Source organism: Pleuronectes platessa, chromosome 19 (genome assembly GCF_947347685.1).
Source record: "Pleuronectes platessa chromosome 19, fPlePla1.1, whole genome shotgun sequence".
NCBI classification, from domain to species: Eukaryota; Metazoa; Chordata; class Actinopteri; order Pleuronectiformes; family Pleuronectidae; genus Pleuronectes; species Pleuronectes platessa.
The window spans coordinates 2,796,812-2,858,525 of record NC_070644.1 but is presented as its reverse complement, the minus strand read 5'-3'; the positions used below and the strand labels follow the sequence as shown (position 1 = coordinate 2,858,525).

Genomic DNA, 61,714 nt, shown 5'->3' with positions numbered 1-61,714 from the left:
ACACCAGTGATGTTAACCATGTCTTTACTGGGGAACAGGTTTAGTCTGCAAACCCACTGTGTTGACAGCATTTTTCACAATTTCCACAATGTGTCTGTGTGTGTTTGCATCATTACATTCCAAACAAGGGATTATTTAACATTCATGGGACATAACACATTGTGAATACTTTTTAATTTGTGTGTAAATGACATTGCACCTATTCAACCTGTGTTTGGAGGATGTTCTGTTGTGTTCCGGTGGACTGATGGTGCCGACATGAAGAGATTAACGCGAGGACGTCTGAAGCCGCTCGCTCCTCACTCTCTTGTGCGGGTGAAGGGCTGAGCTGAGATGTTTAAGCTGCGAGCATGTAATCTACCTATATTTTTCCTATGAATGCAGTGACACTGAAACAACTATTTAAGCGACTGTAAAGAAACTATTTTGTTGATGATATAGTGGAGGATATTTGAAAAGATACAAATGGACAAACCTGATGTATAAGCTAGCACTGATTTGAAACACTTTAAACTTGTTGGTTATGTAGCATAAGTCTGAAAAAAAAAGAAGAGAATATTCCAAAGCATTTCTTTTTTTTCTTTCTGCGGGATGGTTTGTAGAGTGAGGTGGTCGGATTACCAACTGGGTAAAATCAGGCTGTTATATTTCTAATTATATATTAGAGTACAGATTGTGTATATGCACCATTGAACCCCCATATAACAAAGGGCACAAAGGTTTATTTTCTTAGTGTAAGATGTTATCTCAAAAAGGATCTCACTGTGCCCACATGTTACATATTGTTAAACTGATTAGAGCTTTATGGAGCAAACCTGGAACTAGGCTGTGTCCCAGCATACCACAGAATTCCACATACAGTACATAGGAATGGGGGGAAATGGGGGAAATAATGGAGGCCCAGCAGCTCATTTGTACCCCGGGGCCCCCCTCCCCAGGTAAATCCGGCCATGGAGAAGATTGTGTACACCATAGATCTTATTGCAAATACACAGTCGAAATAGCCTTACCGTGTATTTCTGGAAAATATAGACCTGCCTGCTGGTTCATATAGGTCTTGTGTAGCAATTGGTCCTGTGCTGGTTTCCAGTGAAGCCACTGGTTGGCTGTGGGAAATGTGAAATCAGTTGTTAGTAATTTATTGTTAGCGTTTTATTTATTCTTTTCTTTTCTTTTTTGTTAGAGATGCACACCTGAGGGTGTGGTTCTGTGAAACGGGCTTCCAGCTGTTCCTCACAGCTTTTATTGGGTCACTTTACCCTGAAACACTGTGTTCAGTTCTCTGATTGCTCTTTGTGTTATATTTCTGTAAATACTCTGTACATGGGCATTTGTATGATGCTGAGAGAGATGTTGAAAATAGCTCTATTTATAATAAGAGGTGATGTTATTTTAAGTTTTATTCCTGTTGTTTTACTAGGAAAGCATTACATAGCAATAAACGTTGCACAGAGTTGACCTCAAATAATTTACTCCTCCATCTATCTTCTGTAGCTTGCTTCCATTTTACTTTTCATTAGACACGACAACCAAAGCTTCTCTTGTAGCCAAAATCTCTGCTCCTCTCCTCCCCCCCTTTCCTGTCGTCCATTGCTATCCTTTATCGCCCTCTTTTTTCTTCTCTCCTCCCATTAATCCTTTTATCACAAGTCACTCCTTTTCCTCGTCTACTTTTGACCCTGCACTGCTCTTGACTTCATTCCCGCTGTTCAGAAGTATTGAAATTCCTCCAGGTTGGACTACGGGTCCAATTTGCTAAGCTGTTTTCATTGTAGTGGGGGCTGGAGCCGGGGGCAGGACTTATCAGCAGCTTCCGTAGTGTTGTTTTTAAGTCCTGCAGCAGTGTGATGATTAGACTGGCATGAAGGTTAAACATTTTTTGGCGCAGTTTCTCAGGCCAGTGACTTTTTTCCACACTGTGTATCATTCACAAAGGAACCTCTTGAGGTTTTAAGCATGTGGAGCGATGCAGAAACAAGGGGAAGAAGAGTGAACCAAAACATGTTCTTTCATCTAATGTCATCCATTTTAAATATATTTAGGTTTGGATTCCTTTGCACACAGAGATATTGAGGCAGACTTTTTCCAGATTTGAGTTGCAGTGCGGATAAATAATCATTGGTAACCATGACATTATAATGGTTAACAATAGTTAAAATTAAGGCTGTTATTCTTGGATTCATAAACTCTCCATAATAAAGTGAAATATAATTTCCTTTTATTTAATTTCTCCAGGGTATATACAGTAGATGATAATCGGATACGGCTGCAACATGTTTGACTTGAATTGCTGTGATTTTTTTTGTCTTTTATTGTAATGGTGAAGCAGAGCAGGAGGAGCCCTTCCAAACACGGACTGTGTAACTTAAAGCAATGTGTAAAAAATATTTTATAACTACTGTAAGGCATTTGAAGAAATCTATGGGGATAATAAACCTGAGATATATTTCTCTACAGAAAATCTGTCTCCTTGATTGATATGCAAAGTTTTCTGTGGATTATCTCGGCTGGATTGGTTTTTCAGCTGTGTGTGCTTTGGGTTCCAGAGAAGCCGCCAATGCTTGTTTCACTTTTAACTGATGTGAGAGATCTTTACATGGCATGAGGGTGGATCCTGTTATCGAAAGGAAGATGGTTATACACTCCTCGGACTGCAGAGATGAAAATACAGATTATACACATTATTATTGTTATTAATAAGAACATGCATTAGGGAATGAACACCAGATCAATTTCATAACCTCAGACCACTTCAGGCTGCATTGTGTTTATCCCCAAGGTGCAGCTTGTGTTATGGGATTCCTAAATTATGTGTCCAAATGCACATTGACAGTTCATCCCTGTTATCTCATGAAATGATGTATGAGTAAGGAGGGGACAAAATACACGTCCACGTTCTGTGTATAAGTACGATCAGCATCAGCCAAGGGTAACACCACCTGTGGCAGCAGTCTGATTTGAGCCCAGGGGCAACATTTGAAATGAAGATAAACATTGCAATAACAAAGGATATGTGGAAATATGTTCTATCAAGTTGGAGCTTCGAGTTCCCCCCCACGCATATTTTTCACTTCTCACACAAGTGAACTTTGAGGAACACCTCCTGGTGCGGCTGGGCCTTCAGAGCGATGGAGTGGGAGTGGGCACCCTCCTGCTGCTCATGTAACAAGTGCCCTCTTTGTGTTCTCAGGGTCATTCATTGCTCAGCTGCTGTAACATTAACTCAAAATGTAGCGTTTCCAAAGACAAGCTGTGGTTGACCTTTGGAATTAGGTAATAGATAATGCCCCTACCACTGTGGAGGAACCATCTCAACCAGTGAACACAGAGCCACATGTTGGAAGCAGGCTGTTTCAGGTCTGGGACAGAGAGCACCAGGTTGATGAATGACTTGTTGTGAAAAGACACAACAGAGATGCGCGTGCTTTAACGTCTTTTATTGGCTGTGAACAAACACGGGCTCTGATTCGCTGCCTGTGAGAAGGGGCGGTGTGGTTAAAAAACGAAAACATTCAGAATCCAGCACCAACATGGACGAAAGGCCCGTTGCAGCGCTTTGCAGTGCCTACATTAGCGGAGCCAAGATGGCCGCCCAGCAGCGCAGTTGCAGTCTGTTTGGCCAGCTCTCCCCGCTATCTCCAGGTGGGCGGGGCTACTGCAGGGCTCGGAGTCACATGATCCGCGCAGAGCCAGGCTGACCAATTCCAATATGGTGGCCAGCTTGGCAGGTCTACGGTTCCTGTTGATGGTATTGTTGTTCTGCGGGATCGGGTTCGGCGCCTGCAGCCAGGAAGCTCCGCCGGTCCTGGGGCTGCGACTGGAAGACCCGGCGGGTTCGGTGTGCATGAAGGATCGGCTCATCTCTGCGCCAGAAGGAGCCAATTTCACGCTCCGTCTGTTCGGGTCTGATCTGAATGGAAGCTGGCCGTGGTTGGCGTTCGCAGGGGCAGCTGGCGGAGCTGTCGGGGCGGTCGGGGATGCGCTCGACCCGTGCGGGCAGGAGTCCCAACGCCAGCAGTCCGCGTTCCAGGTGAAATACTTCATCCCGGACGATGTGTACAGCGGGCTGGTGATGGTGGCGGTGCGGCAGAGGAGCATCTCTGCGGGGGCAGCTGGTAGAGATCAGACGTACCACTACCTCTGCGTGCTGAGGGGAGGGAAGTGGGCTTCCGTGGGCCCGGACAGACTGCGGGTCATCACCAAGGATCTGCCCGTAGACTACATCCCGAAGTGGGGTCTGGCGGTGCTGGTGGTGCTGCTGCTGCTGGTGTGCGGGCTGCTGAGGACAGTGAACCTCAGTCTGCTGTGGCTGGACCCCGTGGAGCTTTATGTCCTCCACAGCTGCGGCTCCGAGGAGGAGAAACGGGCCGCCAAGCGCCTGGAGCCAATCAGGAGGAGGGGGAACTTCCTGGTAAGTTTATGTGAGTGAAAACATGAGGAAGAGGAAGAGGAGGGTACCGTTCTGCTTATTGATGCTTCTATCCAATCCCCTCTTCTTCCCAGGCGTGTTCCCTGCTCTTCCTGTGCGTACTGGGACACTCGGCACTGGGTGTGCTCCTGTACCGGGCGTTGGGCTCGATCCTCTCCGCAGTCTTCACCAGTGGCTTCCTCGTCTTCTTCCTGGCCGAGCTGGTCCCTCACATCGTGTGCTCCGGTTATGGCTTCCAGCTGGCACCGGGTCTGACCTGGCTGGCCCAGGTTTGTATGGTGATCACCTGCCCTCTGTCCTGCCCCCTGGGGCTGATCCTGGACCTGGGGCTGAGGAGGGACATCAGCACCTGTGGTATAAGGGAGAGGGCCTTGGAGATGATTCGCACAAGCACCAATGACCCTTACAGGTAAAAGAGGATCACACACTGATTTGTACATGTAGTTTAAAATAGTGAGTATTCTGCCTTTGTAGACCCTATATACACAAATCACAATTTGTCTCACGGTGCTTAAAAAAGGTGACACCCTAGTGTTCCCTTAACCCTGAACAAGAGTTAGTAAAAACTACCAACAAAACCTTATTAACAGGAAATCGAAACCTAGAAACCTCAGAGAGTCCGATGAGATGGATCCCTCTCCCAGGACGGACTGAAGTGCAATAGGAGCGGCGTGTTACAGAGCACATCAACAAAATAACAGTATTTACAACATTGATGAGAAAAAACTTTTTAACATTTATGGAGAGGTGTATCAATGTTTTAATGCAAAAGATAAAAGCCAGACAGAGATGGAGGGAGCAGACAATTTTAATAGATATTACCAATAAGTAGTATATATGAGTAGGCACATTATATATCAAACAATATAGTTCATAATCCAGGATCAGCTGCCACAACGATCCACAGTGGGATCCTGGATCTGCAACGCTAAATCACACGAGCTCCAGGGAAGAAGTCAGTAACATGTATTGATGAGACATTAATGTGATGAAGAGGAAAAGGAGGCAAGGGAAACTCCATGTGCCTTGTGTCCCCCCCGACAATCCAGCCTATAGCAGCATAACTGAGAGCTGGGATCAGGCAGATCTGAACCAGCTCTAAAGTGAAGTAAAGTGCCTTAAACATCTGCACAGTATCACACAGCTGACTGTGATGCACACACTTCACACGTCACAAATATACTGTATAGGTGTGCACATTTACTATTAGTTACTCGTATATCTACCTCATTCATTTATAATCATTATAATTAAACCCTTTCAAGTGCCCCCTTGTTTTACACTTCGGTTGTATTCATTAACAAGAACCTCCACCACAATGACAACCTGTACATTCTTTTCCAAATGATATTATTGTCCACATTGTAATGATCAAATACAATCAAATTTTTTTCTAAACTTTCACTTCTTTTGCACTCATCTAATGTTATCCTTTAGTCTTGGTGATGCAAACTAAATTTTCAGGATTCAGAGCAGTTACCATACATACTTTTTTAACTCTTAAAACAAACATACAGTAAATGTTCCTATATATATATACACTGTGTATATTTATATTGAACCACATTAAAGCTTCTCGACCACAGGGATTTCTATTTCCATTTATATTCTTGTACTGTACGTAGGTTCATAGCTAACAAAAATGTCAGTCTCCTACCTTTTGACAATTGTCCCGTGCCTGTGTCCCTTGTGCAGTGAGTTTGTGAAGGAGGAGTTCAGCCGCGGGACGCTGCGCATTAAGACGGTGGAGGACATTCTGACTCCTCTGAAGGAGTGCTACATGCTGCCCAGCTCGGCAGTCCTGGACTTCTCCACCATGTCTGAGATCATGCAGAGCGGCTACACCAGGGTGCCCATCTATGAGGAGGAGAAGTGGGTACAGCAACAACAACGCGTCAAAACCTTCTTGTCCCTAACAACCGAAACCTGTATTTTGTCAATGAAAACAGACGAGAATTGCAGCATTTACCTCTTAACTCTTTTGAATCCATTGTACATGGCAGTGTTTCCATTTCCCCTGAAACCAATCAATGCTGAAGTAAGTTGATTAATCAACAAATCAGATAGATGAATGATAGAATAGCAACCGGAAACAAGCATTTTTTACACTACTTAACTTGAAAAATTTGAGAAAAATGTCAAACAAATTAGCTCAGTGTCATGTACAAAGTCAAGGTCTGAACACTAGAACGCAACTCTCCTGTCACAGATAGGCAGGTATCAGCATATATATATATATATATATATGTATTGTCCAATATTCTTTTTTATATGACATAATGCATAGAAATATGCTCACGGTAATTTAGAAATGGTGTCACAGTTTGTACAGTAGAGCGCACTCGGACTCCACTATTTACAATACTCTCCACAATATATTATATATAAACACTTGAGTTGTTTTAACCTATATACACATTTGCTAATTTCAACAATATAATACATTATACGGAACAAGTCCTTAACTATGGGAATTTCGTTTTCCAACCGTTTTCTTGCAAATACTCTTTTAACCTACAATACATATGTTTCCAAAGCCATCAATGTTATCTGATATCTAACATTGATCTACATTTAAATGTCCCACCATGACAATAGGCTACAAAGCCTGAAGGACTTGCTGCCATTAGACAGAAAAACATGGAGCAGTGTAATGTCTGAACTTCTCATAATGACGCGCCACAAATACCGAAGCTGTTATTGTTTGATAAAAACTTTTGGGGGGGGGGGCCTCACATTTCTTTTTCCTTGGGACCTGTGATATTTAAAAACAGAGCAAGTACAGCTCCACATTCAGTGAAAACACATGGCATGTAGTTTCATTGGGCCAGTGGACATTTGCGTTGTGTTCTTGCCTTTCCACACATCAGCATGTGTTTGCTCTTCCAGGTCCAACATTGTGGAAATCCTGTATGTGAAAGATCTGGCCCTGGTGGACCCAGACGACTGCACCCCCATGACGACCATCACCAAGTTCTACAATCACCCGCTGCACTTTGTCTTCAATGACACCAAACTGGACGCCATGCTGGAGGAGTTCAAGAAAGGTGGGCTCATGCTCATATCTGCTTTTACAGGAGGAGGGAGGAAGTGCGTTATGAAAAAACACCAGATGCTCAAGCAGGAGCTTCTTCACTGTGTGCTAGGGATATTACTCAGGGGGTTTCTCCAGATGATGAGCATCAACAAAAATATTTCACCGTGAATAATGAAGAGGCAAACTAAAGCTTATGTTGATCAGAAAATAATTTGCCATCACATGATAGATCATGTCAAAATAAAGTCAGGAAATTATGCTGCAAAACCCTTTTGACAACGTCGGCTCTTATCACCAAAAGCTCTCCTGATATCTTTGTCGCTGTTGCATGTTAGAATCATCGTCCTGCTATGTTGTCATATCCACTCACTCTAACATTCTGCTGAGTTTTGACCAGGGTCCGGAGGCTCTCGCTCCAACATTTAAGTTCTCAGGCACATCCCCTCTGGAGAATGTCGGGAGATTCTCCAGAGTTCAGTGCATGTCTTAAAGCCGCTTATGAGGCCCGACGCAGTCATGTTGTAACTTTAGCAACCTTTAACATTGATTTACATATAGTTAACAATACCTGAATGGGGCGGTGGTACAGGCTTTTACATTCATGAAATTCAATACATAGTGATTTAAAGCAAATCCAAAGACCGCCTGATATGAAAAGAGCTGCTGAGGATAGGCAGGCAATTTGTATATATTATGTCAATGTGGCACCAAAATATAAACAATGGCGAATTAGCTATTAGATGTTGCTGTTTGCAATGTAGCCATGGATGTACAGACAGCTTTCAATGGATGAACCTGCAACTGACAAAAAGGTCAAACCTGGTGGTTCTTAGGCAAGTCTAGAAATAAACATGGCACGCTTTCTTATACCGCTGAGCCTGGGACAGCAAGTGGCAGCAGGCATTATGTGTTTTGGTTGTCCATCCCGTTCTTGTGAACACGATATCTCAGAAACATGTTGAGGGAATGGCTTCAAAATTGGTACAATTATTCAGTTAGACTCAAGGATGAGCTGCTTAGAATCTTGTAGTTGGAGGTCAAAGGTCAATGTCCTGGTGATCTCATGTTCGGAATTTCTTTACATCTGGCACAAATGTCCACTTGGACTCAATCTGATTTGAATCTGGAGGTCAAAGGTCATTTTGACCTCACAAAACACATTCAGCCTCGAGAAACACATTTTTTTAAACTGCCCTTGTTGTCGGAGGCAGAAAACCAGAGGGTGGAATTTGTAGTTGATTTCTAGAATGATGCTATCCCCGGGATGGATTTATTCACATTAGAACTAAAATCACATGCAGCATTATGTGTGTCTCCCACAATTCGTGTATTTTTTTATGCAAATTGCTTAAAAATCACATTAAAAAAGCCTCACATCTCATTCTCCAAACCGTCTCCTTTACTCTCCTTCTAATCCAGAGTTACCAGGACTTTCAGTTTTAAATTTTTTAAATTAAAGGTCAGACAAGAGGTTAAGTTGTAAATGTTTTTTTATTATTCAGATGAAGCCTTTAATGAGGACTGATCTCTTTGAAATTAAATGTACTACAGGGAAGGTTTCTGTGATTTGACCACTGACCTTTTCACTTCATACCAGGCAACTCTCACATGGCCATCGTCCAGAAAGTGAACAACGAGGGGGAGGGAGATCCTTTCTACGAGGTGCTGGGATTGGTCACGTTGGAGGACGTCATCGAGGAAATCATCAAGTCAGAGATCCTGGATGAATCTGACGGTTACTGTAAGTTTACATAGACACAGTTGTTGCTTTAGCATCTGATATTTTTGTTTAGACTTTTAACGCCTTTTTAACACCTTTGCCCCCCCCCCTTCCTTCTAGTGGACAGGAAGGTGAAGCGCCCTCTTCCCCAGCTGGAGATTCCTCTTGAGCCTCGTGGCGCTCATGAGGAGTTTTCTCTTTTCAAGCCTCCCGAGGGAGAACCCAAGATCCGCACCTCGCCGCAGCTACTGCTGGCTACACATCGCTTCCTGTCTAGAGGTTTGGGATTTTTATCTGTGAACATTTACTTGCATGGAAAGATTGAGTCGTGTAATGCCTGACCACGAACCTCAGTCACAAACTAACACAGCACATGTAATGATTATGTTTCCGTTATACATTATCAGGGTCTTTTGCTATAGTTTTTTCCCCTCCCTGTTCATAGCCGCTCTTTTCAGTGTCAAATAGTTTGGTTTCATTTTAGTTTAATTCAACTGAATTTGACTTCAACTCATCTTCTGGATTGTGTCATGTCATTATCCGGGTAATTCACCTGAAGGATTCCAACTGTCCCAAAAAATCCCATCAGGATCTTTTCAACACACAACTACAATTCATGAACGAGTTTCAATCCTTTCTCCCAATTTAGAAACTTGTATACATACTGCTTTCAAAATAGTCATTAAACTTTATTAATTGATTCGATATATCTTTTTTGGACCTACCTTTGGCAACATACACAGATCAATACTCTACACCTAACTTGAGGAACCTGAATTTTAAGTGATTTGAGGTCAAGAGAGGGTTTTTCAACAAACCATCACTAGCCAACTGGCAACTTCATTGTAATCTTTGTCTCTGACCTTTGCCCCCCCCCTGGCAGAGGTGGAGCACTTCAGCCCTGGACGCATGACTGAGAAGGTCTTGTTCCACCTGCTCCGTCACCCCAGCGTCAACCAGGAAGTGCACTTTGACCCCAGCGACCGGCTGAGCCCGGGCCACTATCTCTACACCCGCAACCACCCGGTGGACTATTTCATCCTGCTGCTGCAGGTACGAGCGCGTGTTGATTTCTGCCTTTTGCTTTGTGTTAACAGGATCAGCTCACCAAGAAGTATTTCTCTTAGTAACCTTCTCCCAACTTTCCAAGCTATGGCGTTATTCCTGTGCCACATTAGTGAGCGCGCAGTTGGACTCTCGAAGGCACATCACTGCTCTGTGAGCTCACAGCATCTCTGCTCTCTTACCATCTCATGTGCGCTCTCAACCCTACCTGAGCGCTCGCTCGAGCTGGCACAGTGTACTCATAAATTGACACAAATCTAACCAATCAAAGACTGGGAAGAAGCAATTCTGATTGGATGTAAAACAGCCAATCAGGCTGCTTCTACAAGAAGCAAGGGAGGGATTTGGAAAATTACTTATCGAGAAAGTAGGATTCAAAGAACATGAGAGAAAACCACAACAGAAATATGAATAACCTTTATAGAACATTTAACAGTCTCTACTATTTGGTCCACTGGATTATAGAGCTGTTGCATTTTGAAGGCCATATATCCATATTTCTCAAATTACAATTGGCTAACATGTAACCATTTCTACTCAGCCCTCTTCAAATAATAAAAAAGATGTGCTTGCAAGAGCCCCACTGCGCGCTGGGGAATGTCCCATTGTGCGCTCACTAATTTGGCACAAAAATAGCGCCATACCAAGCAACCTGTGGTGGCCTTTAGGTTTTTGTGTAATGCTGCTAACAAACAAACCCAACAAACAAACCCACTAACAGGGCCCTACCATAAACTCTTTGGCAGAGGTAATAAGAATCATGGTAGTTAAACAAGTTGCATAGTTACACCAATAAAAACGCAGCTATAAGAATTGCCTCACAATCCTAAACCACAGAAAGTGGTTTATTAGTCTTCAATATTTGTCAACCATTGTAATTTCTCCTGTGAAGATGAATTTTATTATTATTATAATACTAACTAACTGTGGTTTACTACATTTTCATTATCTCTTTATACAGCAGCCTCCCCTCATGAATTATGGGTGCTCATAAATATATTAAAAGCACATAGATCTGCTTACAACTATGTTTACATTCCGCTTACAAATGCTTGATAAGGAAAAGATCCTGTCCTGTTCCTAAACAGTTGAACCTGCCAACATCAGGTTCATGTGGTCTGGTAAAGTTTTATTTCATATTTTGGATTACACCATCCTTCCCTACATTAACACGAGTCTCTGTATTTATTTTAATAATAAACCTGCAGTAAAACTGACCACACAGGGCTACACTGTGGTAATCGCGTACATGGGAACCTGCTCACAGTTCTCATTTTCTGTATTTAACATTAAGAGGTGCACTGAAATAATAACATAAAAAAATGACTGACCATCTCTTTTTTCAGGGCCGTGTAGAGGTGGAGATCGGAAAAGAGGGGCTGAAGTTTGAAAATGGGGCGTTTACTTACTACGGCGTTGCTGCTCTGACGCTACCATCTTCAGGTGAGGTCAAGAGTTGCAGGAATTTAGATTTTTTAAATCCCACATTTTTTTTGTTGCTTTTGATGCAGTCAAGACTTGTAACACATGATAAATTAAAATCATTATTGAGATGTCGTAATGTTTTTAGAAAAAACAGGTTCTATACAGAAGATCTATACAATGATGTGTTGGCAAAAACTCTGCTGACTGTGTATTTCTGTGATGTAACAGTGCACCAGTCTCCAGCATCAACACAGCGTCAATCTCCCAGGGATCCCTTTGAGTCAGCAGACGCCACCAGCCCGTCCAGTTATTGTCCTGACTACACCGTCCGAGCTCTCACTGACCTGCAGCTCATACGGGTGTGTAACAGTGTGTTTGTGTGTTTTCACACTGAAAGTTGACCCCACTAAAGGCTGATATACAGTACACTGATGTTATTTTTGGTCTGTCTTCATTCGGAAAATTGCGTCATTATTATCAAAATATTTAGTTTAAGAAGGGGGGGGGGGTGTCACTGTGCTATATCATTTGCAACTCTGTTAATACTTTTGACTGATTTTAAATCCTAATGTACAGCTCTGCTTCCACCTGAAGCAGAAAACAAGGATTACGTGATTAAAAAGAGGTTGTTGCCCACTCCAGTTACAGAAAACGTATTAAATGGATAGTTCACCCAAAAATTGAAATTCACTCATTATCTTCTCACCACCTTGCCGATGGGGAATGGGTGAAGTGTCCATAAAACACTCACGGAGTATCAGGGGTAAATTCAATACTTTTGAAACAACTGGGGACCAATTCTTTAACGTAAAACAACTACAGGCTATAAACAGAAAATGCCTCCATACAGCTCCTGTGGTGTCGTCCAAGTGTCCGTAAGCCCCGACATTCAAGGAATCGAAAAAGCGTTATTTACACCATTTTTTTTGCCTAGACGTCCTCTGACATCCTCCTCTGGAGTCGCGTTTTTGCCTTTTTCACAGCAGACATTTAGAATAAAAACATTTTGTAAATGTACTCCATTTGAGTCAAATATCTTGAGTTCTCGCTGATGTCACCACGTGCCCCTTGGGCAAAGCGTAGAGGCGAGGGCTTGTGCGGTGTGTGTGCATGAACGTGAACGTGAACGTGGCCGTGATTTCCCCCAAATTCATTTTCTGAATGTCTTGCAGGTGACACGTCTCCAGTATTTGAACGCTCTGATGGCGTCTCGCGTCGGCCAGAGTCCAGATCCTCCTGAGATTAAGATCCTGCCCAACAGCCAGACCAAGCTGCTCAACGACAGAAACACCACACAAGGTAGCTTTGCTGGAAACGTCGTGTGGCCCCCGGGGTCCACCGGCCAAGCAGATCTCTAAACTAACAGTCACTGCTGATGCTAGAAATCACACTCCTTCACAAACGTCTTTGTAGGATTTCTAGGAATGTACCTTCCTGTTTGCCTTCAGCTGAACTAAAATTATTTTTTTTCTCTCTTTTCTTCCTCCTCCTTGCGTGCCTCCGTGTCTCCTCTGTCCTCTGGCTCGTCCAGAGTTTCCTGTAAACTTTTCATTCTTTGATACCATTGAGAACTACTGTTAGTAGGTTTTTAGCATGAGGTATGAAATGCAGCCTGTCAGTAGCATGACAGCAGACTGTGCATAACACATACACACACATTAAGGACAGACACACTCACACACAGACACACAGACACTCACACACACCCTTCTACCTTCTCAAATCAACGGTCTCAGTGGCTGTTTTTTATTTATTAATTAGATAAAGTGCTTTACTAGATTCATAATTGGCACGTAGATGTGTGTGTGTTTGTTTGTGAGGCTCTTTTCTTTCTTCATCCTCTATCGTTCCTCCCCTCTTCTCACCTCGTACCTGTTGGGTTTGTAAACTCAGACAGACGTGGTCTCTCACACTTTCATTAACTGCATGTCCGATCTGTTTCACTTTCCTCCATAAAAAACCCACAGATATTACTGGGACTTGAAGGTGTTTAACATGTCCTCTGGCGTCCATATAGGGATCTGGTCAGACCACTTGCAACCAGTACAAATGTCCTATATGACAGGACTGGTCAAATGATCACAAGATGAAGCAACAGTCCCTTCAAATTATACCCTTAACTTAACCCTGAAAACGAAACCTCTCTAAAACAACCCCCTCTACTTTTATTTAATAAAAACTAATTGAGTAGAGTTTGAGTTCTGATTAATTTACACAACAAATTAATTTGCTTTGATCATTAATTAAAGGTAAAATATCTTGAACTGCAAATAATTAACAAATCTGGTTTGACTCAAGCTCTCTATGCAACAAATTTATCTTTTCCTCTAACTCTGGCCCTTCTTCGTCTCTCTTGCGCCACCTTCCACATCTCCAGCAAATGTCACTCTGTCTTTTCCTCCTTTTAAATATCTGCCATCACCACAACATGTGTTTGTGATTCCCCCCTCACTCACCCCAAGCTCTCTTGTCATTGGTCGGCTTCCACAGGTGGGAGCGGAGCCCAAGAAAGCTCCACAGAAGAGGAGGCTCATGGGTAGTGCAGTTCTGTCTGCACGCTGTAAAAAGAAAAAAACATTTCTTTGTGTTTTATATATATATATTATATATATCATCTATGGCTGGAACGTAGTTTTTGGACATGACTGGAGTTAGTGATTTTATTTTGTCTTTTATGTTGATCCACTGCTCACACTTCTCATCTCTAGCCCATTACATTATAATTTTTCAATTGCAATTCTTATTTTATGTTGCTTTATACACTTCGAATTACTATTTTACAAACACACACTTTATTTTATTTTGGCTGTGCCTTTCTTACAAGTTTAGTTTTTCACACTAAACTCTGAATTTCCATCTTTTCCTGTCTGGGTGCCAAAGTTACATGTGTATGTGTATGATTTTCGTGTGCGTGTTTGTGGGTGTGTACTCAAGCATCCGTCCGTTTGAGACACTTAAAAACACTCAAGCTATTTGAAAGCCGATTTGCACATTAAAGTTGTGCACTGTCAATCATTTAAGCTATTTTATGGTACATGTGTGTTCTATATCCCCTCGTCACAATTCTGTCAGGCAGAGACTGTGAAGGTTTGAACCGTGAAACAATGGCAGATGGTTTATACTGTAAATATTCAAGGTGTAAACCAAACTAGGGAAAATACAGCCAAAATACGAATCTAAGAGTGGTAATTCATATATAATTGTAATTAGAAGACAAACAAGTTATCAAAAGAAAATGAATCGCCAACTATTTTCATAATCAATTCATCCATCATTTTAATCATTTTAAGTTAAAAGTGCCACTTTCCATGGTACTAGCTTTAGGCTTTAGGAAACTGTGACAGGCAATTTCTCATCATTTGCAATGTTCTTGTACAACTGCATTTGATTAGAAAACATTTAACATTTGAAAACTACTTGTTAAATCAAGAGAAATGTTGAAAAATCTTTTGTAGGGTTTGAATTGTTTTTTACAATTCTTAAATCCTTTCGGTCAGCCTGTTGAGTCCCGTAAACTCCCAGGGTAGAAGATCGCAAAATTACTTATCAAGAAAAAAAACAGATTCCTTGATATTATTAACTGTTACGTACACATGTTTGTACTTGTCAAATGATATCTGCCAATTTTGGATCAGCGCTGGTGTTGACTCCGAAAAGTTACCCAGCCATACCCACTCTAAAATAATTTGGATTAAAAAAATATCATGTCTTTTATCTGTATGCACAAAGTACTTACAAATGTACTTCTCCTTACTTCTAAAATACTCTTTTTACATCCTTGTTAGACTTTATCTTTATGCTGGACCTATGCCCATTGAGGTACCGCTATTTCACTAACCCTGAATCTGTGGTCCATTGAGTCATTTAAACCATAAACTGTATGATTTAAACCCAGGAACTAGTCCGAATCCATTTCTTACATATTTGAGTTTGTTAACATTCCAATAAATTTTCACAACTGTCTATGTCTGTGATTCTGTGTGAGTGCGATATTCTGCAAAATTTCACTAGTACATGTCAGCAAGCAAGCATCCAGTACTGCATTTTAAGCTTTCGTCATCCAAGTCATTGTTGCATGTACACATGTGGACTATGTAAGAATTGGCTTCTCAATAACATTTCCTGTGTTTGTATATTAATGTAATATTGATGAGGAGGAACTTAATGAGGCATTTGGAGCCATTTAAATAAACCAGTACTTTATTAAAAATTGTTTTGGGGTTTTCCAAATGTATTTTAAAGAAATACTCACAAGCCATGACTGTTGTGAAAGTTCCGGGTCACTGTAAACATTCACTCAGTTCATACAGGATGAGGAACGGCTCCTTTGACGGCACTGCATAAAAATTAACAAAAATACACCAAAGGTTTAACATGTGGGGTATGTTGGGAAAAAAACTACTTGGTCTTGTCAGGCTCAAAGGCAGTAATCAATAAATGTGAAGAATAAAGCGTGCACTTCCAGATAATGTTTCCTGGAAGGAATTATTTGGATTAAATAGCACTAATTCAATTGTCAATTAGTTAATGGTTTAATTTGATCAAGCAAAAATTAGCTGGTTCCAGTTTCTCACATGTAAGAATTTGCAGCCTAAAATTATAGTACAGTCCAAAACAAAACAGACATTTGAAAATTATTCCAAAAGTGACAGAGATAGTTTAGCAAGAATGTAGACTCAGATATTATGCCGTCTCCACTCAAGTTTTATCAGTGTTTATCCAAAGTTAGCTGACATAGCCTTTGTTGTAGCATTGATGTCTTTAGCCAAAGATATTACGAGGCTTCAACAGTCGTGACTCACGTGAGTCCGTCCGGTGTTATGATGGAGTGTCTTCTTAACATGAACCAGTGACTTACGTCCCAGTTTCTGCTGAAGCGCTGAGCCACAACTTTATGTAAGCCCCAACCACAACTGTGCAACACAAGGAAGTATTATGAACTCATACATTTAGCCCTTTTCTAGACAAAGTGCTTGTCAAGGCCACACAAGCAAGGGAATCAACCTGAGACTAAAGCAGAAGTGCAAAAAAAGGACGAATATATAGTTAAATATTCAAGAGGTTCAATCGATGATAAATATTTTTATACAATTCCCGAAACACCTTTCAATGCAAAACAACCAAATACAAATTCATATTATTTACATTTGCCACCAATGTTGAGCTGATGCTTCAAAGCTTTTAACATTAGCTGCCTTTTGCAACCTGATTCCTTCTCTGAAGATCCCCACCTCTAATAGCATAGTCCCCCAATCCAAACTGACTTAAAAAGTCCAAATGGTGGCCACAAAATGATCCTTTAGCAACATGGAGGATGCTGAATCAAATGTTAATAGAGAATGTAGGGAAACACACTCCTCGAGCTTACGTTGAACAAACTCACACTGTGATATTTTGTAGTGAAGCAACTATTTGGACGTATCCCTGCACCATGGCTCAGCGTGGCGAAACAGGGAGTTTAACACTCAAACAGATTTATTATGGAGCATGAACCATTTAATTTGAAGCCACATTTTCCCTCGGCTAAATTCAAGTGTATTTTTTGGCCATTAGAGTGCAGTGGTGGCACATTCTCACAGTGAGTGTCGAGTATGACGTGTGAGTATTTGTATTAAAATGACCTTGGGTTGTTTGAGTCGGCTCTGCACCAGCTGTTACATTACCACCTTTTGATTCCATGTGTTATAGATTTTTTTTCAGTGTTACCACATTTTGTCACAATTTTATTTGAATGATTCTGAGTAAATATTTTTCAGCTGTTTGCTTATATTGTTTTGTTGTAATAAGCTCATTTGTATGGTATCAAAAGACTGAATGTCGAAAAGATAATCATTACTTTGTGCTTATTATACTGATGAAGACAGAGGTTTTTTTGGGGGGGTGATGATGTGGCGAGCTGTGTGTTAATATATATATATGACTGCTTGGATAGAATATAATTTGAGGTTGCAGTTTATAGGTTAGCAAATCTCAGTTTTTCAGGTACAATGATGAGTTATGAGAACTAAACAGTTAAATCGATTGATCTTTATGTTCAGGTCACATTTGTAGAGAAATTTAACTTTGGTTTTGGGAATGTTGCCAGTTTTGGGTGCATTATGACTCCAATGCATTTAACACTTTAACAAGTTTCTTAGGAAATAAAGTCAATCTTGTTCTAAATAAGTCTGGTGTTGTGTTTGTCTTTTTTGTATTGCATTTACAAACACACGGATAAAAAGATGGGATTTTTATATTTATATTTATAAATTGGAACAACATGATTTAATCAGGTGAAACGCTGTTCAAGTGCCTCCAAGTGTACTTCAAGTGTAACTTCACATGCATATCCCATTTTCCCAGGGTGAGGTGCAGCAGCGCACTGTGACCATACATAGTGCTGTTCACTGTATAACACAAAACAAGATGTCACCCGTGGTGGAGGTAAGGATACTCCAGATCACTGTTATCAATTTAGCAATATGTGACCAAATTGTAGTCTGACTGATCTAAACATGAATACTACTGAGGCACTCTCAAGCTATGTTGCATGATGGTTGCTGGCACTGAAAGATGACTATGTGAATGGAAGGATTAAAATCCACAATTTTCTCCTCACCAATGATGAAGACTCGCTAATAAGCTGATTTAGATTGTCTAGAACTGTGCTCTTGCATATTTGTGCCGAATTGAGTCCGTCATTAGACAGGCTGGCCCGAAGTATACGGCATCATCCCAGCACAAACAAAGGTAATCTACTACTGTGTATCGAGTTGTAAAACTATCAATAGGACTTAGACCAATTGATGAATAGTAGTTAGAGGGCAGCGTGCTTTAACGATCAGTCTGCAGACCCAGTTGAATCTTCTTTTACGTCCTTGGATAAACTACAGCAGCTGGTGTCAATTGGGTCAAACCACCAGAAACTTGCCCACAGATAATTTTTGATAATAATTTTCTTTCAACATGGCAACAATATTAATAGTGTACCTTCCTGTTTATGCCTTTCTTCTTTTTCTTTGTCTGGTTTATTGGTGGTAGGCAAACCAATATCAATGTGCACTAGCACCATCTACTTATACAAATTCATTCTACCACTTTGATATAAGCATTTGGGACACCCTCTCAGATTGGCATTGTTGTCACATGCCTTTGATTTTGGCACTGTTATATGATCTAGGACCCCTGTAATGGGAATTTCTGTATCTGGATATGTTTAATGAAAGAACAGACATGGAGTAGAGGAATATATTGACACGTGTTTCTGTGGATAAACTTGAACCTTAAGGGGGTTTGCTCACAGAATTTAGATGTGTATTGCGCCCTGGGAGCCTTCAGTGTCACAAAACAAAAGGTTCACTGCAGGGGTCCCTGAAGTGTCTGAAGCAGGAGGCTGCAGGGCCTAAAGGCCGAATTATAGTCGGGTTGCACGCATGCACGCAAGACACGCAACACGCCCCTTTCGTGCCCTCTGCGGGCTTGCGTGCGTCCGCCAATTTTTCTAACTACACGACAAAGCGACGCGAGCCTCACGCAGCCCGCAAGGCTTGTGATTGGTCTGCTTACTACATCCCGTCCGGAGTCTAGTTTCCGGTTTCATGCCCCACAATACGCGGAAATCACGGAAGATTTAGAAGAACGAATATGGACCAAATAGAAGAGCACTTGGCAGAAGAGATCCGAAAGTATGACCACTTGTATAACCCGTCACTGACTGGCCGATTTGTCCGCCAGAAATGGGCTATGAGGAGCCGTAGTGGCGATCTAAATAAACAGTCAACGAAGAAGAAGACGTCTCTTCTTTGTGTGTTTTGTCTTCGACAAACAACGTTACTCCGCCCAGTGTTCTGGCGGTGAATTGCGTTGCAACACGTGCAACACGTTAGAGAAGCATAAACCAAAACGAGTCCGTCGATGCAACTGCGTGGCCTTCCACGGTTGCAGTCGCAGGAGTATAATTCGGCCCGGCGTTTTCAGAGACACGCAAGTACACGCAAGCGCAAGAGCCCTTTCCACGCTTGCGTACCCCTTCTTGCGTCCTCTCCTCAGCGCCCAATTTTTTTAACTCTATGACAAAGCTACGCAAGCTCACGCAGCCCGCAAGGCTGTGATTGGTCTGCTAACTACATCCTTTCCGGAGTCTCATTTCCGGTGTCATGCCCCATAATACCGGCAGAAACCAAGGACGATTTTGGGACAGAGAATGTCTACCAGCCCTAAGCAGACAGTAAGCAATTGAGGAACTTCTCGAAGGACTCGTTGTCATTCATGCTTCTCCAAGCGTTGCGCGTGTTATAAAAGCAATTCACCGCCAGAACACTAGGCGGAGTAATGTTTTTTGTGGAAGGCGGCCTTAAGCCTGAATTATAGTCCTGCGACTGCAACCGCGGAAGGCCACGCAGCTGCATCGACGGACTCGTTTTGGTTTATACTTCTCTGACCACGCTGGCCGGGGACCTCAACAATGGCCCGCTGGCCAATGACGTTTCTGCCCCGTCACCTCCTCTTCACCAGGTTGAATCCCACCTCATCAATAGAGATGTACTGGTACAACACATGAGCTGTGTCATGCTCCTGGATCAGCATGAGAATGCAAGTTACAGTATGGACACAGAGAGGTCAACACAGTGGGCTACAGTGAGACACTGTAGAAAAGGAACAATATTGGATTACAGGTACAATACATGCATGTGTCAGTGCTGAATGTTGGTACTTACAAGCACAAACTCTCGCCGTAACTCCTTGATGCTGTCTGTGTTCCGTTCAAATGGGACCCTGATCACTTGTTTCATCAGCATGGCATTCCTATGAAGAATACAGTCCAATGTAGAGAGGCTGACGGTCTGGACGTTTCTAAATGTAGCATGGTCAGCCAGGATCCTAGTTTTTATTTGTCCGAGTGTGAGAGAGTTGTTCTCACGAACTATATCTACAATTTCAGTCTCCTGTTCGGCTGTGAATTGCGGTGAAATTTCTCAACAGACCTGAATGTTTAGAGATTTGAGTATTTGTGTGTTGTAGGTTGATGCTTTGAGATTTTACTTGAGAAGTGTGTGCAACAACTGAACATTGTGTGTAGTGTTTTGACAACAAGGTGATGTGTAATTGACATCAGAGTGTAAAGAAGGAAAGTCAGAGTCTAATGCAGATGAGGGAGTGTGAAGTAGTGCCAAATTGGGTCGAGCGATTGGTACATGAAGTGAAGGTTGTGCAAATTGTGCCAAATTTTCGCTTTTTGTGTGTTAACAACTGAGAAAAACTGTAACAGCCAGGTTGCTCAGCTATGATATAGTATTTAGAGATAGAATGTTCTTAACTATGAAACTCTTCGCTACATCAGTAGGGTGAGCCACATGATTGTGCAGCAGGTTTTTGACTAAAAAAATAAAGCTTTTCCCCTAGATTTAGATTTAAAAAATAAACAGCGTCTAAATGCGGAAGTGAAGTGTTTGGTGACGGTTTCATCATCGAAGGATGCAGCAGAGTGTGATAACTAAGTGGGTTTTAAGTCTCTGTGTGATACAAAAGATGGTTTACCTGCTCCTGAATGCTCTCATCGTAGTTCGGCAGGAAGAACAACAACAAATTCCTGATCATCAAGGTCAGAACAAAATGAGAACTTATGTTCGACTTTCCTGATGAACTGACAAAGCCTGGAGAATGCATGGTATGAAGCCATGATGACAACTGAGACCCAAGCTCATTCACAAGATTCAACTCATTGTGTGCAATTAAGAGATAGTTCAATTGAGAGAGTTCCACAGTTTGAGTGTCTCCCCAAGAAAGGGTTTGAAGGGCTCGTCCCATGGGGGATCACTGTGAAGAACACATGCACAGATGAGTTTGCTCTGGAGTTGGAAGATTAGCATCTTTGGACTTTCTCCCATTGTCTAGGACTTCAGGAATGGGACTCTGCATCTACATGATGGCTTTGAAACAAGATGTTCATCAGCCGAAGGAGGTGTTTGTCACATAATCAGGACGAATTGTGGCACATACACAGTGAACATTTTGACAATATGATGCATATCGTTTCAACAAATTAAATGATCTACTGTCCAGACAAGGACACTCAGATTCCTGATGGGCGGGAATTAATGGTCATGGCTTCTTTTGAATAATTGCAAAATATGTTATTGAAGTTTGATTCGGATTTTCAATTGTGTACTAGTGTGGTTGAGCTGTTGTATTGTCTATTGTGTTAAGACTATGGTTACTTCCTTAATCAAGTCTATGATTGGACAATATGTTCAACTTCCTGAAACAATATATCCTGAACTCCTCCCCTTTCTAGATGATAAGATGGTATAAAGATGTTGAGCCTGTTAGGCTCAAAAGGGGGATTGGAATGGGAATTTCTGTATCTGGGTATGTTTAATGAAAGAACAGACATGTGGAGTAGAGGAATGTATTGACAAATGTGTTTCTGTGGATAAACTTGCAGCTTAAGGGGGTCAGTGTCACAAAACAAATGGTTCACTGCAGGGGTCCCTCAAGTGTCTGCAGCAGGAGGCTGAGGGGGCCTTAAGGCCGGCACATGCTTCGGCGTTTTCAGAGACACGCAAGCGCAAGAGCCCATTGCGTGCATGCGTATCCAGATGTTTCTTCATTTTGATCAACACCTTCAAAGATAAAAACTAAATACGAACATGGCCTTCCTGGCCCGGGGTTTCTTTACAGGGACCATAGTCACTAACACTGTGAGGAGCCTATTCAACTATTCCCACCAGCCGGATTCAGCAGCTACAGCTAATAGATATAGGAACCTGCCTCACACCTGTGATGGCAATCTGAATACAGTGTGTGTACAGTGGGAGGATGGTCTGGTCCTGGAACTATCTTGCAGTGACTGGCATGAACCCCGTTGTCCTTTCAGTGACCTCTACCGCTGTGTGTGTTGTTATCAGGATCTGGTGCGGTCCTGTCCATCGCTATGTCACCAAATTTTCCGCCTAAGGTCTTTCACTACCACCCAGTTACCGGGCATGGAGTGGTCTGGTCGCCGGGGTAGGGAATGCGTCTTTAACTACTTGTGGATGACAGATAAAACAGGAGAGGGTTGTACAATAACACAACATTTCATACTCACAGACAGTGGTTGAGGGCAATAACCTTTTAACAGGTCCAATGCCCTTACTTGCTGGACGTCCGAACAGAATCTTTTAGTCTGACCTTCATTCTCATTTGCATGAGAACGAGAGTGTTACGATCTTATTTAAGCAGACCCAAAAAAGAGCAGAACAAGAACACGGAGGATAGATGGCAGTAAAAGGTTTATTGTAAGAGCTGGAGCTGGGGTGGTGGTGGCAGGCAGTGGGGATCCAAAAAAGTCCAGGGATGGTAAGGCCGGAGCAGATGAGTGGAACGTGGAACCCAGTGGAAGGTGCGCAGCTGAAACTGAGGCAAAAAGGGAGCAACGGGTTACAGGTATCATTAACAAGAAAATCGTAGTCGCTGGGAAACAGATATTTTGGCAGACAAGGTCGCTCATCAGGGCCCACTCACGACCCATCTGTGTTTGTGCAGCCAGTGTATGTGCAGTCACATTTCCTCCAAAGCCACAGCGCTGTGGCTTTAGGTTGAAGTTCCTGTAAGTCAGCCGTGGGCGCGGTGGAGTGTATGTGTGTGTGGGGGGGGGGGGGCTCGACCTCTAAAAGGATGTTGGCAGGTAGTTGTACTACATCCGCTCTGGCATTACAACTGGGTCATTATTAGAAGTGTGAGCATACATTTACATACTGCAACTTGTTTGGGGAGGAGGACAGCATCTGAGTGGAACAAATAGGAAACTTAGTTATATAAACATCCTCAAAATAATGTAATATTTAATAGCAGTTTCCTCTTATATTTACTTGGTCACTGGTAATTTCTAAATTTTTCTCATTTATATATTTTCTTTTTTGCTTAATACACTTTCAAATATCCTGCCTGACCAACATATATCCTTATGCCTTAGAGAAATTGTCTACGTCTTGCCTCACACAATCCACATAGTATATCATTCCGTGGTTGTTTTCTTAGCAAACTCTAAACTCCTACCTTCGAATTTCTTCTAAACCTTGTTTAAAAAATGTATGGGGGGTTTCAGTGTTGGAATTTATGTTCAGATGACATAATAAACACCCACCCAAAAAAACAATTGTAGTGTCCATCATAGAAGGTGGTTTCCGCACTGTTTCCGTTACACCCCCTCTGAGGTAAATGGTGAACTGACATCTCTCCGTATGAAGCACTTCCTGCCCCAGATCTGACACAGTCAGCTTTCGGCTTCCCCCCCCCCCCAAGCTAAGGGTTTAGCTTGGGGACAGACCCTGGAACGCTTTTAAAGGTGATCAAACCAAACATAAGCATACTTATGTAAGATACTCTCTGCCCTCCTGTCAGTGATTGGAAACTTGAGGTGGGGAATTTTTTGTTTTTTTGCACCGTAAATGTGGCTTCTCTAGGAACTAGTGGGGATAGTTAAGAGAGCACATTTCCCCTGCTTTAGCTTCACTACACTGACTTTCAGTAGTAATTTTAAATTCTCCTCCTCACCTACAAGGCCCTTAATAATAAGGCAATAATAAGCTCATGGCACCATGTCACTACACTAGAGCTCTCCACTCCCAGAATTCAGGCTTACTTGTCGTCCATAAAGTCTCCAAAAGTATAGTAGGAGCAGAGTCATCAAGCTCCTCTCCTGTGGAATCATCTCCCAGTTCCAGTTCAGGAGGCAGACACCATCTGTGTTTAAGAGTCGGCTTAAAACCTTCATTTTTGATAAAGCTTATAACTGAAGCTGCTTCAGGCCTGTTCCTCGGAAGCTCTTAGCAATGCTGCTATAGGCCTAGATTGTTGGGGGACACATTACACAAGGAGCTTCTCTTTCCTCTTCCTCTCATCAATACATGCTACGGTTTTGATTCCTTCACTTCTTTGTGAATTCAGATCCAGGATTGGTTTTTATTTGTTCATTCGTTGACGTTTTTTATCATGTTTATTACCGTTATTTATATTTATAAAAATGTGAAGGTTTTAAGTGAAAATTTTACTTTTTGCAAATGAACAATTTGAAATTAAAAGTTATTTTACTGATCGAAAACGTCACTTTTGATGAGTGAAAGCCACCACTGCAGTTTAATAAAAATGAAACGCCTACCGTGTACAAATGCCACCAAATTTGACATGGCCCTTTTTTGGCTCAATATCAATAAATATCAATATCAATATAATATATATATATATATAATAATATATAATATAATAATATCAATAGGATGAATGAATCTCAAGAAATGTGAGCAAGTCAGACAGACAGACAGACATGAAGAGATTTCTTGAATTATAAGACAGTAGATTCAGACGAAAAGATTCCTGCATAAAAAGCAACATGAGAGGCGAGGGTTAGGCTGGATTGTTCAAATTTACCATGAGATAATGCAACACGTTCCACTAAGTCCATTTTGAGTAACAGCTTAATGCATTTTAGAGCTTATCAGCCACCAAACACTGTTATAGTTTGTAATGCTCACATACACAGTTTTACTCTGGAAAGTTATCACAGTGGATCCAATTTCTGGAGCTCTGCAGCCAGCAAATCCCACCTTTCATTCATGTTCTCCTTTTACTCTCTCATTTCTCCTTCTGACACTTCACTCATTGAGGATAAAGTGCGATAACATAGGGAGCCTGTTGTAATAAACAAACATGGAGGATAAGCTAAAATCCCAAAATGCTAAATCGTTATCAATATCTGTATATGTTCTTACAACCTTTGTACAGCCACAATGTCCTAATCTGTGAACCAGTGTCAGGTTTTGTGTAATTTTCACAACCTGAATCAATGATGTGTGACTTTTGTGGTTTTACACTTGTATATGTCGAGGTTGCTGATGTCATCCAGAGAAAAAGTTACTCATGTGGTAAGCGGCAGCAACAAGGAAGCTGAAAGGCTGCTGCTGCTGTTGAAAGGAGAAGTGTTTAGACTGAGGTGCTCAGTCAACCTTTTGTGCAATCAGCGTCTGGATGCGACAGACAAATCACTGACAGAGCGAGAATCACAGCGCTCACTATCACTCAGCAGATTACATCAGGACAGTGATGGACTTTGATTTGTCTCAAGCTCTTCCGAGGTAAGTTTGAGAAATTCTACAATCCCTGTTCATATTTTGGGGAAATATCCAGACTGAAGGTAAAAAACTAAGAATGAGGGAACTTAGATCATACTGGATGTGTTAAGGGAGCATACAGTGTACCAATTGTGTTGAAGTGACATATTTTATCGGTGGCTTCTTAACCAGCAGAGAATTTGAATGCTCAAGTTCCTGCAACATATCATCTTTCAGCATTAGAACCTGAGTTAGTGCCTCCAAAAAGGGAACAGCTTCCATCCTGTCATAGGATGTGTTTCACTTCTTATTATAACATCTTTTACCTAAAACCAGATAACTATAAGAGTTAGAATATGTGGTGGATTAGCCAAAATCAGCTATGGAAGTTTGATCAGTGTATATTTCACTTCTACTAAAGCAAACCAGGCTGTTGAAAATGTTCCTATTTCATGGTTGACCTATTTGTGAACTCTACACTCTGTTCTTAGTCAAATTGAAATTATTATTATTATTATTTGAGCTTGATTAAATATCCTATAGTGACGCATCTTTAAAACCTGGACAAACGCTCAAGAGAAAGTCCACTGTGGGAAAAGTTGCCCACCTCAAAATGGGAATTGCCCCCCAACCTGAGCAGTCTTGATCCAGACTGCTTATACACCAACACACATCATAAAAAATGTACACCGCCCAAAGGATTCTGTTTAATCCACTGTTATCATCCTGCTCTCCAAACAAAATCTTGTTTTTATAACAGTGTATTAAAATTACCAGTAAATGCACCTTTTACTGGTTACGTTCTACATTTTATGGAGCTCAATGTGTATATTACTATATAATAGTTTATCATGCTTCCAATTAACATACATGACTTCTTGCATTTTTTTTTAAAAACACAATAGAATTAAAAAAAAGAGCCTTAAATAGTCACTTTAAGTTAGTTGTTAGTCGATAGTTGTCGGGTTTTCACCAAACGTGTGCTTATTGCGTGAATGCATTTATGCTGAATCCTGACTGCTAAAGACAGTAAAATGTTCATGGATGGCCAGCGGGCCACCGGTGTGGGTAGAATTTCTCTCGGTGCAGCTGATGGTCAGTCTGACGGTGACAGAGTGTGTTTGTGCAGGAGAGAAAGGGAGAGTGAGGCTTCTGTTTTCTGTGCTATTTGGCCACGACCTTTAAAATAACCTGCAGATCCCATGATTTTGTGCATTTCAGCCCACTTGAATCGGACGTGAGAGAATTTGATTCTGGTTGCTTTGACATGAAGGTAAGTTCCTTTACTATTTGTGGAGCTGTTATAAAAAAGGGAAGTAAAAAAAACAACATGAAACTATGTCCTACTTTGGCAAAGGAGACTACTTTTGTTGTCGCTTAACAAAGTAAGTATTATTAAGCCGTTGTTCCAAAAGGTCTGCTCATCATGAGCAATACTACACTTGTCTAACACAATGAGGTCAAATGAGCTGAACAGTGGAGTTTTTTTGAATATTTACACAGAGGAGGAGATGTATCAGGTTCAGGATATTGTACACAATAAGTATTTTCTTTCCTTTTTTCGTGGCATCATCGGGTTTTTAATAGACTCAGATCAGTAGAAGCACCTGCAGGTGGACATTGTTATGTTACATCCCAGTATATCTTCCTCTTCTTGCGTCACCCATTCTAACAGCACATCCATGAATGGCTAGAAGTGCTGTCACTCTCTATGTTACATGTAGGTGTTCACATCCTATGGGATAGTTAAGCCTAAAGTATGCATAACTAAATCCCATTGTGTCCTTATGCCTTGTTACTGGTGAAATACACAAAAGAGCTGAAGATGGTGAGAGTTGAAATTGGTGCCTCTCTGTCTGGATCATCTGAGTTAGATATGAAAGTCCCTCTAAGTAGACACTACATTGTACTGTTGGTTTGCCCTTTATCTACAACCTGACCTTGAGTACTGCTTAGAGAGAGAAGGGAGAATCTGTGGAATTGATACAGGTACTATTCTCCTGTACAGATATGATGTAATATACAATATACATAATATATAGTGGCATATACAGTACTGTGTGAAAATGTTCAAAAACTCCTCAACGGACATGATGTGTGTTTGTTCTCAATTGTACAGGATGTTCAAGGGCAGATCATTACACTTGAAGAGGGACTGTCCCTGAAGATTTCAAAGAAACAACCCTCCATGAAGGCTGCAGCTACCCTTGTGCTGGCTGCAAACAGGATGGAGAAGTCTCTTAAAGGCCAAAGTAGCAGCGAGTGCTGCAGAATGATCATGGACAGTGTGATAGAGAGTGAGTAACATCAGGACACATGTTGATATCTCACATCATTACATGCCCCCTCAAATGTGATAAAGTGGATGAAGAGCCATGCATCAGCTTTTAAAATCTGATAGTCACCACCACTAATGTACAGAAACAGCAGTGTTTAAGTATTTAATCTATATATAACAATATAATTTATTTTGTAAACAACTCTCTTGTATATAATTCCCTATAATGTATCTATTTTTTAAATGTAAAAGTTCTCATTTTGTATTAGCATGGGGAAAGTATATTTCAGTAACACCCTTCCTTTTTTATCCAGGACAATGAGAGTTTCAGAAGCCTATGAAACAGCGGCTGGACTATTTGCAATATAATGACTTTCAACTCTCCATCAGACTTACACTGAGCAACTTCTTTTCATTGAAAGCTGCGTACGTTTCATTCCTCCACTTCACAGCAACAATTGTCAAGAAGGTTGAGATAAACTCCAGCGGAGAGAGGAGGCTACTCTTCCATCGTCTCAGGAGTGTGGAGTGCAATCTGACTGACAACGAAAATAAAGATATCGTCTGCACAGCCCACGACTTCAAACTGACGGCCCTCACCCTGAATGCAGCAAACTTCAATCACAAAGGTACAAGTAGATTACTGTAGATTTCAAGAGGGAATTTACATTTTTACCACATTTATATAACAGCTACAGTTACTTATCACATTAAGATTTTACGTGAATTAAAAACATACAAGATTATACAATCTAAGATTAAATCAGAGGCCTTAAACCTCTTTGGCTTGTGACCTCTTAGAGAAAAAGCGTCTTTGTACTCACGCTCATTTCTATGTCAGTCATTTTCAGCCCAAAGGGATGTCTCTTATCCAGTATTTCACAAAATGTATCATCTTGCAACCCCCTCAGATTGATCTGGTGACTCTTTGGAGGGGCCTGACCCTAATGCTAGATTGGACTTAACTGAATGTCTGTAAAGTAGTTGAAGCCATCTCCAACTCAAGCAGCTATCATGATATGACACTGATAATATTTCCTTGTTGTTGTTTTTTTTAAATGAACACATTTTATTGCTTTTTTAACCTTTATCAAGGATTTGAATGCTTTGTTTCTTGCCAAGTAGGACTAAAGATATTGCAAAATTATACAACTGCAATGTCTTTAATCAACATCTCTTTTTTCCTGTTTTTCTATTAGTGACATTTAAAATTGGGACATATGGCTCTCCTGGTGTTGGTCAGACTGTTGTGATGTCAATCATCAATCACAACTTGTACATTTCCTGCACAATGAACGGTGACAAAGCTGAGCTGAAATTGGAGGTGAGACACACACACACACACCCTAAGGAAGGAACAAGTTTCCATAACATGGTGATGCAAAGAGATTCAGGTCCCCGTAACACATGGGATTTCAAACACACAGGCCATTCTGTTTCAAAATGAGAAATTTCACTCGAGATACCATAAATACATTTGACCAACTTACCAATAGTAAATATTTTGACTGTAGTTCAACATTTATATCATTTCAATATTCAGCTTTTATTGAATATACTGGGTTTCTTTTTTTATAATCCTTGACTTTTGAATCTTACAATTTAGCATTAGTAATGTCATTAGTATAATATCATAAACAAGATTAGATGTCCAAATTTACTATTTTAATTTTAGATCTCATCATTGAATTTTTCCCATTTTCAACACTCTAAACTTTATTTAGATTTTGTAAGTTAAGTTAAATTATTTACTCCTTATTTGGATGCACCTTTCCAAAATCAAGTCTGTAACTTTCGATTTTGACTTCCTAATGAAAATCTTTACTTTTAACTTATGAGCACTTTTTTATTACATTGCTTTTCCTCTTACTTCTATCTGCTTTTTTTCTTGTTGCAGAAATGCAGTGCAGAGGATTTAAGGGTCATCTGCAACGATGGAAACCAGGACCGTTTCCTCTTCTACAGCAGGGAGTCAGAAATAAATGTTAAGACATTTGAGTCTGTTCTGTGCCGCGGCTGGTTCATCAGCACCTCCTATGAGCAGGAGGAGAAGCCTCTGGAGATGTGTAAAGTGGACACTGCCTGCCGTGTCACCATGTTCAACCTCACCCAAAGACACGTATTGAACTAGAGCTGTGTGCAGTGTGAATGTAACCGGAATTATGCTTAGGGCGCTTTTTTAACAAACCTTTTCTATCCCTGACCACTAGATGGAGCAATCGCCCGCCTTTTGATTATGTTCTACGAGGCAGAGGTAGCTAATTTAACCAGTATTACCCACAATTATATTTTTGTGTCACTGGCAAACTACTGTCTAAAAGTTTATCTTCTTTTCTGGAGAATGTTGTAATAGGATATTCCTCATAATTACTAATATGCGTTATTCTGGTTCTACGATAAATGTGGATTTTAAAGTATTCATTCCACCTTGTGTGTGTTTTTAAAAGGATATAATAAAATGTTTATATAATTTATGTTGTTTAGCAAACTAGAAGTAGAGTGCATTCCTCCGCCAAGGCCTAACCGACCCCTTATGAAACTTTATTTCAATTTACTCATTTGTATCTGCATTAAATTGAGCACATTCATAAATATCAGTAACCTAGTTATGTCTTTTTCATGAAGATACATGAATTATCCTCTGAGAAACAATGAAAAAGGCCTTCTTTTTGGGCGGCTGTGGCTGAGTGGTCGTCCTCCAACCTGAAGGTCGGCAGTTCGATCCCCAGTCTGACCCATCTGCATGCCGAAGTGTCCTTGGGAAAGATGCTGAACCCCGAATGGCCCCCCATAGAATAACTAAGTGCCGCGAATAGATGCACCGTATGAATGTGTGTGTGTGAATAGGTGAATGTAGAACTGTACTGTAAAGTGCTTTGAGTGGTCATCAAGACTAGAAAAGCGCTATATAAATACAAAACCATTTACCATTCTCTCCCAATGTTAAAGAAAGTGACAGAAGTTACTGGTTCAACCCCCTGATCGAGATCTACATCAAATTTAAAATTGGGTCTTTATTCCTTGAATCATGCCCCACCCCTCTACAACATTTAATAGAAATCTGTGTAATAATGATAACAAACAAAGCAGCCATCTGGATTCTACTGAGCGCAATTTGAAATTGATGACAGTTTTTTGACATCATCAACTAATAAAAACATACAAGGTTTGTTTTAAATCAGTTAATCAAATTGATCCAAACTTCTAAACCACCTTCTAACCACACAGAAACCTCAGAGAAAGTCACAAGTGAAGGATCCCTCCCCCAGGATGAACTGAAGTTCAGTAGTGTAACAGAAAATTCCAACAACTAATTTTTTTAAAACAAGTTCTCTACCTTGTGGTGGGATTAAAAGACAGTGTTGAGTCACGATGAGGTTCAAGCAGAATCATTCTCTGAATTATCCTCCATCCCTGGAGAGATATCACCATGCTGTCAACTTGGGCTAGGAAGGTGTTAGGGTAACATGTGCAACACTATAACATTCATCTCCACTTCAGTTTGTGGAAGACAGACCTAAAACTGCTTCCATCAAAGCCCACCGTAAAATCTATAGAAAAGCTTGGACGTGCACTATGTATACAAGTTCTCCTTGATGAAACAAACGGGTTGAAACATCATGATTGACAGCTTACACTGACTCCTGATTGGCCGAGCACATGTATCGACCGGACCTTGCTACTACGGTGCCATCGTGATCACTACAGACTGTGGCTTCAAATGCAAAGATGACGAAGATCATATCTGGGGGTGTTTAGATTTAGCTTCATTTTTCGTGAGGAACCGGAAAAGTGTTGTCCATTTTATATGCAGTATTGATAGTTATTGTTTTTAATATCTGCTTATACAGTGGATACAATGTCAGAAAAATCATTATTCCCAGAGTCTCTGAAGAGTTTTCTCAAAAGATTGATAAACATGGAACATCTGAGAAGCTGGTAGCAATTATCTTTGTTTTTATTGGCATTTTTGCTTAAAATATGTAAATGATGAATCGATTATAAAAAAAAAAGAGTCCATTTATCTTCCTGTCATTCAACTAATTGATTCGATAATAATCAGTCAATACAGCCCAGGGGCACTGATTTGATCTGCTGCAGTTAGAGCCCACTGCCCACACATTAAAGTCCTAGGGTGGCCCCTCTGTAGGACGAGGGCATCATGGCGAACAGGCCCTGATAAGGCGTGCACAGTCATCTCACTTCCTGAAGCCACTCTTATCGAGACACGGTTGATATATACAGTCCATGCTCTTACGACCGGGACACGGGCAGCGGATGAGGCACCTTGTGCTCTCAGATGGTTTACTTACTTTGTTGGAAACCAGAGGCACCTGCATGACCGTGATTGTGTGTTTCTAGATACACAGCAACGAATGAGCCAATCGGGTAAATCGGGTTTTGTGAAGGAAAGGAGTTATGGAATATTTATGTAAAACAATCTGAATAATTCTGAAGTTGCTCCAGAGCAATAACACAGGACAAGAGGAGAGCCCAATCTAAACAAGCAGATTTAGAAAGCACACTACATCAGTAAATGCAAATGTTCTTACTGATTTCTAGAAAAACTAGCAAATAATCACAATTGAGAAGTTGGAGCAATTCAATTTGTGGAACTTTAACTTAGAAAAAGGCAACAGTGTTTAAATCAATCAACTAATCAGCAGCTTTAGATTACTTTGGTTGGTTGCCATGATAACATAATAAAGGGCAGTACAAAGGAATTCCGTCTGAATAGCAGTGGACTGCTGAATTGTGTGATGACATGGAAATACTCACGCTCTGTACAGATACCTTATTATAGTACATGAAGTAAATATGACTAGTTATACATCACTGCATTCGAAGCTCTGTTTTATTTATTGTCCATCTACCAGAGGCACACACAGATATTACAGCCTGTAATCTGAATTTCACCGCACTCTCCAAATTAAATGTCAATCTGCTCTTACCCTTCACAATAGTGGACTTAAAGAAACTAAGCCAATCAGAGCAGTCCAGAGGAAGTCGACTTCCTCTCATTGGTACAGCCTGCGCAGGTTTGCATGGTGACACCTTCGGCTGTTGCCTGACTGACAACACAGCAACGAGAGATGCTAAGCTCTGCTGCGTAGCGCTGCTCGATGTTGTGGGTGCGTAAAGCAGATTACTGTGTGATGTGTGTTTACTTTAAAGATGCAAAACAGCACAAGGGGTCAAAAACCGAAGGCAGGAAATATTTCAAAGCATGTATGGACGGGGGTGTCTCATCTTTTATTCTCATGGCTCCATCCTCTTGCTGCACATACACACACACACACACACATATCTCTTAGAGGATCCTTTCGTACATATTCAATCAGATTTGGGGGAAATTAATCATTATTTCAGTGTATTTTCTACTGAAGTGTAGATGTCAATGTCATTTACCAGTTCATCAATGCAGCACAAACGTCTTTGCAAGTGATTGGCTAAGACAAACACAATCACGTGTCAGTAAGTGACAGAAAGGAGAAGAATCAAGTTCATGTGTGTGGTAAAGTAAAGTAGGAAATGCAGATGATCTCATCTCTGAAATCATGAGAAAAACTTAAATAACATCTTTGGAACAGTCTCATTGATTTGCACACACACTTGCATGTGCAATGTAGTGAACCTATTGTGTGTGGGCATATGATTGAGAGTGTGTGTGTGTGTGTGTGTGTGTGTGTGTGTGTGTGTGTGTCTCCCTCTGCCATGCACAGTCTCAGCACATGGCAACAGAAGCTAAATATAGCCCAGCAGCGCGGCTTCACAGTGGGATCATGCTTCCTCTAACGTCGGATCGCTCCCTGCTGCTGTCCCTCTTTCTCTGCTTCACACAAACACGGGTTCCCCTCGTGCCTCCCTTCCTGATGCTTCTCTTTCTGTTTTACTGCTTCACTTTTACCCGCCATCATTCTCCCCCTCTTCACATGCTCTGTTTCTGTTTACATGCACCTTTTCTCCTTTGGATTTCAGCTATTTATACAACCTGATGAAAAACGGTGTTATTTAGTCTTAGTAACTAAATAAAAAAATATTTTACATATTAAAACATAATTTATTAGATGAAATAAGGATTGTGCTACAAGATTAAAAAAAAATAAAAAAATGATTTTACAAAAAGGTTATTAAGTTATGGCCAATAATACATTGTTGTGAGGTCACACTGACCTTGACTTTTGACCTTTGTCAAACAAATTCTAATCTGTTCATTCTTCAGTCCATCAAAGCTAATTCTGGCATTGAATTTGAAGACATGTCCTCAAGGCGTTGCTGACATTTGATGATCCTTAGACAAGCTTTGACCACCAAATTTGAATCAGGTCATCCTTCAGTCAAAGTTGAAGTTTCTGCCAAATTTTTATAGGAGGTGTTCCTGAGATATAACACTTACAAGGCAAAAAATGTGTTGTTAGGTCACAGTGACATTTGACCTTTGGCCACCAAAGCTCATCAGTGGATCCTTTGAAATCCCCTTGTTTACGATGCTTTCGCATCGCGGATTGTTTGAGTTTGTTACAGCCCAACAACATAACAGCTAAAACGAGTCGTAATGGAGAGAAACAGCAAAAGGCTTTCGTAACATTTCAAGAAAATCCGGCTAGTATGTCGGAAAAAGATGCCGTGGATCGAGCTGGCGGGTCAGGATGCTGCATCGTGATGATAGATCATGATCATGATGGTGGGTCATAGGTTCTGAATTGTTACTGTGATGGTGGATCTTGGATTGTGAATGTGGTGGCAGCTGATCATGGAATATGATTACAACTAGATTGCTTAGAAATGCGATATGCTACTCATATACTGGCAATACCTCTATCATTATGCTCCCTTCATCTCTGTCAGACCTTATCTTTTGAACTGTCTCTCGTCATGAATATTGTAAACATTGTTATGTGATAATATGCTCTGTTACAAGCAGCATCTGTTGCACTTCTGTCTGTCCTTGGAGAGGGATCACTCACTTGTGACTCTATCTGAGTTTGTTTTTAATTTCCCCCCCCCCACTTTTAATATAGCAAGGGTAAGGCAGAGGAAGTCACACCTTATTGAACCCTTTGAGGAACATTTTTATTTTGGAATATGGGGTATACAAATAGACTTTGATTGATTGATTGATTGAGAATTGTCTCTGTACAATCAGGGCTCTTACAATGTCTTGGGAAATAACAGAATTCCCCAATAGAAAATAGTGGTTAAAAGTAGTTAAAATTAACTGCACCTCACCCAGTTGCATATGAATACATCAGTAATAAATAATCCAGTAATGTCATCTATATATAGCACTATGGAGTGAGTCATTCTACAGTATTTTGAAGTTTTATACTTTAGCAGAACATTTCTAATGCAGGATGTTTTTTTGTATTTTTGTATCTTTGTATTATTCCTTACTTTGTGGTAAGGATCTCAATACTTACCCTCATTCAAGTCACCCGGGTTATATCAGCATGATCCTAATGTAATAGTAATGGACTACTGGGAGCATGTGGTATAATCCTGGGTTGGTTTGGCACACTGCCTAGTGAGGTATTACATTGCTCACAGGCTGCATTAGTCCCACTGTTCACATGTGCATGCTTGAACACATTACTGCTGCACTGCCAGGAGGTGAGAGTGAGATGAAAGTAGTGATGAGAGGTCACTGGGGACATGGAGCTTTCCATCCATCCTTTGAACGAGATGAACACATTCAGTCAAGAAATGGATGGAGACTTTGCAAAGTATAAACAGTAGATTTTAGAGAATTACTGCTGCCTTGAAAAGGGAAAATGTTTATTCTAAGTAGAAAAATCTTTCAGATTTATCAGGGTGTTTTCCAACCACTAATTTCCAACTAAGGCTACCCCCTGAAAGTCCAAAGATACAAATTATCAATTGGAAACCCCTCATTTAAATGAAATTATTTAAGATGCAATCATGTTCATTTTTTTCTCAGTCAGTGTCCCCAGAAGTAGCTGCAGCAATAGTGGTCCTCACTTTCATGCTGCTGGTGTAAAATCATTATTTTACAACAAATCAACGCTTTTATCCAAAGCGACTTATTGTAACTCGCTTTGGATAAAAGCATCAGCTAAATGAAATGTAATGTAAAATTGTCCTATCCACTGACTGCAAATGCCGCGACGGGTACAGAAAACATTTAGCAAATGTGAAAAGAAGGATATCAACAACTCTATCCAACACCCACCCCTTTCTGCATGTGACAAATGTGGCACGTGCATGTCAAGCGGGATATTGATTTTGAATGGGGCCCTATTTATTATGTGGTTGCTGGTTTCTCTATAATAAACAGGAAGGGCCTTTGTGCAAATGTGTGTGCTGTAATACTGCAGTGATTAACTTGTTTTGGCCACTCGGGTGAAGCCAACAAGCTGTAAACTTGACCTTACAAAGATGTTATGGTGAATTTGTGGGTTATCAGTTGCTTAGTTACACATCAAAAAGATACAAAGCAATATACTTTAATTACTGTTTGTATCCACTTGAAGAATCTAAGTCCAGTGTTCCCTGTGTTTTAACCCTGTGTTTGGCGTCCACCTCCTCCTGAGGGAAACATTGACTCAGCTCTTCAGCTGCGAAATGAACCCCTATGTTCAACAGCTGATCTGCTGAGCAGGTACTGGGACTGTGTTTATCTGAAAACAGACAATACAACGTTCTGTAGAGCTCCAAATGTTCACATTATATGTAGTCATTTCACGCATTGTTCACTGTTCACAATTCAGCGGATCACCACTTTTAAACAAATTCATCTTCTAGAGAGAGATATTCAGGACACAATATCATGGAAAACATCCTATACTTGTTAGGCTATTTCAGTCTGGACCAAAGCGATGGCCTGAGTGACTGGCAAAAATTATTATGTCTAAGATTTACTGTGCAAATATTTCAGGTATTTGATATGAGAGTAAAATATGTCTATAAACCCAAATGATTCTGGAACTCAGTCCCCTGCAATGTTACATGGATCATACACCATATCTGATCGTGTTAATCTACAAGACTCGAGTGATTCCTCATGAAGGAAATAGCAGCATCCAGTGAGAAGGGTTTGCTTTCTTTAGCTGCAGCAGTGTGATCTCATTAAGGATCGTTAGGAGTCGTCCTCTCACCTCAGTGCAGGAAAAATCAAGTTGTCTTGTAATGTGTGGCATTACATGCTGCTTAAATATTGGGCCTCATTAATGGAACAGCTGACTGAGTTTCATCTAGAGAAGGCTTGGCTGAACTGTAATTACTTTTAAAACAGAACTTCCTAACACCTAACCTGATCATCTTTTTGACAAGCTATATATTTACAAAGAAACATTGTAAATGTAGCGATTAATGCCCTGTCCCAATTAACCTGTCGGCTCTACCCCTTTGTTTTGCATAGCCCTTCAAACACCCCTCAACCATAGTGTATTCAGAACTCACTATGACATGCTTTATGGATTGATGATGCCATCCACCATTACTGTACTTCAGCTTATTATAATTCAGGTACAGAAATTAAACGCAGCTGTAACCTTGGCAAAATGTTGATATTCCAGTTGACCACTTTACCGAGTCAAATTCCCTGTTTGTGCAAACTTACTTGGCCAATAAACCTGATTCTGATTTCTATCAATAATGATTAATTAAATTGTGAGGTGTAGGGGGTAGAGCGGGTCGCCCTCTAACCAAAGGTTTGGGGTTTGATGTAATTCATAGATGTATGAATGTGTGTGTGAATGGTTGAATGGCAAAAACCTAAACTAATAAGTGCTTTGAGTAGTGATCAAGACTAGAAGAGCTCTATATAAACGCAAACCCTTTACCATTTCACAATTTGATGTAATTAAAGGTAATAATGTTTTTTGTTTTTGTTGATTATTCTTTGCATGTTATTACATATAGCATACATCACATATATTGACTAAGACCGAGACTGATTTGTTCAACGACTCTATCGGACGTATCCCAGTAAAACAAAATACGGTGTCTCACATAAGAGTGGCAAAGTATCTCTCTGTACCATGTTTTTGTTTGAATGACAATTATTATCAGCTTTTATAACACAAAATTGGGCATTAGTTGTACTGGAACTTTTAAAGAAGCTTAGAATCAATCAGTATATAACTTAGGAGCCACTTTGACATCAACAAACGGACAGCTCTCCTCTCACCAGTTCAGTTGCTACTATGAACAAGAGCTACATAAAGTACCTGCCTGCACATAGCTGACTGTGTTTCTACAGGATGATCTTGTGTGCGCCACATGTGAGCAGATCTCAGCACAATCAAACTATTGTGCGACTGTTTCCCCAGGCAATGAGGTCCTAATGGCAAAGCTGACTCCTGGACTAGGAATGTCAAGTCTGTCGCTGCCTCCCACATTAAAATAGCCGACGTGCCCTGTCAGCAGGCCCCTTACAGCAGACGCATGGCTGCCTGACAGCTGCCAAACCAACAGAACTGCTGAGTTAGTGGGGGTGTGGAGGAGAAGAAGAGGACAGATTCTCCTCAAAAGCGGGGAGCTTCAATAACAGATCAGCCTCGGGTGGGGGAGATGAGGGAATCAAATTACCCTCGAGTCTCTTAACTTAAGAGTCAGAAAACAGTCCAGCTGTATAATTCTACACAATAAGATCATCTCATAAGTGCAAGGAGGGATGAGGAGGATCCAGAGTGCAGACTTGCACAACTAAAACACCATGTCGTTTTGATTTTCTACTGCTGTGGATTCAAGCACGCTCTTGTTTTGCGGGGCCCTTTCCTACATAGTCTTTGTTAACTTCAGCAACAGCTGCTGTGTCACGCCCGAACAGTCCTTGCATGTGTGGCAAGACAGCAACTGTAAAGCAAATGCTCCGACCATCTGATACTCAAGGGCTGCAACCAACGATCATTTGGATTATTGCCTTGTTTGCAGATTGTTTTCTGGAGGGATCAGCCAATCGTCCTGCAATCCACTCAGAAAATAGTGTAGAATATCCGTTATTATATCCCAATGATAAATAGACAGAGACACATTTTTTTCAAACATCCGTTAAAAGCTATAGTATGTAAATAAAGATTGGTGACGTCTCCACTTCCTCCCTCTGTAAAAAAAGTGAAGCCACAATATCCTTGATACAGGTGCTGCCATCTTGTGACATCATTTGGAGCCAGACTCAGAGCAGTAGTAACTGTGGAGTGGAGCCGTGGTATCGAGGGCCTGCCGACACACACGTTCCACCAGTCGTGTGTCCATCACAGCTGTCAATCATGATGTTTCACAGAAATAGAAGCAACATACATCAGTGAGATAAGAACCATCTAACTAATAATTATTTAATACTATACCACCAGGTGGTGTTTTGAGTGAGTAACCGCAAGTCTATTATCATCTGACCTATGCCTGATCCTTCATACACCCAAACACTACACCACCAACAAGTTTCTATCTTGGTCATTTATTTCAGATGAGCTGTTCATCAAATCAACCACGTCATCGAAGTGCCCTTGGATTGAATTGATTTTCAACAAACATGCCTGGCGCCGGAGAGCTGAGATGTGTAGATGCTGCCATTGAGTCTGTTTTAGAAGACATCGACAGCGCATTCATTTTGAAAGAGGAACACAGAACGCGGAGGCGACGCCAAAGCGCCGCGCTAATCCCTATCGCCCCGGCGCTTGGCTGTTCACACCGGACACTGAAGCGACGCTGAACCGCCGGGCAGCGCCAATAATATCACCCGTTGATCCAGTAGTATTCAAGCATATACTTACTTGTTGCTCCAACATTAAGCAACAGCGTCCCAACATTCAAAGTATGGGATGCATATTTGATAATTTATATCATATAAAATATGTCATCAATATTGTTTAAAATCATTTTTCAGTGTGTTTCCTGTTGCGATACGCTCGCGTCAAGCGCAAAAAATAGACTTGACGCCGAAGCGATCGCTGCACGGCGCTAGGCAGCGTTGGTGCAGCGTGGCGCTTCAGCCTCCGGTGTGACCAGCACAAAGGTTTAACATGTGAGTGGATGGGAGCCAGCTGTTTTACATTTTTTTTTTCTGGTTCGGTTGAAACACGCCCCATAATCACAGCCCAATGGAGCGGTATCAGACTCACATTCTGACTAGAATTGTGAGTATGACAACGTCAGGCTAACAATTCTCCTTGTTATTGCTAAATTTGTCAGTAAGCCAATTTTATCCATCATCAGCTGTTTTTGAATGGGTCTGTAACACCTTATTTCAGTTTCGATGTTTGGGGAAGCTTTTTCAACGACCACAGAGCAGAACCACAACCAATCAGAGCAGTGTTTTCTGTTTATGCTTCTTTTAGAGAAAAATACCAATACCGTTTGTTTACTGTGTCGACAACCGATTCAACAGACCTCTTTAAATGAGTGGCACGACCACTTTCAGGACTGGCCAAAAAAGGTCCAAGTGGGTGGGAGTGGGGGTGGGGCGAGTGAATTCTCATGAGCATGCCCTCATTGACTGGTAGATGTACTGCATTCGTATGTAGTGCATTTCTAGTCTTTACGACATCTCAAAGCACTTTACGCAACGAGTCATATTCAGCCATTGACACACACAGATTACTTCTATATATAGCACTTTTCTATAACACGTCATACACACACTGCTAGCACAGCTGGCAGGGCTATTTGGAGTTCAGTGTTTTGCCTATGGACACTTCAATATGTGAACTTGAGGCGCCACACACAGACCTTCTGGTTAGTGGAAAACCCGCTGGACCCCCTGGTTTCCAGGCTATCTGAAAGTTAGGCATAGTTTCTTTAAGAATACACTGACTTCTATTGAATGTCAGATAATAGTGACATCATTATATACAGAAACTCAGGTTAAAGCCAGAAACACAAAAGGGTTGAGTTTGCTGTCAAGCCGTGAAACTAGCAAAGAGGTTGGAAAAGTGAATGTTGGACAGTTTTGCTACGAAACAAACACACGGATTGTTGCCATTGAGAGTAGTGGTTGGTTTCTGATGCCTGGAGATGTAAATAACGTGCATGCATAGTGAGAGTCTCAAATGTTTTGCCTATAGGGGCCCATCAGCTGTCAATTTACTATCATTCAGTATCAGGCAGAAAATCTTCTAATATGACAAGTTGGCCTCCAACAGCCATTTTCCTTCTTTTTTATCCTTCAATTAACTTCCAGGCTTATTCTTCATTTAATATAAAAGGCCCAAAAGCAGAAACAAATACTCAATGCTGTTCGCAGAGCCATCAAATTAAAAGTGGATGAATTTGTCAGACCAACAGTGCAAACACATTTCATTTACTATCAATAAGACAAATCAATTCATTGTTTGAATGAAAAAAATCACGTAAAAGGTTAACTGATTATCAAATTGCAGCTTGATATTAATTTCCTCTCAGTCCGCTTGATTCGTTGTTAGTGAGAGGGAAATACTCTCTCACCCATGACTGTACTGTCACAATCCACAGCTCTGTGGTAGCCCCAACCCAGACTGCTAGGAACCTGGCTATGACACTCGACAGTCAACGCTCCCTTCAACCCGGTTGTCGATAAATGCTGTACAACATCAGGAGAAGAGTCCCCTTCTCACTCAGAAAGCGGCGCTGGTTCTGATCCAGGCTCTGCTCATCTCACGCATAGACTACTGCAACTCCGTCCTGGTTGGTTTACCTGCTAGTGCCATCCGACCTCTGCAGCTCATCCAGGATGCAGCAACTTGACTGGTCTTCAACCTAGTCTACATCTAGGGCATGATTAAACCTTACACCCCATTCTGCACACTATGCTCTGCATCAGCCAATCGGCTTGCTGCTCCATCACTGCGAGGGCCACCTAGCCTCCAAAACCACAACTGTTTGTTCCCAAATGGTGGAATGAGCTCCCCATTGACATCAGGAAAGCAGAAAGTCTACACATCTTCTGATGCAGACTAAAGACACATCTCTTCCCACTTCACCTCGGTTAAGAAGATGATGTCTAATAACTATTGTCAACTCTAGTGTTTAATACTGAAAAATAAAAAATTTAGCTGCACTTATATATTGCACTTAAATGTATAACTTTGTAGTTTGGCTTTTTTTAAGTTAACGTACTTACATAATTCTTGCTGATCTGGGCTTGTACCGTCATGGTTGAATGCACTTATTGTAAGCCGCTTTGGATAAAGTGTCAGCTAAATGATATGTAGTGATATGTAATGTAATCTACCAGGGCTGCCATTGCATCACTTAACATGACAATTATTTTCTCAATCAATCAATTAGTCCATAAAACATTACAGCAGTTTGGCTGCAACATCTTCAGTTATTGGCTTTAGAATATTTCATGTCCTTTCCTTTTTAAATATTTCTGAAACAGTGGCTTGGTTACCATTATTTTGAATCTTCATAGTTACTTTTAGATTTAAGATTATTGCACCTAAAGTCGCATGAATTATATTTTTATGTCATTTTACACATTGTAATTTTACCCTGAACAAAAATGACACTTATATAAAATGACATGCGAAAAAAGCCTAATAGCGTAGACATGACACGCAAAGCAGTGTGCTATTTATATGCATACCAGGGATACTACGTAGCATGTTCAGTTTATAAAATAGGATACACTTTTACTTCAGTTACAATGGGCTCCATCTTAACTAGAGATCCGTCAAAAAATATCAGTATATCCATAATGACGCAATGATACAATACAGACAGGGGCCATTCAGGAGAATCGCTTTGTTGCTACTTTGTCTGTGGGTTTTTTACCAAGCATCTATCCATCAACTGACTGTAAATTAAAGCTCAAATTCTTATTAAAGTGTTCTGGAGCTTTATTTCCTTAATGAAGTCCTTAGAAATTATAGGGGAAGACAGCTTGTGTTTTTAGCCACGCCATACAAAGCTCTGTGTAACATGGATAATCTGTTCTCAAATTAAAAAAGACAGACTGTCGACTGATAAAAAAAATCTATCAGGTTCTGATAATATATTAATTCTAAAAGTTTTTTCCAAACCAAAATAATAAAAATTCTCACTCAACCTCTCAAATGGGAAGATTTATTTTGTGTTTGCTCTGGCAGCAAACTTATTGCCCTGGTGTTTTGGACACTCAGACAAAACCAGACTTCATCTGTGGTTTTTATTGACACTAAGAGTCTTCACTGTTCACTGCTTCCTTTTTTTTTTACAAACCAAATAATTAATCGATAATGAAAATATTTGTCAGTCGCAGTCCTAGACTCATTCAATATGTGCACGGAGCCTTCACTACTCCATGTGGCATCTTATTAAATCCTAACCTAACAAGTAAAAGTGCAGTAATCCTGGTCTTGATTTGACACGGCTGGATTTCCCAGTAAAAGGTTTCTGTGTGCATCACGGACAAATGGAGAAGTGCTGGAACCAAATATTCTTTGGAGCTGCTCACGTTTGATGATTTGCTGCCTTTCTACGATTTATCTCATTGAAATTTGAGTGGAATTTGGTTTTGGATACTTGGCCTTGATGTCAAGATCCCACCTTGGACTCTGGGGAATTTCGACGGGTAAATTCCTCCAGACACTTCATTGGCCAGAGAAGTAACATGCAAATAAAAAAACTAGCCATATCTCTTTGGCTCTTTCCTTTTCACACTTAGTAAATTTCCCTGCAAAACATATAAACAATCTCATGAATACATATAACACAAGGATTTAAAAATAGTCACAAAATCGGTTGTTGTGTTTCAAGTAGTTTTAATTAAGGAAGTGTTATACTTTTACTCTTGGAAAAACCAATCTGGAGGTTTGAGTCACAACTTTGTTTTAAGAAATTAACCTTTTCATTTAATTTTATAGTAATGAAATTCATTTAAACAATACATTTTCCATTATAAGTATTTCAAAATATCTTCTGCTGGTTTGTTCGATAATATCATTCCTATAAGTAGAATCTCATTTCAATATAGTTCTTTTGAAAAAAAAACAACACACACGCACACAGAGAAAAAACCCAAAACAAAAAGAAAACAATCCATGAATGTGTTTCTGTCCAGGGTCTTCATGTGTCAGAGGATGTTAGTTGATACATCAGAAAATGAAGCGTGGCTGGTTGAGACGGACGCCTGTCCAGCTCTGTCCACGACACAGAGGCTGATGGCAAAGCTCATCGCTGATGCTCTGCAGAATGAAGAGATCAGAGAAGCTCCAGTGTGTCTGAGGCTCCTCTCCAACAGCTGGTTTTCTGGACTGCTTGTAGAGACACTCGGGAGCTAATTGTTAAAAGTCCCAATATATATATATATATATACATACATTTGTCCCTGGTGTGGTTGGCTCCCACAAAAAGACAGTCCTCTGCCCACATGTTGGCTCTCCAAAGCAGCTGTTCTCAAACGCCAGGGATGCTCTGGTGTCAGGAGAACAGACGGCTCGTCATCTCTAAATGTGAATCTTACTGAAAACGATGCGACTTATGCTTTGAAAATATTGCCAAGATTGTATGTATAACATAAAACCCAGCTGATCTGCACTGTAATTGACTACTGGAGTCAAAAGCTTTAATTTAGTCTGCAAGGCCGTTGTTGTTTGGTCTCACAGATAATCCTCTCCCTTAACATTTTTTCAGGCAAGCTTTTCAATGAACGGCCGGCTGCTGCTTGCCTCCATGCTGTTTGACAGCTCTTCATCTGCTGACCCGTCATCTAACGCGGAACATCCATCGAGTGACAGCAGCTCGCTGTACATTGCCCCTCAGGCTCATCTGACTGACTTGCAAGAAATCCCCAAAACTACCCCCTGAGGAGAGACCTGGTCTGAACAGGAATACAATGGATGCTAGGTTCTCTCCCTGGAGTGAGCAAGGAAAACATCTTAAACAGTTTGACTCCTCACTCTTAAAATATAAACTATGTCTCGAATAGGAAAGCATTCATTGGCTTATTTTCTAGATATAAAAACCAAGTTGCTGGTTTTAGTAGTTTTCTCTCGCCTTTCAGCCGGTGAGAAATATCTCAGTTAAACATTTAGTCCACTTTTTATTCACTTTCAGAGATTCAAACGACCTTTCCAACCCTCGACCCTACAAACTTTAGGATAATACACAAATTTCTCCCTGCACAAGTACTTTTTTTTACTCCACGATACTTTAGTAGGCTATAACAGCACGATTTTTCATGCACTTTATCGGTCTTTTTTAATCTTTTTTTTTTTTGTATTATATTTTTTTTGCAAAATACTCCTATATTGCAGATCTGTCGTGTAATTGGACTAACAGCCGTCTGATTTATCAGTCGTCCTCCACCTCGTCTCCCTCGGACTCATCCCTCCTCTCGTACAATTTATCCCGCTGCCGCTCCTGGATCTCCTTCATCTCCTCGGCGTATCTGCTGAAAGCTCCTCCGAATTTGCCCCAGGCTTTGAAGGGGATGGTGATAGAGTTCCTGTAGCTGGGCTTCACCTCGCTCACACGCAGGAACACCCCGTATTTGTTGGAGCCGACGTCGAAGAAGAACCGCTTGGAGTCCACCATGATGGAGGTGCCCTCGGGGAGCTCACCGTAGCCGCCGGCGACCGTGCCACCGGCCAGCTCCTCGTCGTCTCCCCCGTAGTCATCTATGAGCTTAGCGAGGGCGTCTCTAAACTCTATTAACCCCTGGGCCGGAAGGGCTATGGTCTGGCCGGAGAGCATGCCGCCCACTGGGCCCCCGACTCCAAAGCCAGGTCCACGGTTCACGGTCTGCCGGATCCGCAGGAACCTCCCCCTCTGGTTCTCCTTCAGGTCAAGGTAGTACTTGCGATTCTCCCGGACAAGAAACTCGCTCTTGAGCGCTCGCCTGGGCCCGCCATCCTCCCCCGCAGCAGCCTGGGCTATCTGCTCCGGACTGCTAGGCCCCAGCTGGGCGTAGTGCTCGATGAAATCCCCGAGGTAGTCACGGAACTCCGCCGCCACCGACAGCGAGAGGGTCAGGCGACTTTTGGAGCCTCCGGCCCCGACCTCTGCGATTTTGATAAACCTGCCCTTGCTGTTCTGCTTGACGTCCAGGTAGAAGCGCTTGTTCTGGATGTCGAGACGCTTGGACGCCAGCTCCTGGGTCTCCTGGTCCCGCTGGAAGTGCTGGAGGCCCCCGCTGCCACCACCGCCGCCACCACCACCACCGCCGCCGCCTCCCCCGCTGCTACCGCCTCGCTCACTCCCGCTGTCTCCATCCGCCATCTTCAGCTCCACACATTCGGCTCGTGCCCCTCTCTCCTGTGCAGCTGCTCCCGGCGTGCACTCGGCCCGTTGCGCGCCCCCGTCACGTTCTCTATCAGCGCACTCCGCGGAGCGTCGTGATTGGTCCAACCCTTCGCCACTTTCACGAGTTCACGCAGTTACGTCCTGATCATTGGTCCGTCGGATTTTGTCAACCACACCCATATGTATAATCTCTCATGAGCCATTGGTTCATACTGAGGTACCGTTTGCGTCATCGTTGTTGAACTCTTTTTTTTTTTTATTCTCCATTGTGAATTTCATTGTATTTTAGTGTGTTTTAAGCATCCTGTTCTATTTGTCCTAGTTTTTACTGTTTATTTTTATTCTGTATTTTCCGACTTGTGTGGCAATAAAGCATTGAATCTGTGTCTGACGGACAAATCCTAACTTACTTAAGCAGCCTGATCTCTTGACAAACAAACCATTGATAATATGATTCAACAGTACATCATATTAGGAAGCCAGTCTTAATCTGTCTCTTATGAACATGGTGGCCTGAACTGTCTTGATTTTCCAACCCTTAACAACACTTTCAAAATCAATCAATCAATCAATCACATTTTATTTGTATAGCCCATATTCACAAATTACAATTCGTCTCATATGAATTGGATTAAACAATATTTAAGAGATCCGACATCGATATGGAATTTTATTCACAAATTAGTCTTTAGATCTGTTTTGTTGTGCAACTACGTTGAAAAAAATCTTCTTAAAGTGATCAAACATTTAGAGACAAATGCTCCTTTCTTGGTCTTTAATTTATCAAATACAATTTACCTCACACATATTCTAGGAATTATAGAGACACACTATATAAACAAAAAATGTTTATCTGGTATTTTTCTGGTTACTCAACATTTCAATTCTAGAGGTATATTAATGTCTTACTCTTAATTCCTCCACAAATACGGTATCCCTGTACCACTAAAGAAATATGCTTTAGTTTTTGATGCAATCCCTTCAGGTGTTGTTCACCTTCTTAGAAACACATTGTTTTCCAATCTGTCTTTATTCAGGTTGTTACTAATGTTTGTCAAAACTCTTTTCCTCTAAAAAGAAAACAATGGTAACCATGAAATACATGGTTTACCTCAAAATGAAATTGTGTCCATTCAAAATGAAACTTCCTTTACGAGTAACTTTAGTTCTGATCTGGACTGGAAGCAACTATGGTGCCTCCCCTCTAAATATCTAATTGAAGTTCAAGGAGGTGACTTTTTGATTCATCATGTTTATCCCTCCAAACTTTTTCATTAGAGATATAAAAAGGACATTGATGTCGAGGAATCCTCCTTTTGTCAACTGGTTCCAGAAGATATCCCTCACTTATTTCGGTCTTGTCCCCACTCAGCAAGATGTCTGCACATTTCCCAATATATTGACCATGAACTCTCACTATAAACATTTTCTATTTGGTTTGGCAGCTAGTGTACGGAACCCCCTGGTATCATGTGAATAAGAAAACAAATCTGTTGCAGTATAACAAACCGTTCCCTCGGTTTAACAAATCGTTTCCTTGATTTAACTAATTCTTTCCCTTGAGTTTAACTAATCCGTGCCCTTAGTTTAGCCCTAACCCTAACCCTAACCCTAACCCATACGGGCGTGGCTTCTGCCAGGTTATGTTAACTAAGTCCAGTTTATCCTCCTAAGGTGATAATTAATGCTTTATTGTGTTGTCTCACTTGTGTTGTCTCACATGTTTCTCTGTTCAATGTTTCAACAGAGAAAAGTTCAACCATTAACCATTTGAAGTGATAGTACTATTTAATGCTCAGAGCTCCAACTTTAAATGAACTGGTTGGATCCTTGTATTTCCTTGAACGATGTTATTGCATCTTCACATGAGTGCTTTGGTCTGATGGCCCACCTGTCATGTATTGTAACATGACATAAATTATGTACTGCATTGGCAATGGGAAAAATGATAATTCAGTTCCCAAACACACACTTCTAGAAGCACATTCAATAAAGCACTCTGTTGAAATACAATTATTATGAACATGTACTTGAGTTGTTTGATTTAAATTTATCAGCTAAAGTTATGAACTGGCAAAACATTATTATTATACAAGGATCTAATAGCATGTTAAGTCATTAAGGTTTGCCTAATCTTTACCAGCTGCAACATTAAAATACAGTTTGAAGCTTATATATAAGTAATAAAAACCCTGTATTTTATAAATATAAACACATGATGATACTTCAGCCCTTATTTCATAATCTTAATGAAATTAGTTATTTTTACAGTACGAATCAGCTGCTTTTAATGAAGTGAAAGGTCTAAAAACGTCTCCCATTACTGACTATAAAGAGTAACAGTGGCAACGTTGACCACATGTAGAGTATTCATATTCATATATTACTGCACATCTTATATTAATGTGTATTTATTTTAGTCATTTTCATAAGTTTACCTTTCTAACAAATATTCTGCATTTTTCAACAACCACTGCAATATTACAAGCTTGTCTCTTTTGTCATTTCTTTTTAAGTCTTTAGTTCTTTGCTCTTGTTATGCTGCTGTGACACAACTATTTCCCAAATTGGGATCAATAAACATCTATCTATCTATCTATCTATCTATCTCTCTTTCTCTATCGATCTATCTATCTATTATTGCATTACCCAATTCTGTTTACAGATGGCGGTATAGTTCTACTAACGGCTCAGGTGAGCTTTGAGGTTGATGTTCCTCTCTATACTCCCCCCCCCCCCCCCCCCCCCAGCTGAGTCGGACTGTGTGAGCAGCACCTGTTCGTTCAGAGATGAAACCACACTTCCAACATTCACTCTACACCCTAAACATTGCAGCTGTTTATTTCACGTTTTTATGTCTTGTGGTGGAGCCCACTGTGAACTCCTACCCTGAAGTCTAGTGTGCTGTACTGTCCTACAGTGTAGTGTACTTTTTCTATGAGAAGGGGCAACCTTGGGTTCAGTAGCTGGCCCAAGGACACTATGGCCTTCACTGTACGGTCCTGTCCTGCTCTGTACCATACTGTACAGTACTGTCCTGCCCTGAAATGTTCTGAACTGTACTGAACTGTACTGTATTTATTAAAAAACAAAAACAAATTCATAATTCATTTATCTCATTAATTTGATTAATTTACCTATTCATTTATATCTCCCTATATCATTTTGTAACTCCTGTTTCAAAGGAGGATTATCAGGCTCTGATTATCCTCCTCAAACTGATTATCATAGCCACATTTATTTACGCTGTATAATCAAGAAATAAAGAAGAGTGTGTGTCTTTGTAAGAATTTTATGTTTCAGGAAAGTCAGATGAAGAAATTCCTGAAAGCTTATTTGAATTGTTTTCTTTTCTTTGCTGCTCTTTTTTCAGGTTTGACCCTCTGCAGCCCTCAGGTTGGTGTAGACAAAGAGTTTTCTCTTTCTGTAAACAGCTGTCTAGATGCAGAAGACATACATGGTGGAAGAGGAACTCAGATCCTCTACTTCAGTAAGTGAATAGCAAAAGTAGATTAAGAAAGTAGTACCATAATTGAAAGTACAGAAATGTTGGCAGCAAACTAAACTTGTGGTATTGAGAGTGAACAGACTGATTCTGTAGAAAAGTGGCTCCTATGAGTGTCAGTATTATGAGTATATATATTACTGTTTGATCAAATATCGGTTTGAAGTTCTGTTGAAATTTTAATAAAAGAAAATAAACATCAGATTTAAACAACAATCAGATAAACAACAAAGTTTGAATAACTCTTTATTTAAGCAGTGTCATTTCACAGTGACAATCTGATAAAAACACAAATTTAAATATATGCAAACTATACAAGCAGAGGTACACACATATATCACATTATTGCACACTACCCGGTTTGATTCATGATTAAGATGCTAGCTTCACAGCCATGTTTGGGATCTGTATCTTACAAAATTAATTTCTGTTGGTGTTGATCCTATTAGGATAAGATGAGAACAGAATTTGTTCAAAATGTAAAGCCAATACAATCTTATTTAGTTTGAGTTAAGAATACAGCAGTTGCTCAGGTTCATCTTCTTTGGACAGCCAGTGTTAGTAGTACTGAGGATAAGCCGGGTAGGAGCCCATGAGTTGAGTCGAGGCAGAGGGCATCATGACCCCCGGAAGGCTGCTGTACTGGTAGGAGTCCAGGGGCCGCGTGGGAACACTGGACAGGCGGGAGCTGTACTGCAGACTGTGTGGATGGACGAAGGAGGCAGCAGCCGGGGCCTCCTGCGCTGCTGCTGCTGCTGCTGAGTGGTATCTGGGGTAGGGTCCCGGCCTGTAGGACTGCAGCTCAGGATAATGCATGAACTGGGAGGCGATGTTTGCCTGGCAGGCGTGAGCCAGGGCGTCCTGCACGGTCCTCTTCAGCTTCATGCGTCTGTTCTGAAACCAGTTTCTGATCTAAGGTGCAGAAAGAAGAGGAAAGTCTCATGAGGAAAAGTTTACACCAAAGAACATTGTGAAAAATTAAGCAGTTCATCATATTCCTGGGAAATAACCACATTTAAATAAATACTAATTAATTCAAACATATTAAATTGCTATTTGTCTTGGAATTCACTAGAGTCGGCATAAAATCTAGAGGTCATGGCCTCAGTATCCACAGTGATAGCTGCTGATAACTCAAACACTGGAGACATATTAGTGACACCCTGAGGCTTGTTACCTGTTTGTCAGACAGGTTGAGCTTCTTGCAGAGTTCGGCCTTGTCCTGTGTTCCCAGGTAAGCGTTCCTCTTGAAGGCCCGCTCCAGGCTGCTGATCTGCTCCGACGTGAAGGCCGTGCGGGGTTTCCGGCCCGACGGGGGGGACGGCGGCGAGGTGGACACACAGTCAGTAAGGGCCGAGGGGGAGAGGGAGTGACACCCTTCACTCTCATACCCGGAGGTTTCCTCCTCTGTCCCACTGCTGAAACTGGCCTCTGTGACTGGAAAGAAGAATTCAACATTCAACATTAATTTTAGCCATTTAAAAAAAAAAGTTCAACTCTTCATCTTGTGGAAACACATACAAAAGTAATGTAATCTTCAATACCCACAGTTACTTGTGTAATTGAGTAAATGTAGGTACTCTGCGTCAGTGACAGCTTAAGGCCACTACTAAAAAACGTTGTTACGATTTAAGGCCCCTCTGCACTTAACAATATTCGTTATTTGTTTTAACACAAACATGTTCCGCAGAAAACTTTTATTCTAGTATTGTCATGTCATATAAATGTATTTAATCCTAAACTTCATCCTCTAACTACAGTTCAGAGATAATTATTTACCTGCACTACACATTAAAGCCATACATACAAGCTGTATCAGCTTGTTTAATAAAAATAAATATTTTTGCAATTTTTTACTTTGACTAATAACTTAAGTTATTTAACTCTATGCTACAATTCAGCATTTGAAAATAATATAACACAATTTTGAGTTTTTGTAAGTGGAAAAGACTCAACACTTCTAGTGTGTTAAAAGGAATTGTCATGAAGTGAATTTACCTTGATTGCTTTGAGAGGTTTGGTGCTGGGGTGTGCTCAGGCTGTACGCATCCAGGCTCTGACTCCTGCTCTCTTCCTGTTGCTCAGGTACATTTTCTGACTTTTGTCTGCAGTAAAAACCTGGCAGACTCTCAGAATTTGTCCCGCAGGCTGTGGTTCCAGGGGTTGGGACAGCGTCTGATCCTGCTGACTTGCTGCTCTGGGCCATCCACTCGATGGAGAAATGTCCTCTCATTGCTGCAGAGTGCTGAAGATTTGTTTCTTTCTTCCTCTAATGGAAGCAAAAAACAGTATTTCCTTTGTTTTAAATTGCAAAATCTGAAGTGTAGTTTCTGTCCAGAGTGCAGGGGAGAATCTCAGGATGGTCAGTCAGTGCTGGTGGCAAAGGAGTTGTAGCTGCCTCTTCCTGGCAGCCTGTCTGTACTTATAGGGGACATCCCACCTCATCTCAAACTCTCTCAGCCCCAAAGATCAAAGCATGCATCCTCACTTCCCTCCCACCCTCCCCTCCTTTAGTTTTCACAACTGGAGTAATTAAGACGTCTCATTCAGTCTCAATGAGGCTGTTACAGCATGGCTCCAGTAAGTCTGGAAGGCCCCCCCTCCACAACATACACAAACACACACACACACAACACACACGCCCTCCTTCCTGCCTCCAAAAACAGATAATAGACACACCTCACCCCCAAACTGTCTGCATCTCTACATCCACACTGTAAATGCAAGTATGCAGTGTAGAACAGGACTACTTCTTCATCTAAAGAACTTACTTTCTCATATTATTGTATACTTGTACTGCAGCATTGCAAATATATTGTATCACTTAATGAGCTGAAGTTTTAAAGCACCAATATTGAGTAGGGCTCCAAGGTACCTGTGTTGTTTGTGCATATTTCCATGTTTCGCTCCTTTATACGTCTACTTCTCTACATTAGAAAAATATACCTCACTTTTATGTGACAGCTATAGTATTTTAAGATAAAGATATGGTATATTTAAAGCTGAAACAATAAATAAATTGACAGAAAAGCAATCGTCTTTCATTTCAATAAAGACGAGCAGCTTCTAAAATGCAAAATTGTTTGCTGTAGTAAATCGAATGTATCTAGAAAGAAAGCTGATTAGATATGTCAGGAACAGTGAAAAAAAATCGCCGGCAGACATTTGAAGACATCACCTTTGTTTTCTGAAATCTGTACTGAGGATGTTACAGCATTTTCTGCAGACAAATTGGTAAGATAATAATAAACAGTCGCAGCCGAGACTCTCGTCCCTTTCCAAGCAGACATTAATCAAATTCTTCAAATCTCCACTCAATGCTAACCTGCTCATCACACATTTAGGGGCCATAGTTACTCTAAAAATAAAAACCTCAATCAGAAAAGACTAATTTGAGCCTATGACCAACATAATGAGCTGTGAGTGGCTTAATATCATGGAAACACAATAATCCTGGATGATCCCCAGATTAAAGACCGTCTGCTGGGACGGGATATCAGTTGAGCTTTAACAATGATGGGTTTCAAGGTTGTGTGATCTCTGTTGTAACTGAGACTGATTTGCATTTGGATGGAGAAGAAGTGATCCTTCGATGACTTTAAGATGAATAACAGCTTCTAAAGTATTTTCTACTGTAAAGGATTAAAAATAAATTGCAGCAATACTATCATAAAGTAATTAAGATGTTATAACTCAAAAATAAACACAGGGAATTAATTCACAGAGCTGTATGCTCATCAAAAAAGTGTAGAAATTCAGTTCCTATAGTAAATGAAGGAAACACTACAATTAGAAACACTAATTTCTAAGTAAACATCCTCTTTTCAAAATAAGTTCACAATCATTGTACATTGCAAAAGTAAAAATACTTCTTATGATACCGAAATGGGCTCTGTCCATGTTAAATTGTTATATATTATACTAATGGATTATTATTATTGGTATAGCAATTGTTATCTCAACAGTTTGGTTATTTGCTAGCCTGTGACATAGTGTCTTGTCTGCAGCTGGAATGTTCTGGGGGAAAGTATTATATGTATTATATGTTTTCTTGTGAAACATGTGAAATTGGAGTAGCTAAAAGCATCATAAATTACAATTCAAGTACTTAATTAATTTACTCTCTTTAAGTCGGCCTACCTTGTTGTTTAAAAAACAGGCCAGGATTCAGATGGTGGAGTAGTCTGATGTTGAAATGATTGTAGAACATAAGTAGAAATCCAACACAACATCCCAAGATTTCATTAAACCATCGGTGGAGGAAGTATCTAGTTCTTCTAAGTAAAAGCATTGATACCAAAATGGGAAAATACTCCATTAAAAGTTTAAGTCCAGATTGAAAACTGCATTGAAAGTTTGAGTTTACAATCAAATGTCCCTTTTTGCTGGTACAGCATTGGATTATTATTATACATGTTGTGATGTCTATTCATGTGCGAAGTATCATGGGGCATAAAGCTAAAAAACACATATTTTTCACCTCTGGCCGTGACTTCCACACATCATCTTAACTAGTTGTCTCATTTTAGTGCCACCACTGTGTGTGTGAGTGTGGTTGGGTGTGTGGGTGTTTGTGGATCATGTTAAAGAGCTTGATAACGAGCTGAAGATGATGATCCCCCTGTGAATTGGCTCATAACATCAGCTGAGTGATGGAGTCGCGACTGTCTCCTCCGAGGACGGAGGAGGACAGGGCGCAGGCAGGCCGGCGCTGTTTTGTGTCTCAAAGGTGCTTCGGCCAAACGCATTGAGGCTTTAAAGGATTAATCGGGTCAGGCATGACCCTTCGTCCCCTTCATTGATAAGATAATGAGAGGTGCTCGGGACGCGCAGAGAGAGCGGATCCGTGGCTGCGCAGGACTATCTCCGCGCCCCCAGACGCGCTGTCTGTGCGCTGCAGTTGGAGAGGAGAGCCGCGGCGCTCTAACAGCTCATTATGGATACTGGGCCACTTCAAAGGCGCCCGGTGCTTTGATACCAACACACCCAACATGAGACGGGACACGGCCGCCACCATAAAACCCACTTCATATTGTCTTTATGGTGCGTAAAGACCTCCCCAGTAGGGGCGGAGCGCAGAGCATGACGCCGTGAGTGCTGCTCACCTGTGGATTTACAGTGCGCGCTCACTCCTCTCATGCAACTTCCCACATCCAGGCTCCTCCACTGCATCACAGACTGGGCTCATGTACAATAAAATGCTCCTGTAACTGTGACAGAAACATAAGAAAAGATATGTAACATCACCCTCTTCCTGCGTTAAATGCTGACCATGTCTTTGTACTTTTACTTATAAAAAAGTATTTTTATCACATTGTTGTACCGGTACTTTTACACGAGTCTCTGAATCTATAGCACTGTAGTTTACTTGAATATGTACATTTTTGGTTACTTTGTATATCTAACCAACAACTATGCATTTTTTTTTTACCAACAACAGTAAAACCTTCTACATACTTTAAAAAACAATAATAGTATTCTGTTTATAACATACAGTATTTTTAAGTACTCATTGTTTTGAAACTAAGTGTATTTTTGCTGACAAGCTTACATATTTCTACTTCCACAATTTCATGTCAGTGGAGAACCTTTACTTGTGTTGTATTGATACTTGTCCTTATTTGTATATTTCCGACACAGTTTTTCGGTAATCCTGAGGGGAATAAGTAATGTTTGATTGTAGGAAAATATTTGTAAACGAGTACTATCCTTTAAATGTACTCCACGGGCAAATACTTGTAGATGTTAGAAGCTACTGTCACTTTGCAGGTGAAGATTTTTCATACACAAGATATGTGAGATGATAAAATATTCTAGGTACAGACAGAGACTGTCTCAGGGTTTTCATCCCGTCTCCCAGCCTCTCGTCTGCGTCTATGTCCTCACATCAAAGAGCTGCAGTCCTGCAAGTCCCAGATCAGGATGGAGATGACGAGGTGGAGCAGGCCGACACTGATACCCATCCGCCCCGTTATACAACACACAGACGCAGACGGAGGGGCAGCGATCGAGGTGAAGGAGAGAAAACAAAATGATCAGGACCTCTTTGAACTTTTAACTGTACCAATCAACTCACTGTTGTGTGTTTCTTCTTCTTCTGTGTGTTACTGTGTGTGTCTGTCTTTTCTGACCTCGGATCAATTTGATTTGCATCAACTTATAGAAAAGGTAAATATACTGAATGAACCACTTCAGAAAATGGCCTGTTATTTGGTTACATTATAATATATACATCCCTTTAATGCTAAAGGTAAAGCTGGAGCCACTATAGCCTATTCTGCCATAAACCATTATCTATAATATCAAAATGTATTTGCTAAGTTCATTTTTTAAATCAAATCACATTTGAAACGGTCAAATAAACAATTTTACAGTTCTTGAGTAAATGTAATTGTTAAAACTTCTACTCTCACTCTGACTGAGTGCAAAGCTTTGTAACACAGGTCGTGATTTACATTGTAATTCCACTGGTTCTTACTGGTATTTAAACTTATGAGCAGTGGAGGAAAACATGACAACAGGAAACAACTGGGTAAGGGAAGGGAAGAGAAAAGGAAATACAAATGATACTCCAAAAGAACTCCCTACAAACATGGAAACAAAACTGATGTTTGGGCAAATGTTTCTATAAAGACAATTTCATAATGAGGAGTTGCACTTTTTAACTTGGTGACTGGGTGGCACGTTAATGAAGGCTATTGCTAGTTTTTTATTTTATTATTTGAAAAGATTTTCTGGAAATATGCTGAACCAAGGGTCTCTGCAAAGACTCAGCTGTCTGGATTTGTTTATTTTTGTAATGCCCTGGTCTTACATACTCAAACACAGGTCATGCCAGGTTTATCTGAAAGAAACACACGTGGACATTCTAGGTCAATCTTGATATGTGTGTGTGTGTGTGTGTGTGTGTGTGTGTAAACCCTCCTTATCCATGAAGAAGAGGTCATTCATCCTCCTCGGCCCCAGTCCCAGCCTGCTGCTGTCTGTGGGGTAATGGTCTCCTGCTGGCTTCGTCTTTGATTGGCTCCATTCAGACTCTTTCATCTCTAATGGGCCTGTTTGCTGCTCTGTTATGGACACAAACACACCTAACAACACCGCCCCTCCAGGCACTGTCATTAGACCGGAGGGAGACACATGTCCCAACACACTGGGATGCAGTGATCAGATCGCTGCTATATAGTAGCCAATATCTCCTTTGGTCTCACTGTCTTCATTTTTACAGACACTACAGTCCGTCAAACAGGAAGACATAGTTCAGTTGTTTGGGACTGCATTGGATTCATCCACATTACAACAACAAGTTGGTTCTTTTTTCATTATGAAAGAAATTCACTTTGTTTTCACTACTTTCGCGGCCACACTGAGGCAAATTCCAAACCACTGAGTTGTGTGGCAATAGGGAATTGAATCTGAATCTTGAATCTTAATGAATCAACTTTTTATTTTCTTATCATGAATAAAATTTGACTAATAAACATCCCTGAACACCTCAATTTATCCTAAAAAGTACATTCTCAATATGAACAGCAGGCTTGAGGTCTATTCAATGGAGTTGAAATGATCGTGGGAATAATCAAACTCAACCAATCTGCAGAACGTTTTATAGACTAGTGTTTGATTCCCCTGTATATAATTTTTTTTACATAAAGCAAACAAAGTCATAAAAAAAATCACCTAAAACCTTAAACAACCAAAACCAAGAGAGAGTCTGATGCTGAGTGGATTCCTCTATGCAGATCAAGGAGGTGATGACGCCTAATAATCATTGATCTCCATTGCCGGCAGTCTCCAGCAGTTGCCCGCCCCGTCTGTAACACAGTCAGTTAAGGTCTCTTCCCCTGTCCTATTGATCCCTATCAACCTCATCAAAGGCTCCCTGGGCTTTGATGGGGCCAGTGGGACTGGTCCCGGTGGACGAGCAGGCGCTTCGACTCCCCATATCAAATGGGGGAAGATGGTGGGATGGAGTGATGGAGGGGAGGCATGTTTTAACACTGTGAAATTTAAATTTCTCTCTAAATGCTGGAGGCAGTTACACACCTGAGGGTTCATACATTTTACTGCAGGTGCTGGTGAATAGCCATTCTTACTTTGACAGTCCTTATACAAGCATAACTAAATGACAGTGAACAGAAACCTAAAATGTAAATCGACGCCTGACTTACAGTACATGAGGGAATGTTTGTGTTTGCGGATGATGTCATATTGCTTTACATGTCTGATTTGTGAAACTTTACTCTTATCTGGCAGTGTTTTTGAGTGGTTGTGCGATATGCATTGTCAGGCGTGTTAGTGAGGACAGAGATCATTTCTTATTTGGAGGAAAATATAGATTTTGAGGAAAATGAAACAAACATATTTATCTAAAACCATTTTCAGACTTTACCCGCAGTTTGCCTTCACACAGCGCAGCGGGAGGTTCTCTGCACAGACGCGTTCACGACAGCATCAAATCCTCCACATTATTCAGGTGAAAGGTGGAGCTGCCGGGTGCGGCAGGCGGAGGCCGGAAGTGATGTATTTACTCCGCTGTGGAGATCACGTGATTTTTTTTTTTAGAACACACAGACTCTCCCTGTTATCAACTAAAACTCTCTTTTCATCTTCGTCAGTGTCTTCAATGTGTGTATCATTGCGTTTTCAACAGGATATTTTTATATATATATATTTTTTGCATCTGTTACATGTTAGAAGCGTCATCAACCTGCCCCCCTACTCCCGGGGAATCCAGGGGGGGATCCCCTGCTGTGTTGAATGCAGGACTTTTACTTGCAAACATGGTTCCCATACTGCTTATTTGTCTCTTATGTCACTTACTCTTTTCAGTATCACAGTATCACTCTTGGCTTTTCTTTGTGTGGGTAAATTAACTCTGGTTTGGTTAGAGGAAGAGATGTGTAGAATGTTTTCAGTTCTATTCTATAAGCAAAGCAGATGGGATCAGGTCCTGCATCCCCACTTGAATCAATTTACATTTACGCACAAACTACATCCTATTTCCTCTCTGTTCTCACAGGGGCCAGACTTGAGGTCTCCTTGCAGCACGACGTTGCTCTCCTCTCTTCTTGTCCCCCAGAAACTTTTGCTTCACACATATGGTGTCAAAAGCAGAGACGTGTCAATGGTGATTTACAGACTTAGAACTTTCTTCTCCAGCTACGTTTCTTCAAACCACAGACTCAACACATAGTTCATAAAGGTTAACTGTTCAACATTTGAAAAAAATCTATATTCTGTTCTTCAGTGTATATATTATATGAAATGTGTGCACATGTCACAGAGTGGACATGAGAGGAGAGGGAAGTGTGAGCACCAACACAGTCTTTGATCCTAAACTGGTATTTAGAGGTTAATGAGGCTGTTAGGAAGAGGTGAAGGAAACGCCTCTGAGTTCACACATCACTTAACACACACACACACACACGGGAAATGTATCTGGAGCCCCTAACAGGCCACAACTCTAAATGAGGATCTCTGTTATTTAAAACAAACAGGGCAAGAATGTATCAGAGGGATTATCTACATTATTTGAGCAGGATTTAACACAAGTCAAACAAATACATGTAAGGAAGCACTCACACACCAATATAACAGTCTTCAAAATGATTCATTACAAGTCCTGCATTCAGAACCGTATTAGCGCAAAATTACAGAACTATTCTCGGCACAGTATCAAAGTAAAAGTATTTAAGAAAGTAAAACGGACCAGATTGTGATTTCTGAGTCGTCAGTACTTCTGAATAATTTTACTGTTAAAGCTGCTTTTAACTACATTTTATATACATTTATTTCCTTTTTATATACAGTAATACGTTTTGTCTAATGTTCCATTTTAGTAATTTACCTGAGTATTTTCATTTTATGCAATTTAATACATCTACTCTACTGCATTTCCAAGGAAATTAGTTCTCACCTGTAACCGTCCACTTCTAAAAACTTTTATGATAGTAGTCAAATCATATCTTCACAAAATAAAGCAAAATCTGAGAATAGTCCAATAAAGTGTGTGTTTCAGAAATGTTGTTCTTCGTTCTTCTCCCATTAATCATGTCAGATTTATCTGGTGACCCTATGGCCGGTCCCAACCCCTTGGTTGGGAACCACTGGACATCACTTTCCAACTAAATATAAAGCAGTTTAAGTATCTCCACATGGAGCAGCTACAATAATAAAATGTAGCTGAAGAATTGTCTCTCTCATTTAACTGAAGAAATAATTTTATTGCTGATACTTAAATGTCTGTTGTACTTATAAATGAATATTTTTACATTATGCTACCAGGGCTCTTACTTGAGTAAGCTTTTTATAGTTCTAACCACCTTATACACAGTTAGCTGGTCTAGTCAGTGGGGCACACATGTATCACCAGGCCTGATATTCAACTCCCTTATCAGCTCTATATGCAAACGTCATATACTGTTCTGATCCGAGAGATAGAGAGTGTGGAGCCAAGATGAGCTGAGTGGATCAATATGATGCATGCAGCACTACAATCAAATTCATTATCAATTCATTCCACTAACCACAACTGGTTCGAACCCTGTCTCCCCCCAAGGGGCCAAAATACTGAATCCCAAATCGCTCCTGACAGTGTCTGAGTGATATGTGATAGAGAAAGTGCTGCCTGGCACTGTATGAATGTGTGTGGGAATGGGTGGATGGAAAACCCTCAAAGTGCAAAACACTTTGAGTGTTCATCAAAACTAGAGCATTGCAAAAATATAAATGCAGACCATCAGAAGACATCAGCTGAGTAGGTGTTAGGAATTCAATATTTTAGCTGTTGTGTGGGTCTGACTTTACTATTTGCAATAAAGACAGGAGGGGGGGTCTTGAGCAGTTTGAGCCAGATATAAGGCCTTTATACAAATGATTTATAAATAACCCTTACTGCATAGTGTTAATAATGAATCTTATAATTGTTCAGAATTCTAACTTTTGGTATTAAACCATTATTCCCGTAGATTCATTCACATCACATATATTTCATGCAGCTGTCTGATAAGTTCTGGAGGTCGGACAGAGTGACTTTGTTGACATTGTTTTGTTTCGTTGTTTTGGTTTCGAGGATCCTAATGTTTGCAACAACAGGACATTGTTTGGATATAGCAGGAACATCATATTCCTTTCTCCAATGGCCCACATGGCATCAGCTGTGTCAAGGCCTTTCATGAATTGAACATTTTGCTTAGCAACTATCAGAGTAGTAGTAGCCTCACGGGAGAGCGGCTTCTTGTCACTTCCTGGATTCCTTGACAAGAGGCGGTGGACTACAGCTTTGGACCAATAAGGGAGAACCAAATTGATTTGCGGTGACTCCCCTTCTATCTTTCATAACCAATCATAATAAATCTACTGTTATAATTATATCAAACCCCTTTTGTTCTGGGCCATTATTAACTACCTATTGCTAACTGATTTAGCATAGGCTGTGATAATTGTCCATAGCTATGCTGTTCAACTTTCCTTGCATCTCAATAAATACCTAAATTGGACCAGTCCGGCTCATCTCTTATTTAGGATAAACCAACACGCCTGACATAGGCGGTCCTTCAATGTCACGTTCGCATTAATGTGCCCACTGCTAAAAGAATATGGACACATTGATCCCAGAAGACCTCTGAGTGCGGTGTCGCTGATAGGATCACACCTGAACTTAGAGCTGTCCACTTGTGATGAGATCACTCAGGAGTCAGGACAGATGTTGATACCAGGTCTGAACGGAGCCACTGGGGTCATGAGAAGATAAAGGGGAGAGCAAAGGAGAAAAAGCTAAGTTCTAATACAGAAATGTATCGACAGATTTTTAACTTTGGATTTGTTTAGTGAATATTAGACAATTTGACCCATTTCAACCTAGAAAACTTTGATTAAAAGCTACAATGTGAGAATGTCAAAAGTAAGCAACACAGTTTAACAAATCTGAATCATGCCAACAGGCCCCAACTAGACACCAGTCTGGTTTGATTTAAACATTTTATAAGCTCATTCATTTTTTTTTATGTTAAACTCTAATCC

At 40.8% G+C, this 61,714-nt stretch overlaps 5 protein-coding genes across 9 annotated transcripts in view; 2 read left to right on the top strand and 3 right to left on the bottom strand.

The window, feature by feature from the left end:
* The first annotated feature begins 3,584 nt into the window (after nt 1-3,584).
* Nucleotides 3,585-17,841, top strand: LOC128424587 (metal transporter CNNM3-like). The gene is given in 13 exon segments (XM_053410836.1): nt 3,585-3,634; nt 3,636-3,666; nt 3,668-4,411; nt 4,504-4,838; nt 6,125-6,301; nt 7,319-7,476; nt 9,064-9,207; nt 9,307-9,465; nt 10,070-10,239; nt 11,598-11,694; nt 11,905-12,035; nt 12,849-12,975; nt 14,167-17,841. Coding segments are annotated over 13 exon segments (2,373 nt in total). The 3' UTR covers nt 14,217-17,841.
* Nucleotides 17,842-25,578: 7,737 nt separating this feature from the next.
* On the top strand, nt 25,579-30,620 carry il1b (interleukin 1, beta). The gene is made up of 6 exons (XM_053411223.1): nt 25,579-25,769; nt 26,967-27,018; nt 27,865-28,042; nt 28,476-28,652; nt 29,223-29,347; nt 29,921-30,620. The coding sequence occupies exons 1-6, from the start codon at nt 25,738-25,740 to the stop codon at nt 30,152-30,154; spliced, it is 798 nt and encodes a 265-aa protein (XP_053267198.1). The 5' UTR covers nt 25,579-25,737; the 3' UTR covers nt 30,155-30,620.
* A 13,066-nt stretch (nt 30,621-43,686) lies between these two features.
* purbb (purine-rich element binding protein Bb) lies at nt 43,687-46,179 on the bottom strand. Its single transcript, XM_053411497.1, has one exon. The coding sequence runs from the start codon at nt 46,162-46,164 to the stop codon at nt 45,238-45,240; it is 927 nt and encodes a 308-aa protein (XP_053267472.1). The 5' UTR covers nt 46,165-46,179; the 3' UTR covers nt 43,687-45,237.
* Nucleotides 46,180-50,251: 4,072 nt separating this feature from the next.
* Nucleotides 50,252-51,926, bottom strand: ved (ventrally expressed dharma/bozozok antagonist). The gene is made up of 3 exons (XM_053411496.1): nt 51,692-51,926; nt 50,871-51,130; nt 50,252-50,605 (listed from the first exon to the last, which is right to left on the bottom strand). Exons 1-3 carry the CDS (start codon nt 51,924-51,926, stop codon nt 50,252-50,254), a joined length of 849 nt encoding a protein of 282 aa, XP_053267471.1.
* An 8,162-nt stretch (nt 51,927-60,088) lies between these two features.
* polm (polymerase (DNA directed), mu) overlaps nt 60,089-61,714 on the bottom strand; it is a 16,001-nt gene continuing 14,375 nt past the window's right edge. For 4 of the 5 annotated variants that reach the window (XM_053447717.1, XM_053447713.1, XM_053447714.1 and 1 more), the window contains exon 12: nt 60,089-61,714. This exon is cut by the window's right edge and continues 2,288 nt beyond it. The gene's annotated coding sequence lies outside the window, so the exon portion shown is untranslated. The other variant, XM_053447715.1, reaches the window with a different exon arrangement.

Excerpts from the sequence above, each read along its gene's own strand:
- purbb (XM_053411497.1), bottom strand. The coding sequence starts at position 46,164 with ATGGCGGATGGAGACAGCGGGAGTGAGCGAGGCGGTAGCAGCGGGGGA.
- il1b (XM_053411223.1), top strand. The coding sequence starts at position 25,738 with ATGGACTTTGATTTGTCTCAAGCTCTTCCGAG. Across the intron at positions 27,019-27,864 it reads CTGGTTGCTTTGACATGAAG|GATGTTCAAGGGCAGATCAT; the intron begins GTAAGTTCCTTT and ends TCAATTGTACAG. Across the intron at positions 29,348-29,920 it reads AAGCTGAGCTGAAATTGGAG|AAATGCAGTGCAGAGGATTT; the intron begins GTGAGACACACA and ends TTCTTGTTGCAG.
- ved (XM_053411496.1), bottom strand. The coding sequence starts at position 51,926 with ATGAGAGGACATTTCTCCATCGAGTGGATGGCCCAGAGCAGCAAGTCA. Across the intron at positions 51,131-51,691 it reads AACCTCTCAAAGCAATCAAG|TCACAGAGGCCAGTTTCAGC; the intron begins GTAAATTCACTT and ends TCTTCTTTCCAG. Across the intron at positions 50,606-50,870 it reads TCAACCTGTCTGACAAACAG|ATCAGAAACTGGTTTCAGAA; the intron begins GTAACAAGCCTC and ends TCTGCACCTTAG.